The 72089-nt window shown below is 37.8% G+C and overlaps 1 protein-coding gene across 1 annotated transcript; it reads left to right on the forward strand.

Annotated features, from left to right (window-relative positions):
* Positions 1 to 12767: 12767 nt before the first annotated feature.
* Positions 12768 to 16046, forward strand: TIGD2 (tigger transposable element derived 2). The gene is made up of 2 exons (XM_047091939.1): positions 12768 to 13028; positions 13205 to 16046. The coding sequence occupies exon 2, from the start codon at positions 14124 to 14126 to the stop codon at positions 15699 to 15701; it is 1578 nt and encodes a 525-aa protein (XP_046947895.1). The 5' UTR covers positions 12768 to 13028; positions 13205 to 14123; the 3' UTR covers positions 15702 to 16046.
* Positions 16047 to 72089: the final 56043 nt, after the last annotated feature.

Consider the following 72089-nt stretch of genomic DNA (forward strand, 5'->3'; position numbering starts at 1 on the left):
GCGTTTAACAGATATATTTAGGACATTCCATCCTAAAACAGCAGAATACACATTCTTTTTAGGTGCACATGGAACATTCTCCAGAACAGATCACACAGTAGGCCAAAAACAAGTCTCAACAAATTTAAAAAGATCAAAGTCATATCACGCATCTTTTCTGACCACAACACTATAAAACTAGAAATCAACCACAAGGAAAAATCTGGGAAGAACACAAATACAGAGAGGTTAAATAACATGCTAAATAAACATGGTTGACATGAATGGTCAACCAAGAAATCAAAGAAAAAATAAACACTTACATGAAAATGAAAACACAACCATCCAAATGTTTTGGGTTGCAACAAAAGTTGTTCAAAGAGGGAAGTTTATAGCAATACAGGCCTACCCCAAGAAGAAAGAAAAACCTCAAACAACCTAACCTTGCACACAAAGGAGCTAGAAAAAGAACAACAAAACCCCAAAACAGCAAAGGAAAGGAAATAACAAAGATTAGAGTAGAAGTAAATGATTTAGAAACTTAAAAATCTCTATAGAGAAGATCAATGAAACCAGGATCTGGTTCTTTGAAAAGATCAACAAAATTGATAAAACTCTAGCCAGACCCATCTTTAATTCATTAATTAATTAGAGAGAAAGCGCACGCACAGGAGCGCACATGCACACAAAGTCATCAAATGGAAGAGGAGAAAAAACTGATACCACAGAAATATAAGTGATTGTTAGGGATTATGAAAAATTATAAACAAATTAGACAACCTAGAAAAAATGGATAAATTCCTAAAACATACAACTTACCAAAACTGAAGAAGGAAGAAATACAAATTTGAACAGACTGATTACTAGTGAAGAAATTGAGTCAGTAACTACAAAAACTCCCAACAAACAAAAGTCCAGGACCACACAGCTTCACAGACAAATTCTACTGAACATTTAAAGAGTTAATACCTATTCTTCTCAAACTATTCCAAACAATGGAAGAGGAAAAAAAACTTCCAAATTCATTCTATGACCAGCCTTACCCTGATACCAAAACCAAATAAAGACACCACAAAAAAAGAGAACTACAGGCCAAACTCTGATGAACACAAATGCAAAAATCCTCCACAAAATATTAGCAAACCAAATCCAACAATACATTAAAAAAAAAAAATCATTCACCACAATCAAGTGGGATTTGTTGCTGAGATGCAAGGGTGACTCAACATTCACAAATTAATGTGATAACATCACATCCGTAAGAGAAAGGATGAAAACCATATGATCATTTCCATAGATGCAGAAAAAGCATCTGACCAGGTATAGCATCCACTCATGATAAAAACCCTCAACTAATTAGGTTTCCAGGGAACATACCTCAACATAATAAAGGCCTTATATGAAAACCCACAGCTAACACCATACTCAATGGGGAAAAACTGAGAGCTTGTCTCCTAAAGTCAGGAACAAGACAAGGATGTCCACTGTCACCACTTTTATCCAATATAGTACTGGAAGCCCTCGCCACAGCAATCAGACAACAAAAAGAACAGAAGCCAAGTTGGTAAGGAGGAAATGAAATTTTCACTCTTTGCAGATGACATGATACTATATATATATAAAACCCTAACAATTCCACCAGAAAACTAGAACTGATAAATGAATTCAGAAAAGTTGCAGGATACAAAAATCAATGTACAGAAATCTGTTGTATTCCCATACACTAATAATGAAGCAACATTAAGTGAAATTAAGAAAATAATTCCATTTACAATTGCACAAAAAAATAAAATAGGAATAAACTTAACCAAAGAGGTGAAAAACCTCACTCTGAAAACTATAAAACATTGATGAAAGAAATTTGGGATGATGAACAGAAATGGAAAGGAGTTCCATGCTCATGGGTTGGAAAAATAAATATTGTTAAAATGTCTATACTGTTCAAAGTAGTCTACAAATTCAATGTAATGCCTATCAAAATACCAACAGTATTTTTTCCACATACCTAGAACAATCCTAAAATTTGTATGAAATCACAAAAGACCTCAAATAGTCAAAGCAATCTCAAAAAAAACAAAACAAAACAAAACCCTAAACTAAAACAAAACAAAAAAACCCTGCAAAACAACAGATACCTCCAGGTTTTGGGTTTTTATGCATCACAATTCCAGACATCAAGTTATATTACAAAGCTGTAGTAATCAATACAGTATGGTACTGGCACAATAACAAACACATAAATCAATGGAACAGAATAGAAAGCCCAGAAATAAACCCACAGTTTCATGGTCAGTTAATCTTCTACAAAGGAGGCAAGATTACACAATGGGGAAAAGACAATCTCGTCAACAAATGGTGTTGGGAAAACTGGACAGCTAAATGCAAATGAAATGGACCACTTTCTTACACTATACACAAAAATTCAGAATGAATTAGGGACCTAAGTGTGACATCTGAAACCACAAAAATCCTAGAAGAGATTACAAGCAGTAATTTCTCTGACATTGGCCATCAGCAACATTTTTTCTAGATATGTCTCCTGGGGCAAGGGAAACAAAAGTAAAAAAAACTATTGGGACTACATCAAAATAGAAAGTGTCTGCACAGCAAAGGAAACCACCAACAATTCTAACAGACAACCTACTGAATGGGGGAAGATATTTGCAAATGACACATCTGATAAAGGGTTAATATCCAAAATATATGAGTAACTTATACAGCTTAACACACTAAAAACCAAATAATCCAATGGAAAAATGGGCAGAAAACATGAACAGTCATTTCTCCAAAGACGACACACACAGATAGCTAACAGACACATGAAAAGATGCTCGACATCACACATCATCAGGGAAATTCCAATCAAAACCACAATGAGATACCACCTCACACCTGTCAGAATGGCTAAACTAAAAAACTCAAGAAGCAATACGTGTTGGCGTGGATGTAGAAAAAAGGAACCCTCTTGTACTGTTGGTGGGAATGCAAACTGGTGCAGCCACTGTGGAAGACAGTATTGCAGTTCCTCAAAAAATTAAAAATAGTACTACCCTACAATCCAGTAATCACACTACTGGGTATTTACCCAAAGAATACAAAAACAGTAATTTGAAGGCATATATGGACTCCTAGGTTTATTGCAGCAGTTTTTACAACAGCCCAACCACAGAAGCATCCTAAGTGCCCACTGATAGATGAATGGATAAAGAAAATGTGGTGTGTGTGTGTATACACATACACAAATATACAGCCATATATATAATATATATATACACACACAGGATATACAACCATAAAAAAGAATGAAATCTTTCCATTTGCAACAATATGGATGGAGCTAGGGAGTATAATGAAAAAATAGAAGAGGAAGGAAAGCTTCCATATACATTGCGCAAGGTTAGCAATACCCTGATACCAAAACCAGTCAAAGAAACCACAGAAAAAGAAAACTACAGGCCAGTATCCCTGAAAAACATAGACGATACACACATACACACGGGAATATTATGCAGCCATAAAATGGATGAAATCTTGCCACTTATGACAACAAATACGTCAGACTGAAAAAGACAAGTGCCCTAGGATTTAACTCATGTGTGGAATCTAAAAAACGAATCAAATTAATAAACTAACAAAAAGCAGAATCAGACCTATAATTACAGAAAACTGATGAATGCCAGATGGACTGGGGGTGGAGGAATGGGCAAAGTGGATGAAGGGGAGAGGAAGATACAGGCTTCCAGTTATGGAATGATTAAGTCATGGGTATAAAAGGCACAGCATAGGGAATATAATCAATGTTATTATAATACTGTCGTTTGGTGACAGATGGTAGCTACACTTGTAGTGAGCATAGTATACATATAGAGATGCTGAATCACTATGCTGTGCATCTGAAAGTAATGTAAAACTGTGTTATCCATACTAAAAACATAATTAAAAAAACTTATCTAAAAACTTTCTCTTGAAAGTCTCTATGACTGTAACAATGATAAACTAAAACCACCTATTGATAAAAAAAAAAAAAAAAGACCAACAACTGAGGAACAAAGAAGGTCAGCACAAAGTTAACTCCTGTATTGTAGTAACAGATATCATTGTTAAATAGTCTGTTTCTTTTCAACAGTACTGGAAAAAAAATTGAATTGAGAAATTTTAAAATTCCAGTCAGCTTCAAAATATGGATTTAATAGTCCTAGAAGTTTCTCCTCAACAAGCAATCATGTAATTGTACATCAATTTCAGTACATTGATAGGGACTTTTCAAATTGTTAGCGAGTTTAACTATTACAACCCCATAGGAAAAGAACACGATGTAGAAGATAAGGGAAAGGGAAAAACAGAAATTTTTGAACACTACAAGCTTAAATGTAGAGAGAAATAAGTTGGGAAAAAATACATATGTGGGTGTTGGTGGGTGTGGGTATATAGGTTTATTTATAGGTACATATGTATATACATATATGTGTATATATATACACACAATCATATTATATACATATACATATATATATAATAAAAGAGGGGGAAATATGAAACACCAAGAAGATAACTATCACCTACCACTACCTTTTGAAGTTGGCCATGTCAGGGTTTAGGTTGACGGATACACTAAACTAATAAGGGCAGGGTTAGACCCCTTTCTCCAATTTCTGTAGTTTTTAAACTATATAAGAAGAAGATAATAGCATATACCTCAAACATTTTCTAAATGGATGACTATTTTAAGACTGTCAGTTGCACCTTACCCACATTTTGTATCTTTACCATTCCCTTCGGATGCCTAAAATCAGGCTAAAAATCTGCCCACACCACAATATACGTAATATGCTATGATTTAGGATTCAAGCAAAGAAAGAAAATGTGCATCTGTTTTGGATTAATGAAATGAGAATTTTCAATAGATAATCCTGAGGTAGTTTTTTGAATTTCCATAGACATATAATCCACCTTCACAAAAATTCTACAATATCATTATATGTGTATGAATTAATCTGGCCTTTCCCACTATACTTGTCTTTTAGCTACCTAGAGCTCCTTTCAAAGCCTCCTTTCTTAGGAGGTTAAGAGAATGTGGGTATTTCCTTCTAGTCAAAAGATGCAGGAAATAACATCATAGCTAGTATTTACTTAGGGCTCAGTGCAGGGTGTTGGGTACTCTGCACAGCAATTTATATATACACTTTTAGTTCATCCTTATAACAAAACTAAAACAGTATGATTTTTATTCCAGTTGTCCAAATGTGAAAGATTTTATAGAACCAGTCAGAGATTCCATGGCTGGGAGAAGTACCAAACAGAGGCTGTTTCCAGAACCCATAAAGTTTATCACTAAGATGTACTGCCTGTCTGGTCTAAATTTATTGTTTAGTAAATTTCCAGAACAATAGTTGAGGTTACTGTAACATAAAAACAGAATTGCATTAAAACATTAAAATTTTAAAAACACAATTAACGGATAAGGAAAAGACAAGTACGGGAATTCAAAATGAATTAACTATGGCAATGAAGCACAAACTTAAACTCAGAGATTTGTTGCAAGTCAGTGCTAAAATGGACCTATCTAGTTCTTTCTTGTGTCAGATAAAAGAAAGACAAATTTCATCTGGAAGTTGCCTTTTTTCCTGACATTAAAGATAGTCCAAATTTTTCACGGGAATCCTTAAGTAAAGAAAGGGACAGTGTATCACAAGTAGTACTTTCAACATCAGTGGGGCTAACAACGGAGATATTCCTCAGGAGGTTATTTCTTACGTCTCTCCTCTAAGAAAGCCAGTGGAGGAAGAGTAAATTGGATCACTTAACACTGTAACTTTGTTGTAACCCAGTTAAAAACTGGGCTAAGGATCTGAATCGCCATTTCACCCCAAAAAGATACATAAGTGATAAATAAGCACAAAGTGATGCTGGAGATAGCCATCAGGGAAATGCAAACCCAAACCACAATGCAATACGATTTCACACACACTAGGATAAGGAGAAAAAAGATAAGAACAAGTGTTGGTGAGGATGTGGAGAAATTGGAGCATGCTACAGCCTGAATGTTTATGTCTCTCCATAATTCACATGTTGAAATCTTAATGCCCAATGTGATGGCATTAGGGGGTGGTGCTTAGGTCATGAGGACAGAACCGTCATTTAGGGAATTAGTGTTCTTACAAAGGAAACCCAGAGATTCCTTCTCCTTCCACTATGTGGAGACACAGCAAGAAGGTACCAGCTATGAACCAGGAAGTGAATCCTAACCAGCCATCACACTGAATCTGTTGGCACCTTGATCTTTTACTTTCCAGCCTTAAAAAAATGTGAGAAATAAATTCCTGTTGTTTATAAGCTACCCAGTCTGTGGTGTTTTGTTGTAGCAGTACAAATGGACTAAAACAAAAGGACTAGGAGTCCTTATACACTGTAAAAAAGTAACCTGCTTTAGAAATAACTCCTCAAGGAGCACCTGGGTGGCTCAGTCGGTTAAGCATCTGACTGGCTCAGGTCATGATCTCGCAGTTCCTGGGTTTGAGCCCCACATCAGGCTCTGTGCTGACAGCTTGGAGCCTGGAGCCTGTTTCAGATTCTGTGTCTCCTCTCTCTGCCCCTCTCCTGCTCATTCTCATTCTTATTCTCTCTCTCTCCCTCTCTCTCCCTCAATAAACACTAAAAAAATTTTTTTTAAAAAAATAGCCCCTCAAAAGTTTAAACACAGACCTACCATATGACCCAGTAATCCGAATCTCAGTTATGTACCTGAGAGAAATGAAACCATATGTTCAAATGTCTGTATGTACAAAAACTTGTGCATAGATGTTCATACCAACATTATTCATAAAAGCCTAACAATGGAAACTTGAATGTCCATCAACTGATGAATAAATGTGGTACATCCATATTACAGAACAGTATTCAGCAATGAAAGAATGTGATGTACTAATGCATGCTAACATGATGAACCTTGCAAACTTTATGTTCAGTGAAAGAAGCCAGTCACAAAGTACACATATTGTATGATTCCATTTATATGGAATGTCTAGAATCTGCAGATCCATAGAGATAAGTGCTTGCCAGGAGCTGGGGAACAGGAGAGGGTTGGGGGGGGATGGAAAGTGACTGCTAACAGTATGGGATTTCTTTCTGGGTGATGAAAACTTCTAAAATTGATCAAAGCTACTTGAGAAGCACTATCATAGGAACTTTTTAATCTAGAAGCATGGAAGCCAAGTATTAATAACAATCTTCCTCAAACATGAGAGAGTCTCACTAAGGTAGAATTGCATTATGATATTATCTACACAGCTAAATTAGGGATAGTTTCAAGGCTGAATGAGCTTATCTATCAATGATTATCATTTAAGCTTTTTTGGATCCTGGATCCTTTAAGGATGTGTTGAAAGCTTTGAAGAAGGTAGGCATGGTGTTACCCCAAGGAGTCTAAATAACTTCACAGACATTAGAGGAGGACTCTCCATGATTGTAGTAAAATAAGACAAAAACAAGAACATTGCATAATGCTGCTTAAATGGAAATGTAATAAGTGAGTGTTGGGGGGGGGTGGAAAGCTGGGTAACCACAAAAATGATCAAATATCCCCCTCTCCTGGCTTGCAGGACTGACTACCACTGCCTCTGCAGTGAAACTCTAGCCTGTCCCTGTAGCTTCCTGGATAAAAATTTAAAGACCCAATAGTCAATTGCTCCTGCTTTCTGGCAGCACTTAATCCAGAATAGACTCTTCACTTTCTTTAAACCTCCCTAAAATCACCTTACCCAAGTCCTTGTGCCAAGCTCACCTGACTCCCTCTTTTTGAGATATTCCATGGTTTTTCAAGGTATGGCTCCCTTACTGCAGCAGTAAGCCTAATTTTGGCAACAGGTTGTGTTCCTAGTAATATTTGGCTGATAAGAAGCAGTATCATAAAATATAATATGCTATTAAGAGTATGTATATAAATTTTTATGTTTATTAGGACTTTATGGTCTCATTTAAAAATGTGATATAAACTATACTATATAGGAGAAAATTACATTGATAAAAGACAATGGATATACCCTAAAATGTTTAGTGTTATTGTGTCTGAATGCTAGTTTATTTTCCGTTTTGCTTTTCTGTATTTCATATTTTCCTTCAAAGATGGCTTATAATTTAAGAAGAGAGGGGGAGGGGGAAGAAGAAAAACTCCCTTCCAAAAGAATATGAGCGAAGAACTTCATATTCAAAATGGTGGTCAGTGGGGCGCCTGGGTGGCTCAGTCGGTTAAGCGTCTGACTTCAGCTCAGGTCATGATCTCGCTGTCGGTGAGTTTGAGCCCTGCATCAGGCTCTGGGCTGACGGCTCAGAGCCTGGAGCCTGGTTCCGATTCTGTGTCTCCCTCTCTCTCTGCCCCTCCCCTGTTCATGCTCTCTCTCTGTCTCAAAAATAAATAAACGTTAAAAAAAAAATTTAAAAAAAATGGTGGTCAGTATGTAAGGTTTTCAAACTTTACCATATTATAATTTCTTGGGGTGCTTGCCAAAAATGAAAGGTTTCTGGGTTTCATCCCTGGAGTGAGCCCCAGAAGCTACAGTTTGGACCCCAGGTGATTCTGACCCATCAAGTCTGAGGAGCAACCTTGGGAGAAGCAGTTTTTGGACAAACTAGAACAGAATAATGTACAGATTAACAGAGGAAGGATTGGACTTGTTTAGGCTAAAACAGCAGCAAGCAGAGCCTTAAAGCATGAAGCTGCATGTGTTGGGCACAGGGAGCATGGGTGGTCTGGTGCACAGTGGCTTTCAGGGAGGTGGATTTCATCAATCTAAGGGAAACTGAGGACTCCTTTAGAGAACAATTTGGAAAGGTAAAGTGGGTCTAGATTTGACTCAAGTTTCCAACCCATACTGTGGCTACCAATTAGCAATTCACTGGTTTCTTCAATTTATATCCACATTTTTTTTAAGGAAGCAAGTCTAATTTTTCCTTAAACATTTCCACCAGTAATTTTCATTTTTTCAACCCTATCAAATCTTTTTTATCTTCCTAGGAACTCATTGTCTTAGCTTTGCCTATGCTGCCAGTCAATTGAAAACGTACTGCCAGCCAACAAGGAAACACAAAAAACAAAATTAAGTTTAAAAGCCTCCTACTGGGCATCTATAGAAGACTCAAGAATATGAAAAAAATCACTACCTTTCAATATCAGGTTAAAACCCTTCTTAAAAAAGATAAGGGATTTTCCAAAGAGTAATCTGTTCTGTCATTTCTGTCCAGAAATTTTCAAGTGGAAAAGCATTTCTACCTTTAACTATATAAAAGGGATTTTTTAACACTAAAAATGAATGATTTGGGCTTTTGTCTAAAATACAAGGTGAAATAACTTTACAGCTAAAAGAGACTTCAAAGAATAGGTTTTCATTTTGAAGATAACAACTGTTTTATATCTTGTTTGCCCTAACACACTCCAAAATATATTATATTTTAGCTACAAAAATCCCCTCCATATTTTATGTCAAAGTAGGTGACAAATGGTCTTTGGAAACCATTTGCTGCAAGTCAATTGGCAATATTTTTCAATCATTAAGAAATACTATTTGATATTAAATCAGTTTAATACAAATGGAATAATAGTATCAGGTCTTCATCTTAAGCTTACTGGAGTAGCTAATTTGGGTAACTTAACCAAAAATTTCCAAGTAAATGAGGATCAGTGATAAAGTAAATGAAATCAAGAAAGCAAGAAAGCAGTTGCTTTACAAGAATTTACTCTATCTAGAGATGTACTATTCTATTACAAAACTATCATGCATGAAACATACTACGGAAAATGAGGCTGTAAAATGTATTTGCACTGAGATTATCTTAGTAGAAAAGGGAATTCAGAACTTTGAATGATGAGAAACATAAGCCATTTCAGGTGATTTGGAGTAGCCTTCAGCAAACCCACATTCCAACGAACCAAATGCCATGTCTGATGACACTGCTACAGACTTAAGGTACCCTCACAACCGGAATGCCACTTTGGTAGGTTAATGTCGAAAATTACATTTTAACAAATGGCCACTTTAATTATGCAAAAATAAATACCCACAATGTACTTTTTCCTCTTTTTACATCTTTGAGTTAAATATTTCCATTGTGATGGTGGGCAGAGCACATTGCCTTTAAAACCAAATAGTTCTGGCTCAACTCTTTATTCTGCCACCTACGTTTAATAGATTCACACACCTTTTGGCTTTTGATTCACTGTACAAAAAATAGAGGTACCGTTGACCTCATAATACAAGGATTAAGGGATACCACATACAGAAGGAAAGAAATCCTGGTAGCAGCATTCCCTCAGGAGTGAACTGTCTTCTAATTAGAGAATAAACCACAGTGAATGGTAAGGGACAGGTAGAAAAAAGACACAGAATAGAAAACTTCCCTGTGTCATAAGGGAAAAAGAATCTAAGATCAGAAATAGCTCAGAGGGAAGGTTGGGGGGATGCTGAGACAGAAGAATGTTGGGGAGAGGAGAGGATGGCATGTCAAGACTGAATGAGGTGGTGACCCAAAGAATGGACAGTAAGAAATGCCTGTGGTCAGCCTGGCTCCTAATAAAACCAGGAGGACACACGCTCTATTTTAAGGTCCCCCCCCACTCTTGTACTTGAATACAAATCTTCCACAACTAGTAACCCCTCCCCTCAACAAAAAGGAAAAAGTCTGTTATAGAAAACTAGCTTGTGTAAAGACACAGCTGTCTTGGGTAAAGTCAAGTCTTATTAATAAGTCTACTAAATACAACTGCCTTGTGGGAGGTGGTGTTTTGAGGCAACCAAGGCATATGGGCTGTGTTCCAGATTTAAACTCACACAAGGTGATGAAAAGGGAACAGTTCTAAGAGACAAGACACGATCAAGCTGGAGAATCAGCAGAAACGGAGAAATGATCCAAGGGGTATCTGGAAAGAAATTAAACCTCAGAGATATCGGGCAAGGGAGAGAAGAGTCAGGGGTCACTTTATTTAAATATATAATAGGACCCAGTGACCCCAGTAGGCTGGCGGGTGAGGGAGAAGGCCAGGGGGCTAACATCTGGTTACATGCCACCGCCAATGCTTGGTAGTCGGTACATATCGGCTCTTTTTCCTTAAGGAATGGATACCATATCAGATACAACTGTTTTCACGCTTCTGACAACTATGGGGGAGGGGGGGCAAACTTTTAAAAGTGATCTAAAACTTGCATGAAGTTGTACTTTACCTCAAATAGTCAGCCAAACTTGCAGAAACTGCTTGGTTGATAGTTGGGAGGACGGGTGGGGGGAGGAGGGGGAAGCAGGTATTTGTCTAAAACTACTTCACAGCATAACTAGGAGATCACAGATTTTCCATCATGCCAGGTAGAGGAAAGCTGCGATTTTCAGGTAGGCAATTGAGCAGTTTGGGCGCAGGAGTCAGATAGTTAGAAGCCTTACAATCATCTCTTTGCTGCAGTATGAATGCTCAGGTCAGTTCCCTTATGAAACGTTTTAGCAACAATATGGCCTTTACAAATAAATGACGAATTACCATGCTACTTTATGTTAACGAAAATGACTAGACATTTATGTTAGGGTACTGGAGAAACTTTAGCCTTTTCCATTTTTCAAAGTATTATACACGCACACACACACACACACACAGAGAGAGAGAGAGAGAGAGAGAGAGAGAGAGAAGGCTAAACGCGTTTCCTTGGTAAACAGGTGCTGCAGGATGGAGGTGCAGCCACTCCCTTCCCCTGGGAAGGCTCTGAGCAAACCTCCCCCCCCCCGCGCCCGCCATAAGGAACGGAGTTCGGGAAGGGGGAGTTGGCATGGTTCAACGCAGAGGTTATTAGTACACAAGTGCTGGCATTCGGTCCATTTAGAATTCCAAAATAGAAACTAATGCTACCTCCACTTAAAATAAACCAAGGGACTATTTGTCAAACTGCAAATTTCCTCATTACTACCGAGAAGCAGAAGGAGAAAAGGGGCGGCAGGAAACTCACGAGGGAGTCTCCCACAGGCTCACGCGTCTCCCAGGTGCAGTCCGTCTTGCACAGGGTCCGCTTCTATGGTGACTGTGACTTCAACCCTGGAGCATCGCAACCAGGGAGGGAATACTCGATACCCAGTTTGACCAACCCCTGCTGCACCTCAGGAACCCCGGGCTTGCTCAGGTAGGTTATGCAGAATGTAAGCCCAGCTCCTCTCCTGAACCCGGTCCCCAAAGGGAGCTAGCCTTCCTGCCCTCGGCCAGCAACCGCGTCAGCTCGCTTCTACCTTTGCTCATGATCCTCGCTCCGACTCCTCCAGTCCCATGTGACGGGCGCTGGAACGCACGGGTGCAGCGGCCGCTATTTGTAAACACGCTCCACGTGCGCTCGCCCAGCCCCATTCGCAAGCCGCTCGTGGCACCTGAGGATGAGTAGCTTTCTCCAGAGCCCTCAGAGGGTGCGATTTTTATTCCACCTGAGAGAGGAGGAAGCCTCGCCCCCAGAGGCGAGCCACTGAAAGAAGGGCCAAGACAGGGTGGACTTGGACCGCCCCCTGCTGGCCGACTAAATAGTCTGCAGGCTAGAGCAGGCAGGGCTTTAGCCAAACCCACGCCGCGCCTAAAGAAGCTGCAGCGGCCGGCCCCGCCCCCGCCCTCTCGCCGAAGACCCCGCCCCCGGGCCGCGCGCACTCGCCCGCGCAGGCCCCACCCCCTTGCCGACACAGCGTTCTTGCGGGGGCGCGCGCGTGCACCCTAATCCCCCGCCTTCCGGCTCCGGCGGCGACGCTCGCCGCTTGCCGCTGCCGCCGCGCCACCAGTGTCAGCCTCCCTCTAGAGACTCCATTTGCTTTCAGGGCGGTCTGGCCCCCGCGCGGGCTGGCGGAGAGCGATGCCCCCGGCCCGCTGACTGGCGTCCCCTGGGCCAAGCGCTCGCTCGCTGCGGCGGTGACACCCTGGTCGCCGGCGTCCACGGAGGAATCCGGGCTCCCTCCGCGTGAGCAAAGACGTCCCGCGCTCCGGAGCTCGCCCTGCGGGGAGAGGCCCTCGCTAACGCGGCTTGTCTCTGACCTCTTAATTTCAGGAGGTAGGCAATTCAGGTCCCGCTGTCACTCCAGATAATGCCTAAAAGCATTATTTGTCGGATTTTGCCATCACACTGATAGGAGGCGTTAATTTTCTCAATATAGTTGCAGGATAGATACGAGTAATGCCACAGACCCTGATATTGAAAAAAAAAATGTTTTTGGTATTTTCCTTTAGGTTTCGGAGGCACCGAGTGCTTATACAGCTCCCCACAGGAACTACTTCTGTTGGCCCATCGAGGATCATCTTTCACCAGGATTATTTTAACATCTTCACTGAGCCTTCCACTCCATACCTTCTACCATGAGTTCTGATTTCTACCAATGAAGTTTTTGATGCTTGCTTTAATCATGTGACACCACCTCTTGTCCGCCTTTTGCCTTTCCAGTTGCCAAATACATTAGGTATAAGTTTGTGTCATGTTAAAGTACAAAGTTTTCTGCCTGTCCATTTTCACCTTATTTGCACTGCTCACTTCTGTCCAGCTTGCCTTATCTCGCCTGCCTGTGATTTCCATAACCACTCACTTGAATAATTAATCTCTAGCAGTCCTTGCCTAGAAGAGGCTGGGTTCCATACAGTACATTGCCTGACAAAGACAGCGTAAGCGGATGAGTTTTTCCATTATATTTTCCCATATGTCATGTCTACAAGTCCTCTCTTAAACTATTTACCCCTGGCACATTTCTCAAAGTACTCCCACCTGAGTCTTAGTTCCTTTAGCAAAGAGTCTCTACCTGTAATGAAAGAAGAATTAAATACACAATAGGACTGTTTTAGAGACCTTACTGGTACAGATTGGTTGCAGTCTCCTTTGAGATTGCAGTTCATGAAAAGACCTTAAACTAAGTAAGGAGGAAGAAAGAAGATAGGTTTAGTTAAAACTAGTCCTTGTTGAAAGAACTTTGTAGGCTTTAAACAACAAAGTGAAGAGAGTCACATAGGCCTGGCCTGGAAATTGGCCAGCATACCATCCATCTAGGTCCTGCGGAGAAGGGAAGGGATCTTAAAACCCCATTTTCTAGTCTCATTGTATTCAAATCTAAGTTGTTAAATATCTTGTTCTAGTAATTGCTTAAAATATTGGACATTTAAAATGTTGGGGAAACGTAAGCGTGTGGTGTTGACAATTAAGGACAAGCTTGACATTATTAAGAAACTTGAGGAAGGCATATCTTTCAAAAAGCTTTCTGTAGTGTATGGAATTGGTGAATCCACAGTTCGTGATATTAAAAAGAACAAAGAAAGGATAATAAACTATGCAAACAGTTCAGATCCTACAAGTGGGGTGTCCAAACGTAAATCAATGAAGTCATCGACATACGAGGAACTTGATAGGGTTATGATAGAGTGGTTTAACCAACAGAAAACAGATGGGATTCCAGTGTCCGGAACAATTTGTGCAAAACAAGCCAAATTCTTTTTTGATGCTCTGGGAATGGAAGGTGATTTTAATGCATCATCTGGCTGGCTAACTCGATTTAAGCAGCGCCATGGTATTCCAAAGGCTGCTGGTAAAGGAACAAAATTAAAAGGAGATGAAACTGCTGCCAGTGAATTTTGCGGTAACTTTCAGGAATTTGTCGAGAGAGAGAATCTACAACCGGAGCAAATTTATGGTGCTGATCAAACTGGATTGTTCTGGAAATGTCTACCATCAAGGACATTAGCTCTTGAAACTGAACAAACTACTTCTGGTTATAGGTCAAGCAGAGAGAGAATCATTATTATGTGTTGTGCAAATGCCACTGGTTTACACAAACTTAATCTTTGTGTTGTGGGAAAAGCAAAAAAACCCCGTGCGTTCAAAGGAGCTGACCTTTCAAACCTTCCTGTCACTTACTTCAGTCAAAAAAGTGCATGGATAGAACATTCTGTTTTCAGACAGTGGTTTGAAAAGTACTTTGTGCCACAGGTACAGAAGCATTTGAAATCCCAGGGGCTTCTAGAAAAAGCAGTGCTTCTTTTGGATTTTCCCCCAGCACATCCAAATGAAGAATTATTGAGTTCAGATGATGGCAGAATAATTGTGAAATATTTGCCACCAAATGTCACAAGTCTAATTCAACCTATGAGTCAGGGGGTTCTAGCCACAGTAAAAAGATACTACCGAGCGGGACTTCTTCAGAAATACATGGGTGAAGGAATTGACCCAAAAATGTTTTGGAAAAATTTGACAGTGTTGGATGCAATTTATGAAGTATCAAGAGCTTGGAACATGGTAAAATCTAGTACCATAACCAAAGCATGGAAAAAACTGTTCCCTAGCAATGAAGAGAATTCAGGCATGAACATTGATGAAGGAGCCATTTTAGCAGCTAACTTAGCAACAGTTTTACAGAATACAGAAGACTGTGAACACGTTGACATTGAGAATATTGATCAGTGGTTTGACTCTCGGAGCAATGACTCAAGCTGTCAGGTGCTAACAGACAGTGAAAGTGCTGAGGACCAGGCCAAGCCTGCTGAACAAAAACATTTCAATAAGACTAGAAAAGCAGAACTGAATCCAGAGAAGCATATTAGCCATAAAGCTGCACTTGAATGGACCGAAAATTTACTGGATTATCTAGAACAACAAGAGGACATGCTTCTGTCTGATAAACTGGTATTACGGAGACTTCGAACAATAATAAGAAGAAAACAGAAGATCCAAAATAACAAAAGTCATTAATAATACTCTTAAGTGTATTTGTATCTTTGTGACTTTATCTGCAGTGGAACTTCATTATCTTCTTTGAAGTGCTGTGGATTTTAAAGCTAAATACATTTTATAAATGATTTTAGGATTAGATGCCATTTTGGATTACTTAAATTACTGCTCTTTAATGTTGATTCTAGTACGTGACCATTGCCATCCATGTAACGTTTGTTTACTCTTTCTAATCTGTATTTTACTAGTTAGATCATAAGGTACCTGAGGCCAGATATCTTGTGTCTGTTTTGTGCCTGAATTTCAATGTGTCTAATAGAGGACCGTGCACACTATAGGCAATCAATAAATCTTACTTAAATTAAATTTTTATGACTTGCTCTGAACTCCAGTTTCCAAATGAAATATGTTGGGGGTAAGTTTCCATTTCCATGATGTTTCCACCTGGTGAAATTTTTAGAACTTAGCAAAAATTTGTCTGTGCAACGAGAGCACTGAAGGAAAATAGTCTCAAACCTGAAATACGGGATTCTATATCAACAGTATTTGGGTAGTCAGCAATTCAGATTGGCCATCTCTGAGTATAATGAAGGAAGAAGAAATATAAAATGTCTCCAGGGAGAGGGCTTGCGCTTCACTTTTATTCCAACTGACAGCAGAGAGAGTTCCTTCAGAGTTGTAAAAAGAATGCCATCCCCATTTAAGAAAAAATAGTTTTCAGTTCCCAAACCGTCGTAATCAGAAGAGGTAAGAGTTATACTTTGTTGTCTTTCATTTCAATTCTTCATTAGAATAGATATATCAATAGTTCTTGTTTTTAATAAGCTGTTTGATATTTATGTAACACTTCAAAGCTTACAAATTATGTTGTTTACTTATAGCATATTTTTTTCTGACGATAATTGAGAACATAAGCATGCATAAAATTTGTGGAACCATCCACCACATGAACAGTGGACTAACATTAAGTAGAACATGAGAAAGATTATTATAGAAGCGTATGGGCTGCTGTGTGACCATGGGCAAGTTATTTAACCCATATGTAAATTAGGAGTAATACCTGCCTTAGAGAGTTTTTGTGAGCAGCATATGATTTAATGTATGGATTTTAAGTATTATGGGCTTAGAAGAGGACCTGACTCCGCTTAAGTCCTCTTTGAATGTTAGCTACTGTTACTGAGTTCCTGAAACTATGAGTTTCAAAAGTTATGCTGAACAGACCCGGTGTGTCTGTTGAGTAACTGTGAGGTTGCTGTGTTAGGAAAACCTTTTAAAGGGAAGTGAGATAAAAGACAAGTAACTAGCTTCAGTTGAAATAGAATAATAATTTATTTCAGTGAAAACTGAAAGGTTAATCCAATTTAGAAGTCATTTCCTGACCATCTATTGCTAGGCACAGTGAGGTCTGTGGGCACATTTAAGACATCTTAGATTGAATTATAAAATAAATGGGAATGGAATTACAATTTCTTTGCTCCCTGGCCTGCTAATAAAATAAATAGATGTTACCATTATTCATAGAAGAGAATCTATATTACTAGTATTGGCATAATTTACTGAAATAATAAAATACCTTAAAAGATAAGATAATAAGCAGGACATTTGAAATATTTTATTAAATTACAGTAACAGAATCAGTAGAAAAATTCAGAGCAAAAGAAACATGACAAAAAACTCTGGTTATAGCAGTTAAGCCCAGCCATATATAGGGAGCTTTGTTGTGATTGATTTGAGATTTTAGAGACCCTGACAATTCTTCATGAGGCTATCATTAGAGTGCAGGGCTCTGCCTTTTGAGCTGAGGTTTTGGTTTAGGAAAGCCTATTTCAGAAAACCACTAAGAGTCCACTTTCTTTGGGAGAATTCACCTATTAACACACCTTTCTCAGTTTACACAGTTTCAGTTACTGGATGGGCCTGAGGAAATGAAGACTGTACATGGAATAAGTCCTGAGGCTATTTGGCTTCTTGGAGACTAAGAGATTCAAAGCTGATAATGGTAAAGACATATTTGAATGTTGCTTTGCATTTTTCACAGAGTCTTTTGCTAACAACTCTTCAAACTCCTTTCAATTACGATATTGAAATGGTTTAATCCTGTGTTTTATCATAGATGCTAATATAAACTGTGCATTCTAATTCCATATTTAATTGTAATACAAAAATCTTTTCCCTTTTCCAAGTTATATGGTAATTATATTTTCTAGTTTGAGAAGCACAGAATTAATGTGCTCTCATTTGACTTTGTGCACTTTATTTGTTTAAAAAATTTTAAGTTTATTTATTTATTTTGAGACAGCACGTGAGCGGGGTTGGGGCAGAGAGAGAGGGGAGAGAGAGAGTCCCAAGTAGGCTCTGCACTGCCAGCACAGAGCCCAGTGCGGGGCTCGAACTCCCCAACTGTGTGATCATGACTTGATCCAAAATCAAGAGTCAGCCGTTCAACCGACTGAGCCACCCAGGCACCTCTGACTTTGTGCACTTTAAAGAAAATAGTCACAAATTCTAACTTGGTCACCATTTACACAAGTACATATTTTTTAGAGGATTTGAAAGACTAACAAAATTCACACCAAATGGAAAGTGTTTGGCAATTAAGAGTATACTATTTATTTATTTATTTAAAATTTTTTTTAATGTTTTCTTATTTATTTTTGAGAGAGAGAGGCAGAGCATGAACAGGGAAGGGCAGAGAGAGACAGAGAGACAGAATCCAAAGCAGCTCCAGCCTCTGAGCTGTCAGCACAAAGTCCGCCGCGGGGCTTGAACTCATGAACTGCGAGATCATGACCTGAGCTGAAGTCAGACGCTTAACTGACTGAGCCACCCACGCCCCCCCAAGAGTATACTTTTTAAAAAGAAAAAGTATAGTTGGGATATTTATTATTTCATAATTCAATCTCAGAGAATAATACAGAGGTTGATTGGAAAACTTTGCTCAATCAATATAGAAGAATTGGTAGGGCCCAGATCAATAGCCACAGTCAATTTAAGCGAATTATAGGATTATAATGGCAGTCTTCTTCTGGTATTCATTTTGTTTTCACTCTAGCTTCCGGCTGAGCTGTACAGTCACTTCATCATGAATTTTCTGGATTCAGGGAGGATCACAGTGGACTAAATGGCACAGCTGACTTGAAGCAGGACACAGCTACTTAAGTCACAGGCTCAGAGACACTAACCCTCCAGTGATATGACTAAAAGCCACCTAAATCAAATTTAGAACCTGTACTCCTAGTTTGGAACTCTTCAGGAAGGCTATGTCTACTTATTACCTGGATATTTTTGCAAAGTTGACCTTTCCTGATTTAAATATATACTTTATCTACATCCTAAGCAATGATACCTGTAAAATCACAGGTCTTGTGTGCCAATTGTGGTCTTTTTCTAGTTTAAAGTAAATACAAAACAATTTTTTTTAAATAATTTGACCATCTGTAACCTAACATCATCTTGCATACCTCATTGGCACACTGAGAAACACTGGCCAAACAGGGTTGCTGAAGGTGAACAGACTGGAATGCAAACACCAACTTCTCTACTTTCTCCTTAGATAACCCTGGCAGCTTTCTGGACCTCTCTAAACCTGTTTCTTCATACGTAAAAGGTTGGTGGGTTATACGGGTACACTCCAAGGTTGCACAAACACCTGGTTTCCAGGCTCGGCCCAGGGAATGAGTCACAGCTGTTCTCTCACAGTGACCCTGCAGACTTACAGGGGGCCTGGGCACCCCTGTTGAGGTCTAAGGCACTGCCTCACCACTGGTAATGCTGGCTGGGGTGTCTGTATGAGTCAGAGGGCATTGCAGAGTCGCCAGGCTCCGGGGACCACAGAGTGTGCCGTCAATCACCACGGGGGCCCATTAGCAAAAACCAAAAAAACACAGGTGGGGCTTGCTCTAGCTGCAGTCTCAGATAACAGGGCTCAAAGAGAAATGTGTTCTTTCAAGCAGCTGAAGGCATACTCGTGAGATGATAAGCTTGTATGCTAAAAGCAGAAATGCAAACTGCCTGTGCAGATTCAGTGGGGAAGCAAGGGTAGATTTGGACCCAGTCACAAAGCAGCACTAGCATTACTAGTAACAGCACCAATAGCACTGTCTCCCTCAAAATGACGAGTCCAGGGGTCACTGGGCCCAGTTTGCCCTGCACCATCCTGGTTTATACTAGTTCTCTCAGAGTAAGTGTTGTAGTGCTCCTTTTAATCTCAAGTGTCCCAGTTTAGGTGAGAAATCAGACGATTTCCCTACCGATGACCCAGAGAAAGGAGTTGATCTGCCCAAAGTCACACAGTGACCAAGAAGGAAGTAGAAGTTGCTTCTCTCAACTCCAGACAATGTGGCCTAGTAGCCAAGGATATAGGCTCTGTCTAGACAAGCCTCCAGGAGCTGGATTGTAATCTCTTTCACACTTCATCCTGGATCCCAGCACTGCACCTGCCTTCATGACACAGGCAGAAGTCTCTTATTGAAATTCTGCCTCTCCTGGAGGACAAAGAGTGCTCCCAGGTCACGTGCTGAATGTCTGCTATGTGCCAGGCACAATGCTGAGTGTTCCACAAATCAACATATGCTTTGTGATCCTCAACACAAATCCTGTGAAGTGTAATAATACACCTGTTTCAGAGGGAGCCCCCAAAGGGAGCTGGCAGAGACCCAACCAAACATTCCTGTCCAAGACAGGGCCAGAGATCTCAGCCCATGAGGGAAGCTGTGGTCCTTGGTTCCCTCTTGGGCATCCATGCTACAGGAATCCATGAGGCACCAGCCAAAGCCTTTTGTAAAACCACATTTAGCACCCAGAAATGTGCTGGCTGTGTATAATTCCAGAGAAAGCTTCCACCAGTATTATTCCCCAGGTGGTTGAGTATCATTGTAAATCCATCGGGCTCAGAAAATCCTTGAATGAAGCTCCATGCAACTGACAGGTGCAATCGTCATGAGGGCCCCTTTTCAATCCCCTTCTGATCAAAAGATCAGGCCTGGGGCTGGAGGGTGGGTCTAGCCATATCTCTACATGTCACCAGGGTGGCCAACATCACTTGGATGGATGGAAATCACTTGGGGGGTGCTGGAGCCCATTGCTGTTTGCAGCTTCTCTTTCTTCTTGTTCACATGACCCCAAGCCCCTAGCCTACCTACCTCTCACACTCATGTCAAGAATGTACTTGTTTAGTATAATTTGGAAAGCCAGAAACAAGAAGTATTATAAATGCATAATTAAGTATGTAGGAAATAACTGTCATTTACATTTGTAGCCAACCTAAAGATGAATATGAACATACTTAGTGTAGTTCCTTTATGGAGCTTTACATATGATTTATGAATATCCCTACAATTTTGAACATAGACCAGAATAAAAATTTCATGGGGATTTTTATTTTCATAGTGACCCTATAATGAGATTATCAGCTATTACCAGTAATAACTAATTAAATCACTGAGGGATATAGTAGAGTTACTGTACAGATATCAAAGAAAATCCGTGAGATTTTGGAACTCTTAACTTTTTTTTTTAATAGAGAAAAACTGTAAAGTAGTCTCATTAACCTATGAGGTAACCTCTATCAAAGTGCTTTTGTTCTCATGGGGAATCTTAACCAAATCACATCTAATTTCTTCTAATTAAAAATGATACCTAATTCTTTGCTCCATTTCAGAATATGTTGATCTTCTGGAGTTTATTTACAAAGAAAGCACAACTACCTTTGAGCCTAAAAAAAAGACAAAGTAAACTTAAGGCAAATAGTTTTTCTCATTTACTGGAGCAACTTTTTCTTGTCATAAAGTTTTAAAGATACCTTTTTCTTAATGAGAAATGTCTGAGGTTATGCCTGTAAACTTAGTGTGTTAATTTGAGATGATAGAGAGCATAGATATTTTCTTTAATTCCCTTTTTGGTTTTAAAAAATTAGCTTCAAAGTTCAATTCAATAGGAACTTTAATAATCTGTGTGATCTAATACAAACTAATATACTTTAAGCTCTTTCAGAATAATCACAACACAAAGCTGTCTCACAAAGTATAGTCGTATTTTTAAAATAATTGTAATTTTGGGACAATAAGAGATAGCATTTCCATTTTCTGTTAATCAGCTTTTGGGGCCATTTACTGATTGACTTTAACATTTAGGGAGTTTGTGTCTCCCCTGTGTATTAATAATAAGATATTTCACTGATAGCACATAAAATACTTAATTACTTTTCTGTAAAAACTAGAGAATGCAGACACAAACTAGAGCTTGTGTCTCCTCTGTGTATTAATAAAATATTTCACTTATAGCACATAAAATACCTAATTACTTTTCTGTAAAAACTAATAGAGAATGCAGGGTTTTATCCTGCACTGTACAAATATTCAGTACTATAGATTAGGCTCATGTCAGCTAAATGGGCACATATATAATAAATTCATTTCTACCATGAGAAAAAAGACTGTATTTTCATTGATCCTAAGATACACATTTTACTGTTTATGAAATTGGCGTAATTCTTACAATCAATAGCATTTTATAATTATAGTTGACAGCATTTTTGTGTTTTTATTTTTTTTTATTTTTTATTAAAAATTTTTTTTTGATGTTTATTTATTTTTGAGACAGAGGGAGACAGAGCATGAATGGGGGAGGAGCAGAGAGAGAGGGAGACACAGAGTCAGAAGCAGGCTCCAGGCTCTGAGCCATCAGCCCAGAGCCCGACGCAGGGCTCCAACTCACGAACCGTGAGATCGTGACCTGAGCCAAAGTTGGATGCTCAACTGACTGAGCCACCCAGGCGCCCCCATTTTTGTGTTTTTAAATGATACCTAATATTGTTTAGATTTCATAAAATATGATAAAAACTTTTTTGTGTGTGTTAATCTTGCCTTCCTTTTTAAAATAGAATAATGGTGTACATAAAAATTTTTCATTTAGATTTATATTTATAAAATAATTATATATATACTACATATATACTATATACTATATATACTATATATGAATATGCAAAAGTTAGATATTAAAATAATCCAGCTTCAGAAGTCCTATTTTGTAATACCATCAATTGCTCACACACACACTTCTGTTTTACACACACACTTCTAATTTGGGAGAAAAGGTAGGGTATTCCTTTTAATTACAGAATGTTTTTAAAAGATGTGTAGCTTTATTTTATTTAAATATATAAGATAAATTGTAGAACTAAAAAAGTGTAGCTAAGTAGTGGTTTTATGGCCAAATAATGATACGTTATTTGATCCATTCTAATGATACATTTTAATGATTCGTATGTGAATTAAACTTGGTAAGAAGTTTCTAGATTGCTCAAGAATAGCATGTTTTCTTGTTTATATGTTCTATCCGTATGACATACATAATAGTTTTTTAAATACATTTATTTAGGTTTCCTTAGTTTTTTGTTTGTTTTTTTGTTTTTTTAAAGTAAGCTCTATACCCAATATGAGCTTGAACTCATAAAGCTGAGATCAAGAGACACATGCTCTACTGACTGAGCCAGCCAGACACCCCAACATTTCCTTAGTTTTAGCCCAACATCCTTTTTCTGTTCCAGGATCCTATTCAGGAAGACACATTACGTTTAGTTTTCATGTCTCCTTAGACTCATCTGGGCTGTAACAGTTACTTAGAATTTACCTGGTTTTGATGACCTTGACAGTTTCGAGGAGTACTGATCAGCTATTTTGTAGGATGTCCCTATATCATAATTTTTGTTGTTTTTCTTTGTGGATTCCTTACCTACCCTAACATAAAGGAGATTGTGAAAGTGCTATGATTAGAAATACATTATACAAGTATGAGAGAGAGAGAGAAATTTTGATGAGGATCAGGGAAGGCTTCTCATCACAGGTAAAGCACAAGCTTGCTCTTGAAGAAATTAGTTGTGTTATGGTGGGGTAGGGGGAATGAATATGAACAATGCAAGTCATATTGTAGTGACAAACTGATATGATTTCAACATGTTTATTAAAGGTGTAATTAGAAGTAACAGTGTAAAGTTTGATAGCTGGCTGAAGGCTCCCCCCCCGCCCCCCGACACCAAATGGCTGTTTTGTAATTCTGACACTAACTACCCAGAGTTAGATTCTACAAGTTTAAGGGCTCCATTCCACAAGACTGTCCTCACTTTAGATGCTAGTTGCTGGTACCAGGTCCCCACTAACTTTACCCACACTTCTGTCTGACGGTTACAAAGCTGGGGTTTTTCACACCCACACCATTACAATTATAGTTTATTATAAAGGATGTGACGGACTCCCAGATGTAGGGATACATAAGGTGAGATCCACAGGGGCCTCTTTCCCTGAGGAGTTTGGTGTGCCAACCTCCTAGCACATAGATACACATTTGTGGGAGCTTTCTAATTTCTCTTCTTTAAAATGTTTTATGAAGGTTTAAGCATGTAAGTATGATTGACTAACTCATTGGCCATTGATGATTCATTCAATTTCTAGCCCTCTCCCCTCTCCAGAGGTTGGGGTGGGGCCAAAGCTTTCAAGCTTCTAATCAAAGCAACCAGCCTCTATCCTGAAGCTATCTAATGGCCCATCAAGAGTCATGTCATTAGAACAACTACCACCATCAATTCCAAGTTAACCTAGAGGAAAAAGTGGAGAATGAGAAGACACACATAAGTGGAGAACAAAAGTGTAAATGTTTGAAGGAGAAAGAATAAAGAGGGAGATTGAGGTGCAGAAAGAGATGAGCAGGTCCCTATCCTTTGAGGGAGAAGTTGGAGAAGGAGAATGTGCTCCTCAGAATCACTGTCATCATCTTATCTGCCAATGTTCTTAAATGACATATGTACACACAGCTGTCATAAAAAGCAAGATATTCCAGAACACTGCAAGTCTTGGTGGAGGATTGTTTAACTTCCTATTTCTAGACTTCTCTACCCCAGTTAAGCCAATTTATTCTCATCTTGGGCTCCATCTGATACTCTGAACCTAGATTTGGTTCTAAAATGCCCCCCTTAAGCAGCTAATTTTAACTCTTTTGGTCCTTTTTGCTATTTCTATAAATATAATCTTACTCTCTTTTGTGGCTGACTATTGTCTTCTTTCCTCTTGCTACTTAGCACTGGATCATTCATCTATTTCACTAATACTTTTTTAAACACCTACAATGTACTTTCATAAATTTAAGCTTCAGGAGAGCAGGGACATTAAATGCCTGGGCAATCCAGGACAATCCAGTCCCTGAATAGTTCTGGTACAAATGTCAATAAATATTAGTTGACAGAATGAATCAGTATTATATTGAGCACTATATACATAGTTAAGATAAAAATTCTGTTCTCAAGGATTTTATAATAAAAGAGTGGGGGGGAAATGGGGGCATCTATGTGGCTCAGTCAGTTAAGCATCTGATTCTTGGTTTTGGCTTAGGTCATGATCTCATGGTTCATGAGTTTGAGCCCCATATTGGGCTCTGTGCTCACAATGCAGAGCCTGCTTGGGATTCTCTGTCTCCCTCTCTCTCTGCCCCTCTCCTTCTCATGCTCTCTCACTCTCTCTCAGAAATAAATAAATAAACATTTAAAAAACACAAGAGTGGGAGAACATAATTTCTTCAAATGATTACAGTAAACAATTGTTTAATGAAAGTCAGAAAGGAGAAAATCTCCCATATGTTTTGGACCACAAAAGACTACATCTTTAGTGAAAGGGAATTGGAAATAACCTTACAGGAGGGGCAGTAAGAAAACTTTATTGTCCAGACCTTGGCTGTGAGTGGGAGGAATAGAAACATTTTTCTTGAGAATTTATTTATTTATTATTATATTTTTTAATGTTTATTTTTGAGACAGAGAGAGAGACAGAGTATGAACGGGAGAGGGGCAGAGAGAGAGGGAGACAGAATCTGAAGCGGGCTCCAGGCTCTGAGCCGTCAGCCCAGAGTGGGGCTCGAACTCACAGACCGCGAGATCGTGACCTGAGCTGAAGTCAGACGCTTAACCAACTGAGCCACCCAGGCACCCCAGAGAATTTATAAACACAAGCTTGACTTCATAGGTTTGCAATATGAATTTACTCTATCTGTGGGGTCCACAGACCATCAAACTGAGGGTTTAATTTAAGGTGGCTAAGCTTGTAGGACCTTGGTAGGAATAACACAAATCCTCTCTGAAAGAATACAACTTCAGTGCAGGCCTCAGAAAAAAACTTCCATGGATAAAGTTCCAAAGATCAACAGCTCACAGAGAACAAGAGCTCACAAGGCACCCTGGTAAGAGCCAGCAGAAACAACTGAGAACAGTACCAGACTCCACTTAGACTCTACCTATTGGAATTATTAGGTATAGAATTCAAACATAGCAGTTTAGTTTGTATACAGAGACATCAAAATATGAGCAAGGAATAGGAGACTTAAAAAAAAACGATCAAGAAGATTTGAAAAGTAAATAGAAGTTCGACAATAAAATATAGTTATGAATATAGTAATTACAAATGGGTCACTGTGACCTCTGTCAGAGCACAGTGATTTGAGGGATGGGAGCAGAATGAAGTTAATAGTCAGTTGAAGCATTAATAACAGTAAATAAACTATACTTATATTTTTTGTGCTTTTCCTGTATGTGTGTGATATTTTACAATTTTACAATATTAAATAGAAGTTAATAAGTGATGAAAAAATAAGAAAGGTAAGCACAGACTATTTCTAGTACCTTTCAGTGGTGACAAAACTGATGGTGATGAGGAAAGACAGGGAATCCCTTCCTCCTTCAGTGGATAACAATCCTACTTCCATATAACAATCCTACTTCCTTCTCTTTAACTAAAGGAAAATGGGAGATGGCATAAAAAGGGAGGGTGGGAAGATGAGGGAGAGGGGGAAAGAAGATTAGGAATAAGAAGAAAAGGCAAAGTAAAAGGGGAAAGAGGGAGGGGAAAACCCATATAACTACATCGAGGGATCCCCTGGTTCCTCTGCTGGATTTTGTGGCAATGGAGAAAAATACGAAGGTGGGAGAGAAATGGGGGCCATGTGAAGCACATTCTAGGTCGATCAGCTTGAAAATGAACATTATATTAAGATTTAACTTTTTGACTGTCATTAATTACAATTAAAAACTTAGTGCTAACCTAATCCTCTCTAATTTCATTTTCAACCAGAAGAACTGGATTTGAATCTAACCAAAACCTACAAACTCCATTCTGCAAACCTTGAAACATCACTGCTTCTTAAAAACAAAAAGTGTAAAGTAGGACATTCAGTTGTCAGCTTGAATTTCCCTTTTTTTTATAAACATGGTTAAATCCTCTCAGAGAACCAGGCCTAGGGCAAGGGGAAGGGCATGAAGCCCACCCACTATTGGATTTCATAGATCTACAGAAATGTAATTCATCTTCTTGATTTTGTAGTACTAAGGATTAAACATCTATCCAACTCCTTTGAATGAAGTTAAAAGTCAGGTAATATTAAAAAAGCACAATATGATTTTCAGACAAATAGAACAGTATGTCCATTTTAGTTCTTTTCAAAATGGCAAGTCAAAGCAAATTTTATTTCAAATACAAAATAATAGCATAATTATATAATTAGAAACATTTCTCAATTCTAGTCACTGTTCTCTCATCTTATTTTACAAAGTACTTTAGAATGACCATTACATTTTCTCCACATGATGCTTCTATTTGAAAAGTAACCTGACATTGGGATGTTGTATTCATTATGACTCATTATAATGCAAATGTTATAATCCAACCTATACTGGTTTAAAGGAGGAATGTCAAAGTTCATTGAGCACTGGACTCCACAGTTCAGAGGGAAACCTGGAGTTAGGTGTGGCTTGATTGAGGACCTAGCTATGTTTTTAGGATCCATCTCTGGTGTCAGCCAGGCTGGCTCCTCCCATCACATAAGGGTATTGTTGAGCTCTAAGCCCCATTTTCTACTCATACCATCAAATCCACCTCCAGCAAATGTCTCCTCATTCCTTCGTGGCTCTGATAACTAATGTATGCCGTTAGGCTGGAGCTATAGACAGTGGGATGGGTCTGACTGCCTGGCTTAACTGAATCAGGGCCCAAAGCTGTTAGGGTTAGAGCAGGGAATTGTCCCTTCTAAGCAGCATTGCTGAGAATGAGAGAGGGGTGGTGTCCAAATAAAACTGGAATTAAAGTATATAAGCAGATTTTACTTATTTGTGGATTTTGATCAAGACACTATGGCCAATTTCTCCCTTCCCTTTGCCACTCTCTTGTTACGTATTTATTTAACAATTATTGAGTATCTTCTATATCTCAGGCACTGTTTTACGAGTTGGAAATATAAGATTAATGCTTTATTATATCACCCAAAATGGAAACCCAATCATATACTTGCAATACAATATTGTTTTGATAAATTATAGAGTGGAACATATATATGTAAATCAATATAAAATTATGATTATTTCTGGTGTGGCAAGGATAATACTCTGGCTTCCAGGAGGAGGAACTTTTCTGAAAGAAAAGTTTCTCTGGAACTAGAATTGTGTTCAAGGTTTTCCCCATCACTGTCCTTTACCCTAATGGAAATTGCTCAAACTGTTAGTTGATAGAAAGAGGATATGCAGCATCTAAACAGGGTTTTCCTAAAATGTGGAACAAGTTTGTAATTTAAAGAAAAAAGAATTCTATCCCTTCTATTATTTATTATTCAAGCTTAACCATTAAAATAAAAATTAACACATGTGAAACCATCCTATATTAATACAAATGAGAAGGCAAATATATAGTTCTTTTGGTTAATCTATTTCCCCACCCTGGGATATTTGAGGTCACAAAACCAGGGCCTGGGAGAACCAGATTTTAATGAAATTCCTACAAAAAGATGTCTAGAAGGCTTGTTGCTTCAGATGTAGCAAAACAATATCTGATTGGCAAGTGGCCACTTTGAGTTTTCTCCCACTTAGCCAGAATCCTAAAATTAATTTTCACAATGTTCTGTCCCCGTGTAATCCTTATGCTGTAGAGAGGTGGAACTGTGAGGTGGGCTGACTGGATTCTGACTGCCTGGGTTGGAATTCTTGCTCTGCCTTATCCTAACTGTGTGATTTTTTCTCTCTGTTTCTCTTTCCTCATCTATAAGATGAAGATAATAACAGGACCTACCTCAGAGGATGGGTATGAGGATTACATGGATTAATATATGTAAAGTGCTTAGCATGCTTGGAACATAGTAAAGGGTATGTGTTTGGTTAAATACACACTAAACACACACACCCCATGTGCACACACACCACACAAGCACACACAGAGTAATTTCACACATGTTGGATAGTCAAACTGGAATTATGATTTTATAATTCCCTTATATAACTATAAAGGAGTATTTTATTATTCGATTTGGCTTATTCACTGAAGACTATTAAAACTTGAAGGATTAGATTGGATATCTTGCATACACATGAACTTTCTAACTCTTCCATTGAAGATGGCTATCACAAGTACTTGTATTTAATACGTGTTTTATAGTGTCATAGTTGTATGTGTTCCACAACAAGTCTGCAATGGGTATAAAAATTCACAAGTATCATGAAAATAAAGGGGGAAAAAGGTCTCATTTCTAGTTATAGCTTCTTGGTGGTGTTCATTTTTCATTTCTTTCTTTCTTTCTTTCTTTCTTTCTTTCAAGAGAAAGAGGGGGGAGGGGCAGAGAGAGAAGAAGAGAGAGAATCTTAAGCAGGCTCCACACCCAGCATGGACTCCAATACGGGGCTCAATCTCATGACCTTGAGATCATGATTGTGAGATCATGACCTGAGTTGAAATCAAGAGTTGGTTGCTTAACCGACTGAGACACCCGGGTGTCCCAGTTTTGCATTTCTGAACATATATTGGCAATGGGAATATAAAGACCAAAAGGAAGCTTTTCCACTTAGTGTCAAAGAAAAGCCACAGCATACTTAAGGAATTCAGGAATGAATGCAGGAAAACTATCTGGGACACTTATTCTTCATCATTTGTGAAATATGTGGTATTTCTTAACCAGGGAAGTACTGTGCTTCTAAAAGGCATTCAAGAATGTGCAGATACCTTATACTTACATAATATTATTTGTCATCTCTCAATAAATCTGTGGGGGGGGTGGGAAGGAATGTGCAGGTGCTACCAGCATTTAATAGGCTTGGAATAGGAATGCTAAATGTCTTGTAAAGAGGGGGAGAGTCCTGCAAAATGAAAAACCGAGATGCTCAAAATGCCAATGGCACCTGGTCTTCCTGCACTGATGATCACAAAGAATGCTGTAAGACAAACAACTGGCTTGGAACATGGGAGACCTGTGCTGTGGACCTGCTTGACTCCCCAACTAGCTCTCTGACCTTGAGGGAGTCCTGGAATCGCTCTGGATTTCAGTTTCCTCACTTATAAACATAATGGAAAAAGTCCCTTTCATCACTACTTGTTGAGTTAAAAATCTAAAGATGGTTACTTTGCTTTTTTAACAATAACTTTTCAGCAATATCCTCTCCAAGGACGTGATAATCTATTTGAAGCCACAACCTTGCACAAATATTGTCCTAAAAATATTCTAATAAGTCTTTAACAAAAATATTTGGTTTTAATTGGAGTAAAAAAAATTGAACAAACTTGAATTCAATTTTAACGTGAAATTATTATTTTCTAATTTAATATATCTGTACTATATTTCAATTTATTCCTATTCAATTTATTCCTAGTCCACTCTAGAAAGCTGCATCTAAAAAAATGAGAGTACATAAAAATTCACTTATGAATAATATCATCATAGTTCTCCTTCTCAGAAATAAATATCAAATAATACACATAATGAGAAAAGGCCTATCTGACCAACAGAGCTAATGATCTCCCTTACAGAGACAGTTTATCAGCAAATTCTGACCATATTTAGAGTTGGCCAATTTCAGTGTTTGTCTCTTGAACCTAATAATAACTGTAACTCACCCAAAATTGTTATATTAAATTTGCAACTTATAATATAGGGTTAACTGATGCAGAGCATATTTTTTACATTTACATGGTGAGCACCTAAAGTTTAGTTCTTTCATTTTTATTATATAATTACTTAATTTTATCATATGACTAGACTCTTATTCTATATAAAGTGAACACTATTAAATATTGATGTTAAAGGATTGACAAAGAAATCCAATCCAATATACTCTGCCTTTGCTTTGCTAAAACCCAAGGATGGAAAGTTTCTCACATAACATTTTTCCTCCTAAGGAAAGCAGTTTGTTGTCAATATCACGCAAGCCCCTGTGTGAAAATGAAGTTGATGCGTGCCACTGAGAGTAGCGGAGACCACCTTCCTTGTGAAAATATTTTAGCCATTTTGAGTCAGGAGAGGTGCTATTTAATTGTGTTCTGCACGTGGGCATTCAGTCCATTCTGACTGATTCATGGATCTGCTCTAAGCTGTGCAGCTTCATTTTGAGACCTGGGATAAAATACATAAAAGCCATTACTGGATAGCATTGGCAAACTCCAGATCCAAAATAGATTTCTAAAAACAAAAACTCCCTAAATCTCTGAGCTCCTGATGGGAACACAACAACAACAACAACAACAAAGTGAGCTTTGTGACACATGAGCTAAAATAAGTAAAATCACTTCTTCACCTTCCAAGAGCCTTTTTTATCCATGTAATTGTTTAAATATACCCTTATCGTAGGAGATAAAAAGACATGTGGGAGGATTTTTCTGTTTGTTTTGTTTAATTTGTAGGAAAATAAATTACTTTTTATTTGAAATAAAATGTCTCTTCTTTACAAATCTTTAAAACTCCAATTTCTAAATAATTGCTTATGTCTTATATCAATAGTTATTGCTAACAACTGATAATATCAGTCATATCCTTGGCTGGAAAGGCTAAATGATATTTTAAAAATATTTTCTTGGGAAACATAAAAATATATTCTAGTAGTATATTCTAGTAGAATAGTAGGGTTACTATTCTAGTGGTATGAAGCCACCTTAGCTTTTAAAGTACTTTTTATACAGAAGATATGAACACATGGCCATTCATTCATGTTGTGAACAGAATTCATTTTGAAAAGTTAAAAATTCTTTAAAACAATTTTTTTAATGTTTATGCATTTTTGAGAGAGACAGAGCACGAGTGGGGGAGGGGCAGAGAGAGAGGGAGACACTGAATCTGAAGCAGGGTCCAGGCTCTGAGCTGTCAGCACAGAGCCTGACATGGAGCTCGAACCCACAAACTGTAAGGTCATGACCTGAGTTGAAGTTGGACACTTAACTGAAGGAGCCATCCAGGTGCCCTGAAAAGTTAAAAATTCTATATTTTGATGATAGTTAATTTTTTCCATTATAAAATGATTGTGTGCTTATTATGAATTATGGATAATAGTAATGAAGGTAAAAATTAAGAAAAATATATATCACAGTCAAAGAAAATTATAGTTAGCATTTTGGTATATATACATCTAATGTTACATTAGATACATTACATGTTAATTAAATACATTAATGTTTTTAAATTAAATTATAATTCATGCTGATTAAATGAATTAACATATTTATGCAAAGTAAAACATAGGCATAGTTTAAAATCAGAGTACTGTAAGATTTATAACAGTAATCCCCTCCCTTTCCTACCCCTGAGCCTCTATCCCCAAATTCAACAATTATTTTCAATAGTTTGTGTGGATTCCAATATTGTCTCCACATCCAAAGATATCCACATCCTGATCTCCAGAACCTGGGAATATGTTACCTTACTTGGTAAAAGGGATTTTGCTGATGTGATGAAGTTAAGCCCTCTTGAGATGGGAAAATTGTCCTGGGTTATCTGGGTAGGACTGATGTGATCCCAAGGGTCCTTATAAGAAAGAGGCAGGAGGATTGGAATCAATAGTAGGAAGTATAATGATAGAAGCAGGAGGTTGGAGTGATGCAAGGAAGTCCAGTTAACAGTCCATCTGAACACCTAGCAAACAGGCAACATCCTCTGCCAGCCAAGTGAGTGAGCTGTCTTAGACTTTAGCCCTGCAAGCCAAATAATGCAGGTGGCCTCTGGAAGGTGACAAAGACAAGGAAATGGATTCTCCTTGCACAGCCTCCAGAAGAAACTAGCCCTGCTGACCTTGACTTTCACCCATTCTAATTGATCTCAGACTTCTCTACAATAGCTATAAGAAAATACATTTTGTGTTGTTTTAAGCCACTAAATTTATGATAATTTTTATAAATCCTGTTACATTTTTATAGAATCCTGTTCTTACTTTTTTCCAACGTGCAGATTACTTTTTCATTTCTCTGAAACTATGATTTTTTTTTTAATTTTTTTTAACGTTTTTATTTATTTTTGGGACAGAGAGAGACAGAGCATGAACGGGGGAGGGGCAGAGAGAGAGGGAGACACAGAATCGGAACAGGCTCCAGGCTCTGAGCCATCAGCCCAGAGCCTGACGCGGGGCTCGAACTCACGGAGCGCGAGATCGTGACCTGGCTGAAGTCAGACGCCTAACCGACTGCGCCACCCAGGCACCCCACTATGATTTTTTTTTTAATAAATTACGTTTCCTTTTATTCTTGTACATTGCTTGATTTTTGGAGATCCTCTTTTCTGGTTTTTCTCATTCTATTGTTTTATTATTTTGGATAGCTATTTATATTTTAACAGTGAAACCCTGAAAAGCTGTGAGGAAGCATTGTCTAAGTGGATAGATTTATCCCAGGATGTAGAGGGTAATTGATGGGCATATGGCTATTTCACTGAAATCTCCCTGTTTCTGTTCCTGTGCTTCATAATAAGTTACCCTAAAGTTTTGTGGCCTAACATAATTATTTCATTTTGCTTGATCCTTTGGTGGGTCAAGAATTCAAGAGGTTCAGCTGGGCAGTTCTCAGATGGGGTGTCTCATGTATTTGCAGTCAGATGTCAGCCGAGGCTGACAGACTCATCAGAGCTGGAGTCGAAGATAGCTCACTCACCCGGCTGGCAGTTGATGCTAGCTATTGACTGCCTGCTTGGATGGATAATAAACTGTATCGCCTACATGTGGCCTTTAGAATATAGCAGTCCCAGGTAGTCAAACTCCTGTCAATCCCAGAGCAAGCAGCCCAAGAGAACAAGGTAGATGCTTCTTGATCTTTTCTGACCAACCTATAGAAGTCACACAGTGTTATTCCTCTTCATTCTATAAGTTGAAGCAGTCATATGCTCACCCAGATTTAGGGGAACTGGATATAGATCCCACCATGCAATTGGAGAAGTGTGCAGATTTTGGAGATTAATTATTTATTCTGTTCCATCGATCTATTTGTCTATCTTGACACCAACACTATAGTTTTGTAGTAAATCTTGAAATCAGGTGGTGTTATTTCTCCAAATTCGTTCTTATTTTTCAAAGTTTGATTTGGCTATTTTAGGTCCTTCGTACTTTCATATGAATTTTAGAATCAGTTTGCCAACTTCTAAAAAAAGGGGGATGCTTCTGAGATTTTGATTCTGATTGCATTAAATCTATAGACCAGCTTGGGGAGGATTAACATCTTAACAATGTTGAGTCCTCTCGCCCTTGATCATGGTATATCTCTCCACTAATTTAGGTCCTCTTTAATTTCAGTCTGCAATATTTTGTTCTTTTTCAGGTCTAGGTCTTTCACATCTTCTACTAGATTTATCCTTAAGTTTTTCATATTTTTATGCTATTGTAAATAGTATTGATCTTTAATTTCAATTTCCAATTGTTCATTACTAGTATATGGAAAATACAATTGACTTTTGTATATTGATCTGTATCCTACAACCTTGCTAAACTCCTGTATTAGTGCTAGTAGCTTATTGTAAGTTCCATTGGATTTCCCACATAGACAATCATGTCATTTGTGAATAAAGACAGTTTTACTTCTTTGCTTCTAATCTGGATGCCACTTATTTCTTTCCCTTAACTGATCATACTGGCTAAAACCTCCAGTACACTGTTGAACAGAAAGGGTAAGAGCAAACATTCTTGTCTTATTATCTGTGAGTTTAGATGGAAAGAATTCTGTCTGTTACCATTAAAGTATTAGCTGTAAAGTTTTAATTTTTTTAAATGTTTATTTATTTTTGAGAGAGGGAGAGAGAGAGAGAGAGAGCGAGCAGGGGAGGGGCAGAGAGAGAAAGAGAATCTGAAGTAGGCTCCGGGCTTTGAGCTGTCAGCAGAGCCCCACACAAGGCTCAAACCCACAAACTATGAGATCAAGACCTGAGCCTAAGTTGGACATTTAACTGACTGAGCCACCCAGGTGCCCCAGATGTAGGGTTTTATACCTATGCCCTTTATCAGGTTGAGAAATTTCCCTTCTTTTCTAGTTTTTTTTTTTTTTTTTTTTAATCAGGAATGAATGTTAGGTTTTGTCAAATGGTTTTACTAAGTCTGTTGAGATTATTGTATAGTTTTTCTTTTCTAGTCTGTTTATATGGTGCTTTATATTGAAGGATTGCAAATATTAAAACAACATTGCATTCCTGAGATAAATCCCATTTGGTCATGAAATATTACCCTTTTTTATATATAGTTGTGTTTGATTTGCTAACATTTTGTTTGGAATTTTTGCATCTATGTCAAAGAGGGATGTTAGTCTGTATTTTTCTCTTGTTTTAAATGTCTTTAATGCTGATCTCATAGAATGAATTGGGAAATTGTCCCTATTTTTCAATTTTCTGTAGACTTGGTGTTATTTCTTCCTTAAACATTTGGTAGAATTCACTGGTGAAACCATTTTGGGCTGGAGTTTTCTTTGTGGAAATTTAATTTTAAAATAGATATATGACTATTTGCCTTATCTATTTCTTTTTGAGTGAGCTTTGGCAATTTGTGTCCTGCAAGAAATTTTATCTATTTGTTGAATTTATTGGCATAAAGTTAATAATATCTCTTCTTTCCCTTTTAATATCTGTAAAATCTCTAAAGATGTAACCCTTCCATTTCTAATATTGATAATTTGTTGCTTTCTTTCTTTTTTGTCCTTATTAGTCTGGCTAGAGGTTTGTCAATTTTAATGATCTCAAAGAACTGGCTTTTAGTTTTATTGATTTTTTTCTATTTTCTACTTCATTGATTTCCATTTTATTATTTTTTTCTCCTGCTTACTTGGGGTTTAATTTGCTCTTCTTTTTCTATTTCCTTAATGTGGAGGCTGAGGTTACTGATTTGGGAACTTGTTTTTCTAATATAGGCTGTAAATTTCCCCCTAGCCACTGCTTTAGTGGCATCCCAGAAATTTTAGTATGTTTTCAATTTTCATTCCATTTAAAATACTTTCTTATTTCATCTTGACTTATTTTTCTTTGCTTTATGAGTTATTTAGAAGTGTTCTAGTTTTCAAATATTTGGGAATTTTGCAGAGATCCTTCTGATTTCTAATCTGATTCTATTTTTTTCAAAGAACTTACTTTGTATGAGTCAAATCATCTTAACCTTATTGAAAATTGTTTTCTGGCCCAGAATATGGTCTATCTTGGCAAATATTCTGTGTGTACCTGAAAATAATGTATATTCTGCTGTTGGGTGGAATGTTTTATAAATGTCAGTTAAGTTGTTTGAAAGTATTATTTGCATTTTCTGTATCTTTACTCATTTTCTGTCCACTTATTCTATCAAAAATTGAGATAGACATATTGAAATCTGCAACAATACTTCTGGATTTGTCAATTTATTTTTTCACTTCTACCCATTTTTGCCTCATGTGTATTAAAATTCTGTACTAGGTACATAAATGTTTAGAATTGTTATCTTATTTTGATGAATTGGTCCCATTATCCATAGGAAAACACCTTATTTTATCCCTGGTAATAGTTTACTTGTTAAGTTTGTTTTCTTTGTTATTAATATAGCCACACCAACATCCTTGTCATTAGTGTTAGCATAGTATATTTTTTCCATACTTTTAACTTGTTTTTGTCTTTATACCTGAAGTGGGCTTCTTATATACAGCCTATAATTGGATCTTATTTTTAATCCAATCTTACCATCTCTTTTAATTGGAGTATGCATATAATTTTCCAATATAGTTGGATTTGAATATATGATTGTACTATTTGTTTACTACTTGTCTACTGTGTTTTGCTTACCTTTTTTGCTTTTCCTAACTTGTTTTGATTAGTTAGATATGTTCTGATTCTATTTTATCTCATTGTTGCTTATTAGCTATAACTCCTTGCTTTTTAGTTTAGTTGTCACTTTAGGGTGTATAGTATATATATATTTTAATTTATTATAGTCTATCTTCAAGTTATCATACCACTTCATATACAGGATAATATTTCAATAGTTTACTTCCATTTTTCCCCTCCTTACTTTTGCAGGTATTTTTATAATACATTTTACTTTCTCATATGTTATAAACCACAGGCTACACTGTCATTAGTTTTGTTTAATTACAGATATTAATACTAAGAAACTTAAATAAAAAGAAAAAATTATATATGTTTATGATAACCATCGAGTTACCATTTCTACTACTCTTACTTCTTTCTGTAGATCATATTCCCACCTAGCATCATTTTCCTTCTGACTGAAAAATTTCCTGTACCATTTCTTGTAATGTGGGCTTGCTGCTGATGAAATTGGTTGGCTTTTACATGTCTGAAAAGTGTTTTGTCTTCATTTTTGAAAGATACTTTGGGAGCTATAGTGTTCTGGGTTGACAGTTTTTCCTTTCACTACTTTAAAGATTTTGCTCTACTCTTCTCACTTGCATTGTTTCTGATGAGAAATCTGATGTCATCCTTTCCTTTGTTCTTTTGTATGTAATGAGGCTTTTTCTCCCGTTGCTAGGATCTGTTTCTCACTGGTTTGGAGAAGTTTGATTGTAATGTGCTTTGATATAATCTTCTTCATGTTTCTTGTGCTCGAGTTTGTTCAGCTTCTTTGATCTAAAGCTATTACAACATAGTGCTTTATTCAGAAGAGGTACTAATGTCAAAAATTCATATAGATGAAATGAAAAAAGCTCTGAATGACACTACAAAATTGTTAACTTTATTAAGTAAAGACCAGCTCATTTTAGAATGTTTAAAATTGTGTTGTCATTTGGATAAGGATCATGTAAATCTTCTGTTACACGTAGAAATCTTGTGGCTTGGCTTAGCAGACAGAGTTGCAATAGTATGTTTTAGGCTAGAAGGTGAATAACAGGACGATTTGCAAGAAAGTAGTATAGGCCACATTCTGTTGAGTGTTTTGAAGAGGAAGGCTGCAACTACTAGCTACTAAGGTTTATTTTTCATCACATGAACCAGTTTACCGAGTATTCACAAGACCCTAGAGAAAGTAGTTTGACTTCAAGTTACAAGAGTCTTCAATTTATAACAATCTGGCCCTTTAGGAGAAATTATATTGCAGTCAGAAATCTTGGTATTTCCCCACTTGGGAGTGAGGAAGGTAGCACGAGTTAAGCTTATTGAAAACCACCTGGAAGAAATCACCACATAAAATGGAAGAGTATTGCCTCTTTCTTTCAATACAAGGTCGAGAGACCCTTTCTCTGAATCTTCTGCTCAGCCTGAAGCAGAAGAGCCAAGACTGACAGCTGCAGTCTGATCATGCAGTCAAGAGGAGGTTTACTGATCTGTCTCTGGACAAGTTGTGATTTCTGTGAAAGAAGAGTACCTTGCTAATCATAGGAAAGCAGCAAACATTTCACTGGCACTTTCTTCTACTCATTACATATGTGAGCAAGCTGTGACTTGCTTAAGAATCATGATCAGGAATGAAAATCATCTCATTTTCATTGAAAATGAAGTTTTTGCATGCTTATCTCAAGTTTGATCTAGAAGTGGATAATTGTGGAATAGCAAAACAAGCACAAGTTTTATGTTATTGTGTTCTTTATTTCTAGTTTCAAAAATAACAGTTTTTATGCATGAGTAGGGATATAAAAGAGATTTTAAAAAGCTAACCTATAATAATTTCACAACTGCGAGGCCTATAGTTGAGCCTAATCATGTTACTCAGGAAGAAAATGATTTTTTCAAAGCTTTGTATAAAACTACATCTTAAGATCTATTTTTATTCATATTCTAATGGCTTATGGTTTAGTAGCTGCACTAACTGCAATGTCAATAATTTTTTATGTTGTAACTTTTAATTAAATCAATTTGAAACTTATTTAAATTAAATCAGCCAAGTCTATTTTCAGAAAAAGTAAATTATTTTTTTTTCTTTTTTGGCTTCAGCCACTATTTAACGGAAATTTGTTAGGTTGCCTTAGGTTGTTTTGATATTTATGAAGAGGAAAGCAAGACATTAATTTCAAGACAAGTAAGTCTAATTTCTTTTTTCAAGAAAATTTGGGTAAAAAATCATTTTAGTTTTCAATAGAGAAAATATCACAGCTTACCTTGTTAGCCACTTGTAGAGTAGAAGTTTATGATACACATTTTGGCCTTCTTAGGTGTGGCAACCACAAGAATATGCCTTGCAGACCCCCAGCTACAGGGGATGTGACTGACCAACGATGCTGGGCACTGAACTCCATCCCTGTGCTGGTGCTGAGGCCACAACTCCTGTGAACTGCTCTCAGCTGGGGACTGAGTGTGGTAGGAATACTGAGGCAGACTCATTCCTGGATGTCCTTAGTCTCTTCTGATGGCTGAGTTGGGCTCAGAGACTCCATGACATCCTGGCTGACCCTTCCTGGGGCTTCATGGCAATCTAGGACACTGTCACCCAACTGTCCTTCTCTCTCCTTCACATAGGTCATTCGTGCTTGGCTGTCTGATGGTTTTACCAGTCTTCCCTGTCTCTTTCTCTCAAAGGTGCTTCCCTAGTAGAATCTTTGCATATGTAATCCTGTCTTTGCATATGTAATCCTATCTTTGCCTATGTAATCCCTAGTAAAATCTTTCCATATGTAATCCTGTTTTAGGACTAGGGCTAACATCCTGGATCTGGTTAAAAAATCAAGTAGGAAATAAAAATGAAAAGGAAACCTAAATTTTCTTTGCCAGCGTATGTTAGAGTTGTTGTCTTTTGTGGGGAGAAAGAATCACAAAAAGATTAGACTAATAATAAATTATCCACAACCATTGACAATTGTTGTTGGATTATTATATTTATAATTTACCAAGCACATTAATGTCCTATGACTTGTAGATATAAGAATATTTATATAGGAGTACCCTGAGACTTGACAATTATTTCAAGAATCCCTCCACAGTTAAAAGATTGAAAACCAATATTCAAGGCTGTTCATGACCTGCTTCAACTCAATCTCATCTCATTCCATGATCCTCTGGGTGTTATATTTTGTGTTGAAGCTGAAATATTCTGCTCCCACTCTGCAGCTCAAAGTAGCTGAGTCCAATTCCTGTCAACACAGAAGCCCACCCTAAAAGCCATTTCCTGCCTGTTTCCTTTTACCTCTTCCTTTTGTGAGTTGTGGTTTCTTTAATAGAGTCTAACTGGACTGCAGTTAAAAGGCCAGATGCTAGTCCTGGAGGGATTGCAAATTTTTGCAAGATTTTTAAGACATAATTTGTGTACAGTGATAATATGAGGCTAACTGTTCACAGATTTAGGGGAGAAAAATCAGCATTTTGGTATTAAACACGGCAAAAATCCCAATTGCTACAACAGGCTGTCACAATCACAATCAGGAAAGGGGCAAAGTCTAGTATAAGAACATTCTGCATTGGAATCAATCTTCTTGAAACCTGTCTCCTTCACTGACTAACTGTATCACATTTGGCAAGTTACATTAGTTTTCTAGTTTTCTTATCTACAGAAATAGGAATTACAATGCATACTTAGAAGAATTAAATACAAAAATATATGTAAAGTGCTAGCACAGTGTAATCTTTGTTAAAGGAGAGCTCTTTTTTTTTTAAATGTTTACTTATGTATTTTGAGAGAGAGGGATAGAGAATGAGCAGGAAGGGACAGAGAGAGAGAGAGAGAGAGAGAGAGGGAGAGAGAATCCCAACCAGGCTGGGCACCTTCAGCACAGAGCCCAATGTGGGGTTCGAACCCATGAACCATGAGATCGCGACCTGAGCTGGAAGCAAGAGTTGGATGTTTAACTGACTGAGCCACCCAGGAGCCCCAATAAAGGGTAGCTCTTATCATTAGCAAGGATGATTTAATATAATTTTTTATCTGAGTACTACACTATGTAGTCATTTTGCACCTCACACTGAGATCACATTCTTTTCATATGTTAATTTTTATTATCACCAAACATAGGAACAAATTTTAAAAACCTCAAGGATACGGAGGCTCCCATAGTCCAGCATGTACACTCCCCTTGTATGTCCCTACTTGAAGGCCCTCATCTCACTCCTGCTCTCCATGGTGTCTTTAAGTCTGGAGCCTCTCTATTCATCCTTTCCAGAGAATAAATGCTTGAGGGGAGAGGAAGGGATAGGACGTTGTGGGACCAACCAGGGGTAAGAGAGGGGCCCTGGCCATGCAGGTATTTTGTATGGAATGTTCCAGCAAGTCCTCCATTTTTAGACCCTGGCCTCACAAGATCCTGAATTTGTTGGTGCCTCTGCTTGCACAAGGCAGATGCCCTCACCTCCCATGTGGGGTGACCTGTCTGCAGTTTCCAGGTTGTCACCTCTTGAGGTTGTCACTCTGGTAAATTTGCTACCACTCCTCCATCTACTTTCTGTCTTCTGAGAATTTGTTGAAATATGTTTCCTGTGGTTCTCCGTGTAGGACAGCCCACAATACTGACCATCTTTAGCCCTCTTTCTAGGGCTTTGTTTACCTCCATCCATTCACTGATGCCCTGGGGCTACGTGTTCTAGGCCCCTTGGAGGTTAACATACCCACCAAGGCTGGGATGGGGGAGGCTTGACTCTGGCCTTGTGTAAATTTAAGGATAACACAGTCTCTCCCCTTCTTAACACACAGGTGGTGCCATGAGATCTAAATGTTAGATGTCAATTAGGTGTGTGTGAACACTTTGATCTGACTACAGTGAGCTCTGCAGGTCCCCTCGTCCTATAAAATCTGTAGATTAACATCCAGGCTTTGTGGAGAATAACTGCGCAGCTGGGGTGTAGCCCATCTGATCCCCCATCATTAGGTTACCCTGAGTAAAACTGTGTAAACTGTATGGAGCAGCCGGCTCTGTTTTTCAGTCTCAAAGTACCTTCTCAGTTTTGGGGATCCCTTCCCCACCTTCTAACATCCCCCTACAATCCTTTTGTCCTTGTGAGTTAATACTTTTAAAAATCCCTTTCATATCATTTCAGAAAGATTTGGAGGATTGGGAAAGAAGACAAACACATGTGGTCAATTACTGTTTTTAAACCTGAAGCGGATGTCAGATTCTAACACCAGCCCATATGACGAAAATTGCATTTGGACAAAATTTACCTTGAACCCATGTAATATGGAAAGAAAATTATCTTTAAACATTAGAGTTCCAGTCAGCTTGGTGAGATACTCTGTGAGAGGCACATGGAACCTTTGGCGCGGGAGGACGACTCCCATTGCCCACCTAATGCTGTCCTCTGAACATGACCTCCTCTGCTGACACCGCAAGTGGAGTTTGTTATTTAGTCCTATGCTATTATGAAAATTACAGAAATATAAAATATAAATGTATGTAAATATAAAATACACAATTTTTGTGGAAATATATAATATACAGATATAAAAATAATAAAAAGCAATTATTTTTTGCTTTGTTTTGTTTTTACTTCTAAGTCTTCGCATAAATAAAATGTGTACAAGATGCTACGTGTAGCTCTGGTAGTTTCTGAAATCCCTCGGTAGAGAGTTTGGTATAAAGGAATCTAAGCTGAACACGTAGGCAAGGTTAGGAAGTCGTGACAGAGGGAGGAGTTGGTAGGTACTGACTAAGGCCGGACAATGGCTAAGCTGACAGCACCTGAACCAGAAACACTCTCTTCCTACTTTGCTCTTTGCACTTTTTTTTTTTTTCTCCTTAAGGTTTATTTATTTTTGAGACAATGTGAGAGACAGAGTGCAAGCAGCAGAGGGGCAGACAGAGGGAGACACAGAATCCGAAGCGGGCTCCAGGCTCCGAGCTGTCAGCCCGGAGCCTGATGCCGGGCTCGAACTCACGAACCGCGAGGTCATGACCTGGGCCGAAGTTGGACACTCACCCGACTGAGCCACCCAGGCACCTCTGCTCTTTGCACTCTTACTCTTTGTTCGTCCCGGGCTGCGCACCCCACTTCAGCACACTTGGAATCAAATTAGAATTGTGGAAAGGCTTTGAGCGAGGGTTGGTTTGGCTTTCCACTGCATATCTACTAATGAATTGTACTTTTCACTTTTATTCATATAATTTGAAATAAAAACACATTTAAAATGAGATAATGTATTGTGTAAGCACTTTACGCTTTGATTAATTCAGTTTCTTTACTTCAGTTAATCTTCACAGCAATTCAGTAAAATAGATACTGTTATTACCCTAATTTTACTGATTAGTAAACTAAGGCTTAAGGGAGTTGAGTAACTCCTTCAGTTCCTACGGTGGCAGGCCAAGATTCTGTGATTTTATTTACTTATTTATTTTTTTACCATGGTATCTTGAGTGGTGGTGGTGGGAGGAGGCGGGTGGGGGGGGTGGGGAGGGAGTCTCTGTTTATTTAATTCAGACACTTAAGGGAACATGATCACAAGGGCCAACACTTAAAAAATCTCTGTATTGCCTCTAAAAGTCAGTTCCTAGCTCTTAGAATAAACAAAATTTTAGAAGTAACAAGGAGAGGAACTGGAGAGAAAAATATTTTGTACTTGCCACTCACTCACCATAAAAAGGTGATTGATTATGATAACCGTGAACTCAAAGTTTTCTGGACATCTAGGTAAGAGTTTGTTTCAAAACATATCTGGATTCAAGAATCAGGCTGATCTAATATTACTGTTTTCTACACTGAAACTTGGAGAAGTAGTTATTAGAATTATCTTTTAAAAAGTGTCCAGTTTTATTTCAACTTTATAATGCAACTGTAAAAGTTTTATTTTAACTTTAAAGTAAATCTGTGCTAATTTACTCGTGCTAATGAAAGCCTTTCTGCACACTGGCAATCTATTCTAAAACTGCTTATCTGAAAATGTTACGTCTGCCAATGATGACAATATCATCTGTAATCAATTTTGTAACTTAAAAAAAAATAGCCTCCCTCCCTTATGATACAGCATTACTTTTACGATTTATTTTAGTTTGTATTTTCAGACTACATCTGCTATCAGCCATAGAAAAATGACAGACCCCAAACCTCAAATGATATCTGGACCAGCTATTACATCTAACGAACACATTTTATAAGCTGACCTTTTTATATTTATAGTTGAATAAAATTGTTTTATGAACAAGGGCATCATTTATTGAAAATATAGATCTACACAAAGACTTTCATAATAAGCCTTTAATGTGATTACCTAATGCCTTTAATGTTAATAAAACAAAATTTTTTCCTGAAATAAAAGAAAATGGCATTTATTTGGGATCAAGTAATGAAGCTCTTTTACTCAGGAGATCACTAACTGCCTTAACTAGGTATGCAGTAAAGTTATAATGATCAGTTTCTTTTTATAATACTTTTCTTGACAGGGGTGCCTGGTGGCTCAGTTGGTTAAGTGACATACTTCAGCTCAGGTCATGATCTCACACGGTTCATGGGTTCGAGCTCTGCATCAGGCTCTGTGCTGACATCTCAGAGCCTGGAGCCTGCTTTGGATTCTGTGTCTCCCTCTCTCTCTGCCCCTCCCCCACACATGCTCTGTCCCTCTCTCTCAAAAATAAAATAAACATTTAAAAAATTTATAATACTTTCTTGACATGTAGACATGTTTTAAAAAGTTGTCAATGTAACAATTGGTGGAGCTTATTGAAAGAAATCTGCAAAGTACAGTAGTAAGTATTTCCTTTAAAATTGGATTTAGAAATCACTTGTGGGCTTAAAATATGGCTTCTCTAAAAATATTTCTTATTATGTGCATTCTGTTAGTAAAATGTTATGAACAGTTTGGTGACTTTGACAAGTTCCAGTTCCTAAAAATAATATCTTCCAGTAATATTTTAGTTCCTTCAAAAACAATGGTCACTGAAAGATTTCTGTCTTTGCCTATAACATTACCAGTGCATGCAAAATTTCACTGCCTTCCACTTAGGAACATTACTTTTTGGACATGAATTATAATTGCTTATAAAACATTTCTGAAAAAGAAATAATAGCATTACAATGAAAAGCAATATCCTATTTACCATAAAATAAGCAATGAAGTTAAAGATTAGTACAATTAAATTTAATCTAGGAGGATCTTAAATTAAGACACAGCAGTTCGGCAATGTACCTTACAAAACAGAATCAAGAAACCAGGCATAAACTGGTGATTACAAGGAGAATACATGCAATTCAGTGCATTTGGGACTCTCAACTTCAAGGGATGGATATGACCTGTAAGGATATTGGCTTAAGGTTGACTCCAGCATTATCAATGCTAAGGCTTTTTATGTCTCAACATATTTTTGTTTCATTTAAAAATAATGGCCCAATCAGAGGTGCCTGTGTGGCTCAGTCGGTTCAGTGTTAGACTCTTGATTTTGGGTTGGGTCATGATCCCAGGGTCATGGGATTGAGCCCCACGCTGGGCTCCATGCTGAGCTTAAGATTCTCTCTCCCTCTCCTTTTGCCCTTTCCCTGCTCATGCACATGCTCTCTTTCTCTTTCTCTCTCTCTCTCTCTCAAAAATAAAGGCCCAATCAGAAATTCTATACAAGCTAAAAGCTCAACAGAGTTGTGATTGCAATTTTAAGATTTGATGATATTTTTAAAGCATTAAGGTTATAATGATACATTCATTTATCAGGACCATTAAAAAGGAATATTTAAATCAATAAATATTAATGCTTATGTTTTATTGTATCTATATGTCAAAAGTATATATTTTTAAATAATTTACTTTCACCAGAAGGACTAGACAGAAATTTTTGGCCAAATGAATTATATTCTCTAGGATAATACAAATCCACTAAAGAAAAAAAAATTATTTAACATTTTTAGGAAATGCATGTTGAGTTTTTCTAATCAAGAAGTATAGTTTATATTTATAGTTAAACAAAGATTCTATGGCAATTAAATATTAGGTAACCTTATATTAATATGCCAATAGCTTATTGCTTTGCTTCTCGGGTGCTTAACATCCTTATTTCTAATTAGCGTTTTTTCAAAACATAATGGTCTTTTAATGTCTTTGATATAAAAAAAAAGCTTGTCAGACTTACTTTCTTGATAAAATTTGCTTAAAGACCCATAAGGAATAAAATCTATTACTAAATGTAACAATCCAGACTTTTACAAAATAACTTGTAGAGTCCTTCGTTTTTTTCTATCTAACAATTGATCTCTGATCTTCACAAAGACTATTTGCTTGTAAGTGATTTCATAGCGATGTGTCTTGCTCCATCACTGAAGTGTAAACGCGGGGACTATTCATAATGAATAGGAGCATAGCTTTGAGACTCAGACTCCTTGGCTTCAAATACCAGTTTTGCCACTTAATACTGGTTGTGAGGCTTTGATCAACTGACTTCATCTCTTTGTGTCCCAGATTCCCCAACTATGACATGGGAATAATAATACCTCTTTTTTTTATAAAAATTTTTAATGTGTTTATTTATTTTTGAGAGACAGAGAGAGACAGAGAACGAGTGGGGGAGGGGCAGACAGAGAGGAAGACACAGAATCCAAAGCAGACTCCAGGCTCTGAGCCGTCAGCACAGAGCTGGCACGGGGCTCAAACTCACTAACTGCAAGATCATGACCTGAGCCGAAGTTGGACGCTTAACCGACTGAGCCACTCAGGTACCCCGGAATAATAACAATAATTCTTATCTTGAAGGGTTATTGAAGGTATTAAATGTATTAATACGGGTCAAACATTTAGAACAGCATCTGGAAACTAGTGAGGTTGAAAAAAACTCTGAGCCATTATGAACATGAATATTTATTTCTACAATATTTTATTTCCCAAGATACTGACTCTGCCAGCTAGGCAAAAATGAATCTTAATCAATATCTCTAAATTTCCTGATGGTTCCAGTAAGCTGTATCTTTTTCATACAAGTGAAAAAAACTCTGTATCTTGTGTACTCACTGATTTTTTTCTTTTTTTTTGCAAGGGGAGACATAATGTTATTAGTTAAATTCTGTCCCCCTAAAAAGATCCATTGAAGTTCTAACCCCAGTACGTCAGAACATTATCTTATTTGGAAATAGGGTCTTTGGAGATTTAACCGGGTTAAGATGAGGTCATTATGGAGGCCCCTACCCCAGTATGACTGATGTCCTTATAAAAAGAGGAAATTTGGACACAGACATAGAAGGAAGAAGTGTGAAGATAGCTGTGTGACTGGAGTCATGCATCTAGAAGCCAAGGAATGCCAAGGATTGTTGGCAAAGACTAGAAGCTAGGAAGTGGCAAGGAAGGTTTCTCTTCTGAAGCCATTGGAGAACATAGCCCTAGGTTAGCTTGATTTTGGACTTGTAGGCTCCAGAACTGTGAGACAATCAACTGTTGTTTTAAGCCACCCAGCTTTTGGTACTTTGTTATAGCAGCCCAAGGAACTGAATACAAGTGACAGAGATTTATCTACACATCTAATGAAAAACTGAGGTGGCTACAATTAATCATTGTCCCCCACCTTTTTTTTTCTTGAGGATCATACACTCTGGATTTGAAGAAATGAATACCTAATTTCTAGATTTAAATGAATTAATAAAATTATTTTTGATCAGTGAATGAAAAACATTCATTTCATTCCTTTCATTAATTCACTGTATTAGTCTACAGAACATAATTCATTTGACCAAAAATTTCTGTCTAGTCCTCTTGGTGAAAGTAAATTATTTAAAAATAAAACATTCAGTGATGAGTCACAAGCAATGCCACAAGGTGCTTGGGCATTTTGTATCTTCTTATTAATAAACTTTTCAAGGACTATATTTGTTGATTTTTTTTTAAATTTTTTTTAAAATGTTTATTTATTTTTGAGACAGAGAGAGACAGAGCATGAACGGGGGAGGGTCAGAGAGAGAGGGCGACACAGAATCCGAAACAGGCTCCAGGCTCTGAGCTGACAGCACAGAGCCTGACGCGGGGCTCGAACTCACGGACCGCGAGATCATGACCTGAGCCGAAGTCGACCGCTTAACGGACTGAGCCACCCAGGCGCCCCGATGTTTTTTTTTTAAACTCACATTGCTATAAAAAATTACCTGTTTTTATATTCTGAGAGACAAATGAACCTGCAAATTAAGTTTTCCTTAGCTTTTTAAGTGCCCACCACAGTTGTAGACCCACACAGTGGTTGAATTAGCAAGAAATTAACAGATCGGGTAGTTCAACTAATTTATTTCTCAGAAGAAGAAACTGAGGTCAAGGGAGGTTAAGTAATTTCGACTTCTAGCTTTCTTTTCTGCATCATATCACTGAGGATTTAAACATAATTTAGATCACATTTAAAAGGTCAGACTTTCTGGAACTTTCTGTATTCTCTTCGTGGCTTCAAGCATAGTGGGCTACTAAAGAGATAACTGTTTAGTGGGGACAATGCTTATTTATCACTTATCTTGAAGCTATAAAAAAACTTGCTACTAATGGTTATATAGAATGTGGTTGTCCATGGTTGACCTGTCCTTGTTATAGGCATAATGTCTTACAGCCAGTGCTTGTGAACTCTATATTGTTTTCTAAAGGCAAAAGCCTTCCTTAGGGTGGGTGAGGGAGAAGAGATATTTCTAAATGAGGCACCAAGTCGAAACTGTTCCTGAGGTTTGGAAGCACATGGGCATTTTTTGTATGTCCTCATATCCCACCATAGCTGACTTTGGAGGTACAGAGTGAGGAGGTAATGAGAAAAATCAACAAACCAAAACAAAAAAGAATCTAGGGTAAATTGCCAAGATTTAAAAAAGAGAAAAGGCATAACATCTTTAATAAATGACTTTGTCTAGAGCTATCAGTCAGTTAATAGTTTACAGATTCTCCCTATAGTTAATAGTTTCATTAATACTTACTTATCTACAGTTACTTAGAGATCTCTCTTCATCTTCAAATAGTATTCACTTCAAGTAATATCAGATTTACTTTCTGCAAGAAATCATGCTAATCACTTTACAGATGTTGCCTTTTTTAATGCAACAAAACAACATGAAACTACCATTAATATCTTCATTTTACAGTAATGAAAATGAAGTTCAGAGAGTTTAAACAACTTGCTTAATGTTGCATTGCTAGCAAACCGTGGCCAAGATTTAGACTTAGCTGTAACTCCAATGGGCATTTCCATTCATTATCTAATCACAGGGTTGATAGAATCCCTGACTGGGCGTATTTCCCATCTCCCTTCTGTAGGTGACATATGGGCCCTCCTGCTGGTTAAGCACTTGGGTCATTCTCTTCATCTGGGGTCAGCTTTCAGTATAATCCTTTCTTCCTGCAGGCCCCAGAGATTTGGTCTGCTTACTTTTGTTTTTTCCAGCTGTCACTACTGATTCTCCCTCCTGTGATTCATCTTCTACTAGAATTCTGGAGTAGAATACAGATCCCCTCTTTTCCTCTTCCTGTTATTCCTGATTAAAAAAACAACCCTCCTAATGGGAATCTCACTAGCAACTTCAAGTTGTAATGTACTAATATTAGTAATTGCTGCTGTGTTTCACTAATATAAGCTTACTTTTGCTATTGCTGTTAAACTTACTGTTCATAATTATTTTTGTATATGTTTTTAGACACTTCTATGGCAATGAGTAGAGTTTCAATTTGACTCATATTTATAATTTCTTAACCCTTGCCCTTTCTGCAGACTTGAAACTGCCCTGATTTATCTTGCTAGGGCTTATACTTGAAAGATAATAAAAGATATTGAACATCACATGTCTCAAGATTTGCATTTTAAGAAAGAAGCTGAGAGGAGAGACCTGAATATTAGGTATTTCAGAAAAAGCTCTCATATTAGCCAATCTTGCCTTTATTGAGACTGATATTATTTAATGTTCTAAATGCTTTCCATATGCAAATTCTATGATGATGATTATCCACATTTTACTGATGAAGAAATTGAAGCACAGAATCTAGCCAAGAATACTAATAAGTGATGAACCTAAGCTTGAAACCTAGGTCTGTATAAAGAGATACATTAAGTGGCTTCTCACAAATGTAGTGTAGGAACACAAATCATGAGTAAAGAACACATTTCATTTTTTACATTTTTTATCCTATAGTTCCCTTGAATCTTCATTTGTTTTCATATTTGTAGTATTGCTTGATGCTTTTGAAAAATGCATCTCTTTTTATTCTGAAAAATTTAAGATTAAGTAATAGATGAAATGTTTTGTTAAGTGTGAATTTTATAATTTAGTTTTTGTGAGGCTAGTTGGTAATTCTTTTGAGGTCCTTGGTTTAAATTAGTTTCTCTAAATTTAAACTCTTAAAAACTTACATTTGCCATTTGTCCTCTGAATTCCTTGATAAATATAAGTATGTAATTCACATATAATAAAGCCTTAGCTACACCATCAATTTCACAGTCCCGTTCTTGTAAGCTTTACCAGCTGAAACCTTCTTTCTACAATTAAGTGGTTTTGTTTTTGTTTTTTATGTATTAAACTCTTAAAAGACATCAAGCATTCTGAGTGAATTAATAGTTTCTATGGGATTTGTTTTTTTCTGTTGTCTCTTTTTGAGGGAAAGAGCAAAAATAAAAATACCCTTCCCTAGTAAACCGCCCCCCCCAAAAAAGCTAGCATTTACTTCAAAACCCAATTATTTGTGTTTAATAGACAGTTTAATATAAATGTGTTTAGTAAATCATGCATAGTTATTTTAACAGAATGGTTCTGTAATCTCAGAAAAAAATTTTTTTAAAGAAAAGATTAAAACAAAGATTATTTATCTAACAATAGTATGGTCACTTTATAGTAAATGCACATTATACTCCTAAAATGTCTCCCCATTTGTAGTCATAAACTTTCCTGACAGAACTCCTATGAGCTTACGATGCAGGTAAGCTTATATTTTATCTCACTTTATTAATCCTTTAAGGAATTTCTTTTTGTTAATTTTTTTGATGTTTATTTATTTTTGAGAGAGAGAGACAGAGAGAGAGAGAGAGACAGAGCATGTGCAGGGGAGAGGCAGAGAGAGGGAGATACAGAATCTGAAGCAGGATCCAGGCTCTGAGCTGTTAGCACCAGAGTCCAACAAGGGGCTCCAACTCATGAACCACGAAATCGTGACCAGAGCCAAAGTTGGATGCTTAACTGACAGAACCACCCAGGTGCCCCATGAATTTCTTAAGATACCTTAAAAATGGAACAGACCATACAATAAGGGAATGGGAAACATTTTAAAGGTTATTAGTAACAGCCAAGAATCAATGATACTACTGAACTCCAAGGCCATTTTTGGGGGGGAAAAGATTATCTTACCAATATCTATTCTTGGTGAAATTATTTTTCCTCTATTTCTAGAGTCAGTTCAGGTTCAGAAAGATGCCTTTCAGAGGGAAGAAGCTGATAGAGCTTTATCCATGACATTTTTAAAAGACCCAAAGTCATAATATAGATTAACCCTGTGGACGTGCCTGCATATTGGCAAACATCCAGAACTATGCTGACCACATTTCAAGTTCATAATAGCCACAACTGCAGGAAGTTCTACTGGACAGCACTGATTCAGAGTCAGAAATTGTAGTAAACATATTGAGGGTCAGATAGATTCGCAATATTGATCCAGATAGTCGGTAACACACAAAAGTAATAGAGACTTATTTCTCCTAAGCATGGCACATTTAGAAAAGATAAAAATAAGTTAAAAATTTATTCAACAAAAGTTGAATAAAACTCATCAATATGTGAGGTAGTATTCAGGCAAAGCTGAATAAAGTGTTATTTCTGACCTTGAGATAATTATAGTCTGTGGATGGCTGGGCGAACATCCAATCACTAGAAACTTTGAAAATGTGGGTTTTGCCGTCATGATATCAGGTGCTAAACAAAGAAGACATTAGTCCTGTCTAGAGGAATTGAGGAAGACCTTAAACAGGAAGTGATAGTTGAATTATTACATTAACGAATCTGTTTGGTAAGGACATACAATAGGAATATGAAATAAAAAGCTCACCCTTTCTTGTTGCCTGTATAAGTAAGTTTGGGCATGGCCCTAACTCTGAGGCAGTATACCTCATCAACGTTCTGTAGCATTCCCTTGGGAATATCTGTCCACTGCATACTATTCTAAAGGCATATACTGTATTTTATGTCTATAACTTGGCCTACTGTGTATACTTTTTGGAAATGCAGGACTAACAACAAGAGCTGCTATAACCAACAGGATGATAGGTAGGAAGGGATTAAATAGTGAAGAGCCCAAGCATTCCCTTGCTTCTGCCACCAGGCCACGATTAATGGTGTAACACGTAACACAAGAATGTCACGAAGGGCTGCAGAGTGGGTGGCTCCACCCTCAGGGTGACTCTTTTGGGTTTTCATTTTTTAATTTTTTTCAAATATTTTTTAATGTTTATTTATTTTGGAGAGAGAGAGAGAGAGAGGGAGAGAGGGAGAGAGAGAGAGAGAGAGGAAGTAGGCAGAGAGAGAGGAGACACAGAATCTGAAGCAGGCTCCAGGCTCCGAGCTGTCAGCACAGAGCTGACACGGGGCTCAAACTCACGAACCGTGAGCCAAAGTCAGGCACTTAACTGACTGAGCCACTCAGGCGCCCCTCTTTTGGGTTTTTAAATGCCTCCCCACACCACAGCTGGAGAAAACTGGTAATTAATGCCCAAGAGAAAACTGGACTAGGACAATAAAAGAATGGAAGGCCCAGGTTGAGAACACTGAAGATTACTGTCTCTGAAGACATTCTGGTGTGGACATGGTAGGAGAGGAGCAATAGAGCACATGGGGAATCCTGGAGTGGGGTTGAGCGGTCCAGATAGGATCAGAGTGGAGACTAGCCTGTAACTATGCTGTAAGCACAATCATGACTTCCTTAAGTGAAAAAGATAGGAAGTTAATTATAGAGACATTGCAGTATATTAATAAATATGTATAAGTCTTCATATAAGTCAGGGGTCAATCAGGGCACCATTAGGATACATCTGTAACAATCAGATATTTGTTACTGGAATTTGATTCTATGCAATTCTGGGAACTGGTAAAATAGCCTCTCTAAAGATGTCTTGGCATCTGATGCTGGAATTTAATTTTTTTTTTAATGTTTATTTATTTTTGAGACAGAGACAGAGCCTGAGCAGGGATGGGGCCAGAGAGCAAGAGGGAGACACGGAATACAAAGCAGGCTCCAGGCTCTGAGCTGTCAGCACAGAGCCTGATGTGGGGCTCAAACCCACAAACTGTGAGATCATGACCTGAGCTGAAGTCGGACACTCAAGGTACTGAGTCACCCAGGCGCCCCCCAGATGCTGGAATTTAAAGTCCACAGGGCAGGCAGTTGGGGAGAGAAGATGGATGGTAAGCAGGGGAGCCCCCAAACAAGCTAGACCCAGAAGCATGAGCTGGATCCCACAAGGAGAGTCAAACCTCTGTCAGTTCTGTGACCTTGAGGGTATGGATCTCCTACAGAAGTTGGGACCCTTTGTCATGTGGCTAAATACACACCAGGGTCAGGAACTGGAGGAACTGAAGGAGGGTGGAGAGGAGGGTTTGCAGGCCTGGCCGCTGCTTCACACCAGTGGGGTGAGGATAAATGAGAACGTATTGTATGTGAGCTACAAAAATGACTGCCACTTCACTTTCACCATCCAAATCTCACAGAGTCTCTCTTGGGTCTCATCCCAACTAGAAACATACCAGGAGAGTTCTGGGAAATGTAGTTCAGCCTGGCCACGCCGCCACATTGCAAAGCTACCACAGCTTCATTGCAGAATACAGGTTCTGTCATACCCAATGATCTTTTTTTTAGCTTCCTAGAACCATGTGTTAAAACAAACAATGATTGATTTAGGTATTTATGTAGAGAGATACTCAAATGGAGTGGATTCTGGCTATTCCGCTTTAGAGTTTTAGCCAAGTGGGCAAAACCAAACAAGTATCACTTCTTAGAGAATTTTATCTTGGTGAAGATATGCCTATGTAATGTCAACTTTCACAGCCACATACACTTGGTTACTACCTTCCTGGGAGTTAAACCCAAGAATTAAATGTAGATTTTTTTTCAGAAGTGTGCAAAAATTAACTAGGGAGGTAAAAATGATTAGATAAAATTCTTAAGTTTTTTGGCTGTGTAACCATGAGGCTGAGAAACTCCTCTATGAGTGAAAATGAGTAAGAACCACATAAATATATCTCACTAAACCCAAACTACACATATCCTCTACTCGTTTCTGCTTAACAGGATTTGGAAACGCCTAGGTACCCTAAAAGCAATACATGATAGGAAGTAGGAATTGAAAGAGACAGTGGTCTGAAATGGTTGTGATTTAAATTTCTTATTTTGCAAACTCTGCAGAATCATATAAACGTGTGAAACCATTGCCAAGCCTTTTTAGAATCACGAAAGTGAAGTATACAGAAACTTAAGCTTCTTTAGGTGTGTGTGGTAAATCTGCCTGTGGGCCGTGCTTAATTACGATTGACTGTGAGGTCCCTGAGATCACTGCCCGCACTGCTTAGCTCAGTTGTGAGCACATTTTCAAGTCTTATTAAATGTATGTTGAGGAGAGAATAAAATGAAGGAGAGAGAGGGGAAGGGGGATGGGAGAGAGAGAAGGGGAATGGCAGGTGGGAAGAAAGAAGGAAGGAAGAGACCAAAGAAAAGAAAGAAAGGAAGGAAAGTAGGAGGAGAAAGTGAGGAAAGTGAAAGAGAGAAATGTACTGGGTAACTGAGTTAATCAAAGACAAATCTTAGGGGCACCTGGGTGGTTCAGTCTGTTAAGCGCCCGATTATTGATTTCAGCTCAGGTCATGATCTCATGGTTTGTGGTTTCAAGCCCTGCGTCCTGCTTGGAATTCTCTGTCTCCCTCTCTGTCCTTCCCCCACTTGCTTTCCATCTCTCTCTCTCTCAAAAATAAATTAATAAACATTTTAAAAAAGGACAAAAACTTAGACTAGAATCCAGATAAATAAATAAAACTATACATGTATTTTGCAGGCTTAGACTTGGACATTTATGATTATAAAAATATTAGCAATATCTTTTATCATGTAAATGTTCATTACAACATAGTGTAGAAAAGTAATGTTTGTGTTGCTAAAATTAGTGTTTTGTTCTTCAAAAATACCTTATTCAAAGAACATGTCCATGGATCTGTAGGGTCTTAGTGAAGATTTATTTTTGAAAATTTTGATGTGTACTACTTCTTTGTTTAGTGCTCAAATATAAACTACGTTAGGGGTCAGGAATGATCAGTTTTGAGTCTCTGGATCCCAAAGAGCCCATGGCTAGAATCAGGTGGTCCATGAACTTAGAGATGAAAAAATTTAACCATTTTCCACTAATTTCTAGCTGTAATTTACCATTTCTTTCACTTTACTTTCACTTTAAAATATTATATTAAAATATGTCCATAGTTTTCCAGAATTTCATGGACACAAAAAGCATTAAGAAACCTACATTTTGCAAGGACAAAATGTCTCCCTTCATTGCAGTACTTTTTTCTAATTAGTATTCTAGAGAAGCTGATGGAAACTAATGGTGCTTACAGGCATAGTACACAAGGTGGCAGCACATCATAGCTTATTTTTCCCAAATCAACTTGCCTCATTCTTGGCCATAACTGAGTGTTAAGTGGCAGCTCTAAGATAATTAGAATGTAATACATTTTTTAAAAATAGCTTTTGAGGGGCGCCTGGGTGGCTCAGTTGATTAAGTGTACGACTTCGGCTCAAGTCATGATCTCGCGGTTCGTGGGTTTGAGCCCTGAGTGGGGCTCTGTGCTGACAGCTCAGAGCCTTGGAGTCTGCCTCTGATCTGTGTCTCCCTGTCTCTCTGCCCCTCCCCCACTCACATTCTAATAAGTGGCAGAGGTAGAATCTGAATCAAAGACGTCTCTAGAAGCTGTGCTCTAAATGGCTACTTTATACTGCTAGGAAGAAATGAGCGTGGCAAATGAAGGCAGGAAGAGAAAGAGGGAGGCAAAAATGATGTACAGGGTGAGCCCAGGGCTGGTCGTCAGAACCTGTTGTTTTTTTCTCAGGGAAGCTTTTCCTGACTCTGAGGGTTTACTCGTGAGAGATACATCTCGAAGCAGGGGGGGTCTCTGGGGCCCCAGCTCAGTTAGAAAGCTTGGCTATGGAGATCTGCACAGGACTTTAAAACATGTTCTCAAGTTTTTCTTCCACCATTCTCACAGACAAAATTGCAAAAGCTTTTCAGGACCCCATAGGCCCCCAACCCTGAAGCTGGTTTTGGGTAGAAAGACAATCAAGTCAGCACCACCAGACTTGATGATAAATTCTGTGTGGTCCGGTACATGATACACTGCCACATATGGCATTCTATTTGTTGAAAATATGGATAGGCATGTTTAATATAACAAAGCAAAATTCTATGTACACTTATAGGCATGAATAAAATGGTATTTAAAAGCATTTATCTAGCATTGCTCCGTATTGAATACATACAGGATGAATCTGCAAATTGCTCATGTTATTAATTCTACCTATAAGGTGGAAGATAAACTTGATGATGATTAGGTTTCCAATACTTAATTTGCTAAGGGAAACATCTGGAATATGACTAGGACTCCTCCTGGCCAGAGCAGCTGCTGCTGTCTTCATATAAGCAAGAAGGTATTGAAAATTCTTTAGCACTCTGTCAGGCTGGCTGGAGAAGAGACGACTCACTGAGCAAATTAGCCTCCACCTCCCCAAGGGCCCTTCAGCCCCAGAGCACATAGAAGAGAAGCAAGATAATTTTCATACTCAGTGAGATGTGTGAGGAAGGTCTGAGAATTGAGAGCCACTACTTACAGAATGGAAAGACAACAAAGAGGGGAAATAATGACAACTAATAATTGTCCAGAAGGTCCCTATTTTTAGGAAGAGAAGGGATGCTGTTGTAAGGCTGCAGGGTCACCTGACAGTATGGCAGGGTTTCAGTGGATCACCAGCCTGAGTCAAAAGGAAGGGCAAACTGGGAAGAGCACAGTGTGGAAAGTGAGAAGACCATGAACTGACTTACAAGAGAATGGTTTCCTTGGGTCACACCAACCTCAGATGCCTCAGTAGCTAATGCAGTGCAGACAGCATCCCAAGATGAGGTCAGACAAGAGCAGCCCAAAGAAAGTTAATAAAGATGAGAGGCCAATGCGCAGATCAGATGTGTGCCCTACCACCATTTGAAGTCATCATGTAAACTTCTTTCTGGATCTAGACGCCATTCTGGGAAAAATGAGGGAGGGGAGGACATGTAGAGGGGCTGCTGTCCAGAAATGATGTTTGGAGCTTGAATGGACGGACTGCATTCTCAAGAACTAGGAGGTAGCCAAGGGGCGCCTGGGTGGCGCAGTCGGTTAAGCGTCCGACTTCAGCCAGGTCACGATCTCGCGGTCCGTGAGTTCGAGCCCCGCGTCGGGCTCTGGGCTGATGGCTCAGAGCCTGGAGCCTGTTTCCGATTCTGTGTCTCCCTCTCTCTCTGGCCCTCCCCCGTTCATGCTCTGTCTCTCTCTGTCCCAAAAATAAATAAATGTTGAAAAAAAAAATTAAAAAAAAAAAAAAAAAAAAAGAACTAGGAGGTAGCCAAGAGGTGATTACGTTGCTTTTATTTGGCTAAGTGTCGATGTTCTCATTTCCCACATCCCCTCCTCATGCCCATTCGAGTGAAATAAGGAACGTGTGGACAAACTGAACTTCATTATAGATCAAAGAAATTTCTTCCCTAGCGACTTGTGACTATACACAATAAAGCTTCTATGTGTCCAAAACACAAGTTGCTTGCCTACCAAGAATTTGGTGTGCTACACATTAGCATCATGTATAAGTGCTGCAACATTTCTCTGTTGTTATAAATTCCCTCTGCTGTTCACATTACACAATACTGACATAGATTCCGGTAAGAGGAAAAGGAGTATGAAAATAGTCATGTCAAAGTCAGCATTTGAAAAGATATCAGTATACTTACATTATGTTTAATCTATTCATACAGTCATCTATTGCTATGTAACAAATCACTCAGAACTAAGTGGGTTTGAGTCTAGTTTGGTAAATATTAGGATATGTGGGTGCCAGTGCCTCTTTGCTGCTAACTGCCCATGATCCTATATAAGGATGCTCATGACCAAGCTTTTTTTATTGTCATTACTTGGACTACAGAATCCTTAACTGGGTAGCCCTGAAAGAGTCAAGAATCACACCTATTCATGCAATTTATTATCAACCTACAGATGGCACTTTTGTATAAGCAGAAGTTCAACATGCATATAGAAGCTCAATTTCCAAACTTATGCCAGAGACAAGCATATCAGAAAATTAAGTCCTCACACATTTATTTATTTATTTATTTTTAATTTTTTTTTTAACATTTATTTATTTTTGAGAGACAGAGAGAGGCAGAGTATGAGCAGGGGAAGGGCAGAGAGAGCGAGGGAGACACAGAATTCGAAGCAGGCTGCAGGCTCTGAGCTGTCAGCATAGAGCCCCATGCAGGCCAAAACCCACAAACTGTGAGATCATGACCTGAGCTGAAGTCGGATGCTCAACTGGCTGAGCCACCCAGATACCCCAGTCCTCACACATTTAAATAGCACACCATTGTCGTGACTATAGCAAAGTAAAAGGAAGGAAGTAGCCATATCATGTAAGGATTTTCTAAGTGAATTCTTATCTAGTCATATAATCCACCCACTGAGACAACGTAAAAAAGATCCTTTATACTTAGGCATACCCTCAATTTACCAAATATTTAGAAAAGTCCATTTTGTGAAATACCAAATTTCTATCCAAGGAAAAGAGATAGAATCATTTCTACTATCCTTCCCCCCTCCCACCCACTTTCCTTTCTTCCTATTTATGTCTAGAGTCTTTTCCATAACAAATACTCATATCTTCTCCTTAATTGATTGTTTTGAATAGTTCATTAGTAGATCATGTCTGGAGAGTTGTTTTAATTTTCAGTGACCCTATTATATCCTCATACATTATCCCATCTCTAAAGTAGTATCATATGACTCAGGGTATGTAGTTGGAGGTATCCTGGAAGGATTGTTATCAAGGAAAGTGTGTCCAGAGTTAACTACTTCAACTTGAACACAACAAGTAAACCTGATGTGCATCACGGATGCAATGCTGCATATAAAGGACATTACTAAACAATGTATCATTTAACCCTGGGCTTCTGTGTTACTAGGAGGGGTGGGGTACCTTATCCAGCACATTTTAGAGTTTTAGGTGTTAAGCCCAATTGATTGTAAGAACTCCAAAGTTAGGCTGAATGTTTCAAAGCCGAATGTTATGTGGATCTGTCTTCCTAGTGTGGGCCGCCCATGCCTTGGGTGCCTGGTGTGGGGTTTGCTCCTGTCCCCTCTCTGCATTCATGGTGTCCCACAGACAGTCTCTTGGGGCAGTTTGGCTTGACTATGTCTCTGCCCTTCCTACCCTCTTCAAAGTGGCCTCTTCTCTGCATTTAGCTGTGGAGAGTCTGTTCTGCCTGTCTTTGGGTCATTTTCTGGTTTATTTACACTGATGTGGGTGTTATCTAGTTGTATCTGTGGGAGGAGGTGAGCCTAGGATCTTCCTACCCCACCATCTTCCTATAGCCCTACATGTTTCTGGCACATTTAAACAAATTTTAAAAATATATATTTTTTCTAATGTTTATTTATTTTTGAGAGAGAAAGAGTGTGTGAGTGAGAGAGGGGCAGAGATAGAGGGAGACACAGAATCTGAAGCAGGCTCCAGGCTCTGAGCTGTCAGCACAGAGGCTGACACGGGGCTTGAACTCACAGACCGGAGATCATGACCTGAGCCAAAGTCGGATGTTTAATCAACTGAGCCACCCAGACGCCCATAAAATTTTTTTTTTAAATATTTATTTTTGAGAGAGACACACACACATACACACAGGCTGAGTGGGAAAGGGGCAGAGAGAGACGGAGACACAGAAACTCAAGCAGGCTCCAGGCTCTGAGCTGTCAGCACAGAGCCCAACACGGGCTTGAACTCACAAACCACGAGATCATGACCTGAGTCAAAGTCAGATGCTTAACCAACTGAGTCACCCAGGTGCCCCATGTTTCTGGCACACTTTAAAGAAAACTTCATAGGTAGTCCCTCCTCTCTACTGCCTTGAATTTTGCTGATCCACTTAACAGATCATAGTTTTAAAAAGTTTATATTTCACTTTTGTACAGTATTTTTTTCTTGTTGATTCATCATTTTCAGGCACAGATTATTTCCTTTGTACATTATTCATTCATCCACTCACGAAACACAGAATGAAGACCTAATACCTATGCAGAATGATGACCTAATACCTATGCAGAATGACATTAGCTACTGGTGCAGGGTCAGGGCTTCAAAGATTAATTTAGCATAATTCTCTTCCCTCACAGGTTCATAACAAGGATGGCCCATTTGTGGCAAGAGTGCCACCTTTGCCTTAACCCTTCATGCTCACGGCAACACTGGACCATCGGGCTCCTTCCAATGACTTCAAAATCCTTTTTAATATACCACTCACAGCAACTACTCCCAAAAAAGAGTTTTGCAAGGGATAAGATTGAAACATTCAGATATTTATCATCTGATAGTGCTACAAGTACCACCCTGTCTTTGACACAGCCCTCATCTTCCGAGACCTTGTGACTCAATGGGAGAGTAATGGTTCCTACCCTTGAAGGGTGGAGGTTCTCAGTAAGATGAAATATTGGATGCTCACATGTGAAGGAAGGCTTAAGAACACTGAGAGAGAGAGACAAACAAATATAAATGGGTAAAATGCTATATTCATCTCATACTTGAGAGGTAAGAAAGGAAATTAATAACTGAAGTCTGCCTAGAATGCCCCAGCACTCTACTAGATTATTTATATATAGTATGTCACTTCATCCTTGCAATGACTGTGTGAGGTTGGTGTTAATATCCCTTAACAGTTTAGATAGCTTACTGATGTTGCACATTGGACAAGAGATGGGGGTCAGATTTCAGACACAGGCTCATGTAACTCCTAAAGCCTCTCTTCTTTGCGTTGCATTGAGTGGTCACATCAGTCAGATAAACTTTTTGGTTTTAAAATGGGAGAAATCCAAATAGTTTGGAAAAACAAAGTGTGGCTAAAGCACAACTACATTTGCTTAAGTATTGGAGAAGCAAAGTCTCAGCATCCATGCTTTTCCAGCTATGTCTTCGACAAAGAAATGGGTATCCAAGGTCGATCCCAGATTCTACTGGCTTCTTACCAGCTCAGATTTACAATACGAATTATTGCAGCTCTAAAATATTTGATTTGCAATAAATCCAGTCTTTGACTAAAAAGTGGCACAATTTACACTTCCCATATGCTAAAATCTTAAAAGGCAGGGTAGTTTAATGAAGGGGAAATCTAGTGATAATGAAATCAGGTAAAATCTTCCTTAAACACTTGACAACTAAGAGACTTTAAATAAATCATTTAATATGTTGGAAAAGAAGGATATATAGTACCTGGCTTTTCTTCCCACCTATAAATACATTTTCTTGTTTCTTCTTTATTTGAAACTGGGGAAGGAGGAAGTTAGCATTGACACCTAAGGGACAGGAAAGAAAATCTAAACATTGATTAATTTACTTACTCATTTGACAGACATTTATAGAGCTCTAATAATGTGCCAGCCACTGTGTTATCCGCTTTCACATGTTATTTCATTTGATTCTTTTAGGAAGGCCATGGGAAATGATTTTTATCCTCATGTTATATGAAAAAGCAGAAGATCCAAAATGAAGATGGAACAGAAAAAGTATTGGACTAGGGATCAGAAAACTTGGGTTCTAGATCCCTTTGTTACTAATTAACTGTGGAACTTGGGAAGAACTTTACATTCTCTGTGACTAATTTTCTCTTGTAGCGAAAAAGAGAACAGACACAACCCTAAAAGCAACGTATGTCCCTTTCTACTCTTGAATTGTGAACTCAACACCTGTATTTGCCACTTGCTTTGGCTTTTTCCCTTTACATTTAATTCACTTTTTTCCCCCTATTTTATTTTACTATTATCATTACTACTAAATTTATCTAAGCCAAATTTTTAACTAGAGGTAAGAAATCTAGGGTATTTGAGTCAGAAAGAGTTTCATTAGCTTTGGACCAGAGTGCAAACTTTTACAGGCAGGTATGTGCCTCATGTTTAGCTTCAGATATTCCTGTAACATGATGTTCTTGTTGTTGATGCTAAACTTAGGGGAAACTATGCCTCATGGAAAATTCCAAATTAGTGTTAGCTTAGGAAACTTTTTTTTATCAGATACATTATTGGATTGACAATAGGAAACACACGGAGAACCATTAACAGTATTTCAGAAACTGGTACTGAGAATAGCTTGTGTGTGTGTGTGTGGTGTGTGTGTGTGTGTGTGTGTGTGTGTATCATATGGATATATAGTATATATATTTAATTAATATGTAATTTATTTAATATATAATGTATAAAAATTTTATTAAGATATTGTTCACATACCTTAAAAGAACTCTTTAAAAATGCACCACTCAGTGTTTTTAGTATATTCATAGATTTGTGCAACCATCACCACTACTTAATTTTAGAACATTTACATTATCACCCCCAAAACCGCACACTATTTAGCAATCACTCTTTCCTTTACCCTGCTAGCCCCTGGAAACCACTAACTATTCTCTGTCTCTATGGATTTGCCTATTATAGATCTTTCCTATAAGTGAAATAATACATTATGTGGTTTTAAACTGGCATAATGTTCACTTAGCATAATGTTTTCAAGGTCCACTCATATGGTGGATCAGTGTCTTTCTTTCTTTCTTTCTTTCTTCCTCTACAAATTGTTTTATTATTTATTTATTTGTTTGCTTGTTTATTTATTTATTTAACTACATTGTTTTTTTGTGGTTGAATGATATTCCATTGTATTTATCCATTCATCTTTTTTTTTTTTTTAATTTTTTTTTTCAACGTTTTATTTATTTTGGGGACAGAGAGAGACAGAGCATGAACGCGGGAGGGGCAGAGAGAGAGGGAGACACAGAATCTGAAACAGGCTCCAGGCTCTGAGCCATCAGCCCAGAGCCCGACGCGGGGCTCGAACTCACGGACCGCGAGATCGTGACCTGGCTGAAGTCGGACGCTTAACCGACTGCGCCACCCAGGCGCCCCTATCCATTCATCTCTTGATGGACATTTGGGTAGCTTTTATTTTCTGAATATCATTAAAAAATGCTACTCTGAATAATTGTGTACAGATTTTGTATTTTGTATGGACGTACATTTAAATTATCTTGCATATATACCTAACAGTAGAACTGCTGGGTCATACAGTAATCCTATGTTTAACACTGTTAAACTCTTCCAAAATGGCTGTACCATTTTATAATCTCACCAAGTGTGAGTTCCAATTTCTTTTTATCCTTATCAAGACTCACTATTGTTTATCTTTATTTTAGCCACCTTAGTGAATGGGAAATGGTATCTCATTGCGGTTTTGATTTGCATTTCCCCAAAGGCTAATGCTGTTAATCCTCTTTTGATGTGCTCATTGGCCATTTTATATCTTCTCTGGAGATGTCTATTCCTTTTTTTTTTTTTCTTAGCCCATTTTCTGATTTGATTATTTGTCTTTTCAATATTGAGTTGTAAGTGTTCTTTATGTATTCCAGATTCAAGTACCTTATTTGACATATGTTTTAGAAATATTTTCTCCCATTCTTTGGATTATCTTTTCACTTTCTTGATTATGTCCTTTTTATTTAATATTTAAACAAATACTTTGGGAGAGAGAATAAAGGAAAAATGCCAAATTTCAAATGATATTAAAAGTTATAAACAGTGAAATATAAAAGAATGGAAGATGTAGAAGTAGGTAGCAAATCACCATACTAAAGTCAATACTTATAAAATGTATCCAGGGAAAGAAGCTCAAATAAAAAGTTAAAATAATAGCTATTAGTTTTTGAAGAACCAGGACTATATCCCACTAAATTTTACATTCAGGGACGGTTGCTGCTGGTGTCCACTTCATGGTCCAAATTAATATTTTGGCTCCTTAAAAGACCAGGATGTTTCAGTAAGAAAGACAAAAGGCAAAGGAAAATATGATCACACATATGAAACCATGAAAAAGGAGATAGTGGAAAATCTTTACTTTTTTGAAAAATTCTAGAATGTAGAAATTTGGAGTTCCTTAATGGTGAGAAGATAGCTTAAATACAGATAAAATAAATTATATATATATTATATATATTATATATATGTATATAATATATATATATATATATGATAGAACTTATTACCACCAAATCTTATAAATAGTAGAAATAAGATGTATTATAAAAAAGATTTTTGGAAAGATTTATACAGACTCAATGATGATCAGAGTTTTAATAGGTTGTAAAACCTCCAGTCTCTGAGGAGAGTGTCATAAAACAGAGGCACTGTAGTTTATCATAAATATCTTTTGGAACTACTGTTACAGGCAAAATTAAAGGCCAGATGGAATACTGATGATCCAATTCCACTAGGCACTTCTTATGTTCTAATAAATAAGTAAAGTATGTACTTAATTCATTTCAGGTTAGAGGTTCTTCCCTATTTTTCTTTAAATAGCTACTGACCTTTATTCTAGTTAACTTTTCTGGTTCCTTGGGAGAAAGAAAGCTAAGGAAAAAGAGTAGTAAGTTTGGTTGATACAGCCAAAATTTTTAAAATCTCATCTTAGTCTAATGAAAGACATTATTTATGAATTGATTAATTGAATTTCTGGGTTTTAAGATAATATTGTAAACCATATTTTCTTTTGTATTTTTTAGTTTGACACTCTCCCAGCCTCCACGTAGGAAGGTCAACTAATTATTAGAAAATGAATTTGTAAAATGACCTTGAAAAGGCTACCGAGTTTGGAACCTGGAGATTTGTGTTTGACGTTCTTTAACATCACTATGTACTCTGTAATATGACTTTGGCCCAGTGATTTTGTTTCTACATTGTTTCAACCGGGGATGAAAAAAATTTCCTCAAAGGGAGACTGTTTTGAGAAGGCAATAGGCTAATGTATATAATGGTGAATTGTGACCTGTAAAGTTACTCATGTGTTAATTGCACATATTTATGATCAATAACATTACAGAAAAACACCTGTCCCCTTCTTCCTCTACATCTTAGACTTTGAGGGGGCAATAATCTACTAAAAGTCCTTCAGGATGCTGAAACTTTTTCCTTAGGGGATCTTTACTGAGATCTAGACAAGGGTAGATCCAGGCAGAGAGTGTTACTCAATCCATTTAAGTTGCACATCAAAGCAGATTATTCACCTCTATCTGCATGATTCCTGTATCTATCTCTCCACTGGTTCCAATAACCCAATAACAACATTAATTCACACTAATTTTATATATATATATATATATATATTTATTTTTGAGAGAGAGAAACAGAGAGAGACAGAATGTGAAGGGGGGAGGGACAGAGAGAGAGAATCTGAAGCAGGCTCCAGGCTCTGAGCTGTCAGCACAGAGCCTGATTGGGGTGGAGGGGTGGGAAGGGTGTGCTCAAACTCAAGAGCAGTGAGATCATGACCTGAGCTGAAGTTGGAGCTTAACCAACTGAGCGACCCGGGTGCCCCTAATTCACACTACATTAATCACAAATTTAAGATGCACTTAATTTAACTTACTAAATATCTATTGCTAAGTATGTATTATAATGAGTAAAGTTCTGGAATGATTATGACATTTATCTATTTATCTATCTATTTATTTATCTCCATGCCCAGCATGGAGTCCAGTGCAGAGCTTGCTTGAACTCATCATGACCCTGAGATCAAGACCTGAGCTGAGATCGAGAGTTGGTAGCTTAACCAATTGAGCTCCTATACTATATTAAAAGATTTATAATTACATATGATTATTATAGATTGTGTTATGATACAAAAAATTTATACTGATAAAACAGATTTGAGAACAAGTCTTTATATATTTTCTGTGGGGCTACCAAAAGTGATTTTTATGGGGCTCAAAATTAAGATTGAAATTGGTTTTTAAAAATTAATTTTTTTTGTTTAGCTATGCATAGAGAGGCCCTATCCTAAGAGATGATCTCTACATTATTGAAACATTTGGAGATAAATAGTCCTGTTTAAGGAAACCTTAAGACTGCACCAGGACACAGACATATATACATAAAAACGAACATTATAAAACGGGACAAACCAAACCTCAAACCTAATAGAGTAATTTATAACTAAGTTATCCACAGAATTGTGTTAACATTTTGTTCATGTTCAGGAAGAAATGAGTTACAGCTTAAAAATATGCTAGTAGTTTACCAGTGTTATTCAAGAGGCAGTATTCTTGACCAGTGGACGTATGCCTTGGGCTCCTTTACAAGACTAACTCTTGTAGTAAATATCAATGCTTCAGATTTCTAGATTAACAATAAGTACTCAGCAAGTGTATATAGCATAGAATCAATCTACTATCAGTTCTCAAAATTGAATTTTTTGGTCCTGTAAAGCCAAAGGCCACATCTAGACCCATGGTTATTAAAGTACTTTCTTTCCCCTGTGAGCAGAAGTGATATTCACATTATCCAGCATGGCATGTGTAATGACCACTAGGAATGAAATCACGGACTGATTCAGAGTCCCTGGGAGTGAAAGACCAAGATAGTCTGGCCTGTGAAGATCTCAATGGTTCATGAGCATTAACATCAAGGAATCATCATCTAGGAATCAAGCATCAAGAAATTTACATCTAATGCTTTTATTTAAATAATATTATTATTAAGTTTATTTATTTTGAGAGAGAGAGAGAGAGAAAACACAGAGTGTGAGTGGTGGGGAGGGACAGAGAGAGAGGGAGACCCAGAATCTGAAGCAGGCTCCAGGCTCTGAGCTGTCAGCCCATAGCCCCACATAGGGCTCGAACTCATGAACCTGAGCTGAAGTCAGAGGCTAAAATGACTGAGCCACCTAGGCGTCCCCCACCCCCTTAAAAAAATTTTTTTTTTAATATTAAGTTTACATCTGACCTTTTTAAACAAGGTGATCTTTTTTCAGAGAATGTAAGATTGCCAAAGAAAACCAACATTAGCAAGTTCTGACTCCAGTAAGTAGCTGCTAGAGAAGTATGCATTCTATTGTCTTGAATATTTCTAGCGCATGCCAAATGAAACAAAACTTTAAGAAATAATAATCTGTGAAAATGGATAATGACTGGAAACTAAATGTTAAAAGAAGCTAGTAAATTCCAATCCATCTGAAAAAAGGATAATAGGACAATAATTTCATTATTTTTTTTCTCTTTTGAATTCTGTTATGAAGTTTGATAATTGAACTTTAGGACATTTATCTTGGGGACATCATTGTTATTCAATAAATTATTAAACTACCAAATCTCTACTGAATATTATTATGTGTAAGATTTTCTTTTTCTCTTTGTGTTTATATATGCCTTATCACTCACACAGCACTCAATTATGAATAAAACTGAATTTTGAAAACAAAGGAAATTGCAGACAGTACTTCACATAGTATATACTATATACTACACTAATGTTTTTATTGTGCAAAGTCTAATTCATATTGTTATACTTCTTTTTTTTTTTTTTTTTAATTTTTTTTTTTCAACGTTTATTTATTTTTGGGACAGAGAGAGACAGAGCATGAACGGGGGAGGGGCAGAGAGAGAGGGAGACACAGAATCCAAAGTGGGCTCCAGACTCCAAGCTGCAGCATAGAGCCTGATGCAGAGCTCGAACTCACGGACCAGAAGATCATGACCTAAGCTGAAGTGAGACACTTAACCGACTGGGCTACCTAGGTGCCCCAATGTTTCCTTTTGTATAAAAAGATAGACATGTGAATATATGTTTGTATTTTCTTATTTACGAATAAAGAAGTTCTGAAAGCATAAACAAGAAATTATTTGCACAGGTGGTTAATTGGGTGCCTGGGGACAAGGAAGAGAGGAAGATTTTTCACTCTTTATTATTTATAATTTAAATAATATATATGTATATAATCCAAGTGCTAATCCAAGGTTTTCTTGTTTTCTAAGTTAATTTTACTGCAAGATGTAATCTACATGAATCTCCTAGAATCTGCAGAATTAAATGGGACGGGACTTGTAGTGTAGACATCCAGTGAGCTAATTCCAAGAGAACAGTAGAAATGCCCATGGAAAATATCATTATTTATCAACTCTACTTCTCAGGCTCATTTCCTGAGTTTATCAGACAGAAGCTCTGATTTGAAAATATATAGGCTTAAAAAATTGAACTGAATTCATAGTGGCTCACTCATGTTAATAGAGAAAGAAGCTAGAAGCTGCTGAGGGACTGTATATTATGGTCATGCACATGACATCTGAGAGTCACAGTTCTATCTGACTTTGGCATTTCACAGGAAATTAGGGTTAGAATTCTGTCCTCAAGTCTTAAGACCTGAGTTTTTTTTCTTGCCACATTTACTATTAAATACAGGTACAATTCAGCTGAAAGGAATTCAAAAGAAATAACCCTAGAAACAGCAAAATTGCTTCCTTTTTATAACAGAACATATATAACAAGAAATGGAGCAGAAAATCAGTTTTTGTTACCTTCAGAAGCCTAATAACACATTTTGGAATGACGTGGTGATACCAAATACAGACTTTCTATCTCCTTGTGGGGCCTTTGTCTCATCTAGAAATTTGTCCAGTAAGAACTCTGGCATAACAAGTCCACTCTCAAACAGATGGTTTCGAACTGCTCTTTCGTTCTTGAAACTGGCAATTATTTTGTCCCTGAGTGCTTGAGGTTTGGATGGGAGTGATTTTTTTTTTTCACAACTATCAAGCACAACATGAATGAACAGAGGCCTTCATTTACAGGAAATAGATAGCAACAGTGGAAACCTCTATTGCACATATTTCAATGTTGTCATATAAAGCAGTGTTTCTTTTTATCAACAAGTGGTTTATAAATGTCGACAGCCGCCCCCCCCCCACCCAAACAGCCTGGTTTCTAACAACATATTTGATTATGTATTCACTTTGTAACATTCGGTGCCCAGCATCAAGTATTCTGCTCCTGTTTTAAGCAAACTGTTTAATTAAAGCTTCAACAAGGGTCTCTAGAGCTTTAATAGCAAAGCATTACATTTGAAAGCAAGGTAATGCACTTCTGAAAAATTAATTGAGTATGGCCTCCTTATGCCAAATAAATAAAAATATACAAAGTGTTGCCTGGTATCAGTCTTGCCTTCTGAAAATCTTGTGAAAATACTAACTTAAAATCATGTTATATGATTATATAACATATAAATCATGTTATACACCCTATTGACTTACTTATGTATTCAGTCAACAGCATATAACCCTTAGGGCCCAGTCCATGGTAGGAGCTGGTGAATCCTACTTGCCCTTTCTCTTCTGGCAATGGCACACTCTCCCTCGGCAGACACACCAACCCAGATATTCTAAAGAACAAACTGAGGGTTGTGAGATTGGGGGGGGGGTGTGGTTGGAGGGATGGGCTAAATGGATGATGTGCATTAAGGAGGGCACTTATTGGGATGAGCACTGGGTGTTATATGTAAGTGATGAATCACTGGGTTCTACTCTGGAAGCCAAGACTACACTTATGTTAACTAACTTGAATATAAAAAAAAATAATAATAAAATAAATAATAATTTAAAAAAAAGAAGCCAAGAGACTTGGCGAAGAAAACAGAGTGCCTAAATGGAGCAAGTAACTTTCCTTCAGCTTCTGCAATCTCTATAGCAAATTTGCTATTAGCTACGTCTGAAAGTCTAGAGAGAGTAAGTATTTAACTCAACAGAAACGCCTTTATGCCCATGGCACTAAAGCCACTCTGGGATATCTATGTAATACCAAGAAGAGAATGAGTATGTATCTTATGTAGTTCTTTAATTTGATCATCTTATTCAGCAAATTGTGAAATTTCACCAACTCATATTTTAATTTCTCTCCTTTGAAAGAGGGTATTGCTGTGGAGGGAAAGGACTATATTTGGCTTAGGGCAGACTCATGTGTTCTGCAGTGAAAAGCATTGGAATCAAAGTTTGATATTTGAATCTTATTTGCCCGCATATTATCTATGTGACCCTTGTGAGCGATCATCAGTTTGTGAGCCTTAGGTTTTCATCTAGAAAATGGGCTGCCCACCTCACGGTGTTGTGAGGATGAAATGAGATGATATGTGTAAAATTGCCATCTCATTGACTTTGGCATGATAAGTACTTAAGGAAGCAAGATGTTACTATTCTGAAGTATTCCAGACATTAGTTTTAGTCAAAATTTCCAGCTGTTGGCTTTTCTTTGCCAGTTTTTCAGGTCCATACTAGAACAAGACCGTTTGGTGAATACTATGTGCCAAGTCTGAAAGGTGAAGGAGAGGTACTTTTAAAATAAAAATGAGAGGTGCAGGAGAAATGATCCAGCTTGCATATGATTTCTCTTGATAGGACTGACACAACAAAAAGGCACTTATCCCTCGCTTATCTAAATAGACAAATTAAATTTCCAGACCATCCCAAGGTCAAGTTCAGAAAGTCAGCAGTGGGAGGTTGAGGTTGGAAGCTACATGTGAGCATCAAGAATAAATCAAGTGCACTCACCTTTCTGAAAACAGAGAAAGCACAAGAGGCCTTTGTTAATCAGACAGGAAAATCATAGCCTGAAAATGCTGACAGTGACATTTCAAAAGTCTCGATTCCTTAGTAATAGGCAAGAACATGTGAAGAAGGAGGAAAAAAAAAAAAATCCCTGAAGTTATAAAAAGAAAACAAAAGGATCAAATATCTATTAGATGTGAGAACTTTATCTTGCAAGGTTACTTCAGTTCACATTTCCTAAACGGGGACACCTCTGTGGAGGGAACACGAGGCCCCACTTGTGAGGCACTGTGCTGATAATTTGTGCCTCTGACAAATGCCATCTGATTGATGGCCCCACCCATCCCACTTAAGGCAGTCAGCCACATACTGAAGACAGAGAGTCATCTAAATCCAAGTTCATTTATAAAATACCAAAGGGAACAGAACCTCTCATGCCCTCCAGATCCCCTCCCACCCTGGTGCTCTCAGAGGCTGGAGACTCATGGAGACGAGCCCCGTGATGAGAGACTAAGGGGACCAGCAAACATCCCAGGTTCAACCCAGACACAGAAGCATATAGGATCTTCATCAGCCTCAAGTAGACACAAGATGTCTTCTGTCTCTACCCCACCTCCTTGATCAACCACTCCTTCACTTTCTTTTCCATCTCTCACTGTCTACCCACAAAACTTCTGGAGGCCTTAATAACTGAGTCCCTTGCCTAAGAAATTCTTCCTGCTTATCCACTCACCCTTTCTCCCAACCTCTCTCCTTCCATCTAGACCCTGAACCATAAATAATTTGTCTGTCAGTCTAAACTCTGGGGATTCAAATAGTGAAATGCCACCTAAGTTCAAACGATGATTCTCCCAAGCTATAAGCTCCATTGTTCCAGTTATAATAAACCAAAATGCCACGAAAGGAGCACCAGTCTATATTCTTAAATCTTAAGAAAGAAAATCAGGTAAGTGATCAATCAGGCAGTGGCCCTGGGAGAAATCAGTCTCTCCTTGTCACAGCCGCCACGTATCTGCCATTGTTGTTTCACATCTTTGTTTACTGACAAGGATTAGAGAAATCTCCAGGCCCAGCAAAGGAACAGGCTGCTTCCCGCATCCAGTCTCTCCACCCAGACAAGAACACTGGGTCAAGGTACAGAAGAACATGGCAGTTGGCCCAGAAATGATTGGGAACAGGGAAGCAACAACCTCAGAATCACAAAGGCTAAAGGGAGGAGTTGGAGTTGAGAGGTATGCAGAGAACTGGCATAGAAGTGAACTTGGGTCACACAATGAGCGGAAGAAAAGGGTGATTGTTCGAAGTTAAATCTCTTTTCTTCCTTTTGTTGAATTAAAAATCACAACTAAAAGCTTAGAGGATTTATAGGCTTTGTCTAAGGCGCATATCTTTTTTTCCTTCAATAAAACAATATCTTGAGAGATGAATAGGACTGCAAATGAATTTTTTTTTTTAAATCCAGGATGAGACATTAAAAAGCAGGAAACAGTGTAAACATAAGTATTTTTATCTAGTCATTGAAAATGTTTCAGCAAGCATGAATAAAGTGACCTTTAAGCTACCATAATACAGCCAAAATAGATCATTCAGCAAAGGAGGGAGACTGAGTTCCACACAGATAACAAAAGTATCTTAGAAATAGATACAATTGTATCCACTTAAAATACAAATTGCTGTATGAATTGAGATGCACCATGCCGAAAAAGTG

The sequence above is a fragment of the Lynx rufus genome, unplaced genomic scaffold, assembly GCF_022079265.1.
Source record: "Lynx rufus isolate CCGP_SWC_20201006 ecotype Redwood Valley unplaced genomic scaffold, mLynRuf1.p SCAF_3, whole genome shotgun sequence".
Lineage (NCBI taxonomy): Eukaryota > Metazoa > Chordata > Mammalia > Carnivora > Felidae > Lynx > Lynx rufus.

What these genes read in the sequence shown, in the direction of transcription:
- TIGD2 (XM_047091939.1), top strand. Translation starts at nt 14,124, where the DNA reads ATGTTGGGGAAACGTAAGCGTGTGGTGTTGACAATTAAGGACAAGCTT.